Consider the following 62,189-nt stretch of genomic DNA (forward strand, 5'->3'; position numbering starts at 1 on the left):
AGTTATGTGTGAGTTTGAGTTGTTGATGAACATTCTCAAACCTTCCTCCTTACCACCAAAATTCCCTCACATTCTAAAATAGTCAGAGCCCACCACTCCTGGGTTCTCTATATGAGAATACCGAAGAAGTCTTTATGGTCATGTTCTTATCTTGATCGAGGCTCTCTTGAAGATCGTCTTTAAGGTGTTCAAGGCTTGTTCAAGGGATTCTTGAAGAAAGATCTTCAAAGGTAAGGTTTTTAAAACCTTTTTGATAGCATGCTGTAATTTATATATAAATGTATATCTTGTTTCTTGTTTTACTGTAAATCTCACATTCAACGAAAAAATGAAATTTAGGACGATCTTGCTTCCGCTTACGGTTCCCTTCAGAATGAGTTCCTTCATAATCCACTTTGACACCTAAGCCATCACCAGCAAATGTAAGAATTTCCAAAAGATTTCGGAAATGGCCCCATGATGTCTCTTCCCAAAAAAAAAAAAAAAAAAGGAAAATCCCACTTCAAGAACATAATTCATCGACATCTCACTTTGAGCTGACATATTCCCTATTCTCTGGCAATAGTAACACTGTTGAGCGAACTGATGATCCTTAAACAACATAGGCCAGGAATACCCACATTGCAGCAATTTGATAGCTATTTTTTTACCTGCAAAATGACCTTTGTAAGGAGCTTTTGACATGCCTCCAGAATAATGGATACCTCTTCTTCTACAATGCAACGTCTCCAGATTTGGTTGGTCCTAGTTTGAATAGATAAGGATCATCTCAATAGTACTGCTCGAGATCGTGAAAGAATTTTTTCAACATTTGGCTTGGCTTCTGGTGGGACAATTCTAGCTGCTAGATAGTTATCATAGTCCGCATACCACAGAACATTGTCAATCGCTAACAATTTCCCATCAATGAAAACATTTCGAACTCCATCTGATGCATCTACACATTTCTCTTCAGTCTTGACAAGTGATCAATGACTTGATTCTCTATCCCATTTTATCTACTATTTCCAAGTCAAACTCCTGTAGGAGCAGTGTCCATCTGATTAGTCTTGGTTTGGCGTCCTTCCTTGTGAGTAAATACTTTAATGTTGAATGGTCAGTATGACTGATGGCTTTGGTCCCTAGCAAATAGGACCTAATTTTTCAAAAACAAATACTATTGCTAACAACTCCTTCTCTGTGGTAGTGGGATTTTCCTAGGCTTCATTCATTTTTTACTTGCATAGTAAACTGGATGAATGATTTTGTCCCTTTTCTACGCCAACACTGTCCCAATCACATAGTCACTTGCATCACACATCTGCTTGAACGGTAACGATCAATGAAGTCTACCTTGATAGCCATTATTGTCAATGTTTCTTTCAACTGCTCAAATTCTTATTCACACTCCTTATCAAACACAAATGGCCTATCAAGTTTCAACAATCTACATAAGGTTCTTGAGATCTGTGAGAAGTTTTTATGAATCTTCTATAAAAGCCAGCATGTCCTAGGAAGCTTTCACATTTTTTACTAACATGGGAGTATCGAGCTTAGAGATAAGCTCAGCCTTAGTTTTATCCACTTTTAGTTCTTGTTTGGATATCTTGTGCCCCAAGAAAATTCCTTCTGTCACCATAAAGTGACATTTTTCCCAGTTAAGTACTAGATTCGTTTCCTCACAATGCTTCAACACTTGCTCCAAATTATCCCGACATATTTAAAATGATTCTCCATGCAAAGAAAAATCGTCCATGAATACTTCAACAGTTCACTCCCCAAGGTCTGAAAATATTGCCATCATACACCGTTGAAATGTGGTTGGAGCATCGCACAAGCGAAATGACATTCGCCTGAAGGCGAAGGTGCCATAGAGGCATGTGAACGTTGTTTTGCTTTAATCTTCTGATACTATTGTAATTTGGTTATAATTTGAGTATCCATCAAGGAAACAATAATACTTCTTTCCTACCAACCTATTCAGCATTTGACCAATGAATGGTAATGAGAAGTGATCCTTCTTTGTGGCTTTGTTTAATTTGCGATAACCCACGAAAACACGCCACCCAGTCACTATTCTCATTGGGATCGGTTCATTTTTCTCATTGGTTACCACAGTCATGCCCCTTTTCTTGGGCACATATTGAACAGGATTGACCCATGAATTGTCGACAATATGATGGATTACTCTGGTATCTAACCATTTTATGATCTCTTTGCACACAACATCTTTCATATTTAGGTTCAATCATTTTTTATTCTCAATAGAGTTCATTGTTCCTTCTTCTAGATTGATAAGGTGCATTCAGAATGCAAGGCTAATTCCCTTAATGTCAGTAATGGCCCAACTAATCGCTTTCTTGTGCCTTCCTAGGATCTTCAGCAACAATTATTCATTCTGTTTTGTCAATTTAACAATAATGATTACCGACAGTGTGTTATTTTGACCTAGATATGCATATTTTAAGTGTGTTGGTAATGGCTTCAATTCGAGCTCTAGAGGTTCATTATTGATGGCTTCAATGGCCTTGACACTTCGTGATCTACCTTATGCTTGTTGTTTCTACTACCGTAGCAGCTTGTTCTATTGTATCTTCATGTTCTTCTGGTCCTCCTTCCTAATTTTTATTAAGCAACAAATCCTGCAGATTTGAAAACAAAGCATCAATAGCTTTAACAAAGGAACACATATCCATATCACAAAAAAAAATAAAAATAAAAATATTGTGTTTAACACGTTAAATGTAATCTTCTGATCTTGACTTTCATGGTCAATTCTCCCTTTTGTACGTCAATTAGAGTTCTTTCTGACGCTAAAAATGGTCATCCCAGAATTATTGCTACCTTTTTATCTGCTTCACAATCTAAAATTATGAACTCTACAGGGAACACAAACTTATCAACCTTTACCAAAACATCTTCAATCTTCCCTACTGGCTTAGTAGTGGATTTGTCGGCTAACTAAAGAGTTACAGTTGTTAGTTTTACTTTCTCAATCCCTAACTGTGCAAACACTGAATACGACATTAGATTAATGCTTGATTCCATATTGTATAGTGCTCTACCTAGACTTTTTCCTCCAATATAACATGGGTGGTAAGGTCGAGTTTACCGTCGTCCGTAAACCCTTGCTATATAAATAAAATTTATAAATCACTGAACGAATTACTTATACTAACTGGTAGTACAAGTGGCAAGTCTGGGGTCGAACCTCAAGGAAGTGGGGAAGATTAGTTCATCGAAGCGCGTTTTCAGTTAAAGTGATAAATTGGAGGGGGGGTTAATTGAAGGTTCATGAAAATAAAATGCGAGAAAATAAAAGATAGAAATTCAATTAAAGGAAACGACCTAGCTTAGGGGAATTGGATTTGACCAATATAATTCTTGTTCATCGAGTTGTTTAAATATAATTTTAGTTTCTTGATTATGCCTAGCCCAATTGATTGGAATCCCAATCAATGGTCCTAATTACCTTAATCAACATGCATAGAGAATGAATCCGCTCCATACAAATTAACGAATCGCAATAAGTTCTTGGGATAACGCTAGGATGAATGTTCGACTTCCAACGTCTAATCAAACATTCAATACGATTTCTCTCTAGGTTGATAGGAGTAACACTGTTCTTTTTAGGCAACATATCTCAGGCCTAATGAATTGCAAGCCTAACTAACCTATTGCTTCCAATGGGATTAACCTATAATTTCATGTCACATATTACAAGCCAATCTCCAAGAATTAGAATCACACAACAAAATCATTAGTTGTCAATTAATAATAAAATCATGAAATTCATAAAACACAAAATTCAGATTGAAACCCATAAACAAGAACAAAAAGATTACATTCAAACAAAACTCCCAAAAACTACATTGTTCCAAAATCCCCTAAACTAGAAAATAGCTAGAACTTACCTTCCCATGGAGATGGAGAAGACAAATCTCGACATCATTCCATTAGTTACATGAGATGGGGAGAAGAAGTGAGAAAAATATAAGTGGAGAGGTGAGAAAAGAAGATAATCGACATAAGAACCGATTATGGGTTGATTCCCTGCCCTAAATCGAAAAAACGACATTATATAACAGTCGTCGCATTGTTGCAATGCTGCACAAATAAAAAAACTAAAGCGTTGCAACGCTACTCTACTCTCTAGCAACAAGTAGCTATTGCCTTGTAGCGTTGCGACACTCCGTCCAGGGGCATTTTCGTCCTTTCACGTCCTTTTGAAGTCCGGTTGCTCAAATTAGCTTCTAATTGATCCAAATTAATCCTGAATAGTTCGTAACGACTGATTCTGCCTCTAAAACACTCAATACCTACAAAACCATCAAATAAAATATTAAACATAGTAACGACCTAGAATTAAGAAGAAGAAAATAGCACATTTTTAGTGCTATCAATGGAATGGTGAAGCTTCTCGAGTCTTTTAGCTTTGGGAGAATCTTGCTATTAGCCAAGGCACTGCAACACTCAGTTAGCGCAATCGATTCATACTCAGACAGCTTGTGCTTCTTGAACAAGATGTCTTTTAAAAATTTCACGTAGTTGGGCATTTCCTCTAATGCATCAACTATTGGAATGGTGATACGAAGTTGTTTTAAAATGTCCAAGAATTTCTTGAATTGTGTATCATGGTTCGCCTTTTTCAGTCTCTAAGGAAAAGGTATAGATGGTTTGTATGGTTGAACTGCATTCTTCTCCTTTGCCACTATTGGCAACTCGTCTTCATCTTTCTTTTTGTCTTTTTCATCCATCTTTTTCTTCTCTTCAGCTACTAGGGGCATCTTCTCCTAAGATTTAACATTTTTTTTATTCTTTCTCACTGCTTTATTCTAACTCTCCAGGAATTTTCAGTCCTTCATATTCTAGCCCGCTTCTGAGGGTGACTGCCTTGCAGTGTTCTTTTCCATTTGACTTAGAAGCTTCTGTGCTACTAGGTAGTGTCTCTAGAGGTCTACTCTGGATTTCCTTGGCTAGCTGTCCCATTTGCATCTCTAAGTTACGAAGAGTGACATCTTTTTTTTCCATATATTCTTTTAGTAAATCTACAATTGCAGGGCTCTTCTCAAGGGGAGGTATTGGTGTCTGTGCTCGCGACTGTTGCCACGACACTTAAGGGAATCATGGTGGAGTTGTCCTTATCTGCTGTTGAGATATGGTTGCACTGTTGTTAGATTTTTCTCATGCAAAATTCGGGTGTGACCTCCATCCTAGTTGTAGGTGTTGGAATAATGATCCTAGTGCTCTTGAGCCTTTTGGTAACCTACATAGCACGTTAAATGAGGGTTATATATACATTCACTAGATAAATGGTTTGCATTAAAAATTCACAGGTTTGAGTTTAAGGTTTAGTTTGAAAAGTTGCCACTTTTTGTGGTCCCATCATAAAATTCTACATCATATTTTTTATGGTTGTCAGTTGTTGGCTCATGGATGCAAGCATATCCACTTCTCATATTTCAGCAACAATTTTTGTGGTTGAAGTGTGTTCTCCATCACCCCAATTTTTATTGTTATTCGCAATCATATCCATGATCTCTTGAGCTTCGTTTACGGACTTTTTAAGCAAATATTCTCCCACAGATGCACTTTCAACAGTCTTTGAAGCTTGGTTCAGCCCATTGTAGAATTGCTCCATCATGATGCATGTGAGAAGTCTATAATGTGGACATTTTATCACCAACTTCTAATCTAATCCACACTCCATCGATCAGATGGAAATTGTATGGATGCAATGATGTATTCTCTATTTTGCCGTTCTTGTTAAGCGAGAAATATTTTCCTAGAAACTTATCCACAAGGTTGTCCAATGTGGTAATGTAGTTGGGGGTAATGAATTGAGCCACGCTTCCGCATCTTCCTGCAAAGAATAAGGAAATAGCTTGTCTTAATGCATCATCAAAAACACGTCTCACTCTAAAAGAACGGCAGATTCTCATGAAGTGTTTTAAATATTTATAGGGATCTTCATTAGGTAGCCCGACAAATTTTCCAAATGAGTTTAGCATTTAGAACATCAAAGGCTTCATCTAAAATGTGGGCATATCAATTGGTGGATCTAGAATGCCAGTGTCTAAGGTTTGAAATGCAGGAGCTACATAGTCTCTAATGGATTTGTCTCTATCTTCCGTAATGAAGATAGGATTCTGGGCATCAGGTTGTTGTGCTGGGCATTGGTCACCATTCTATTATCCACCGTTCATGGGAGGAATAGGAGGGTCGTCTAGAAGGTGGGTCTATTTGAATTTTTCGCACGAACGCGGGTTCCGCAAAACTCTCTTAGGCGCTTAACTTCTTCTCCTCTTGACGTTTTTGCCTTTATTCTTGTCTCCAGCACGAAATGTCCTTTCTATTTCAGGATCTGGTTGAAAAAGACAAGACCTTATTCTCATGCACCGACTTCTCCTTGTAAAACAAATAACAATACAAATGAGTTAGATTTTTCCTAAAACCGAGTCAATACGGTCGCATTTATCAGTCATAATCAACAATAAATTAAAAATTTTGCTAATCTCCAGCAATGTTGTCGAAAACTTAATCGACCTAATGTATGAGAGGCAAAATATTTTAGATAAAAATGGTCTAAGTGTAAGCATACACTATCGAAGAAGTAATAATCCTAGAGTATTTTAAGTATCGAACCCATAGGACTAGCAGTAGTTTTAATTTGATTAAGACTGTAAATTTAATGCAAATAAAGGTAACCAGAGTGAATTGTGTTGCAATGAACAAGAAATCAAATAAAAACAATAACAATGGTAATCGAACAGGGCTAACAATGCTTCAACCTTTTGGACTCTATGTCAAAAGTGATGCGACTGCATCACACTAGGACAATGAAATATGCATGGACAGAAATCTAAACCTATTCGTTCTTGTGTCAAGTTCCTTTATGAGTTTTAAGCCTATTCTTAGGCTCTTGGTCCCATATCCCTTTGTGAGATCTGCTTACACTCTAGCCTTTGGGTTGTTAAAAAAGTAGCCAATTTAATTTACCAATACTAACTTTAAATTCAATAAAGAGAATGCATAAATCAAGTTGATGTGAAGTGCTACAATACTTAAGTCATCAAGACCGTAGGGCATCCATATTGTTGAAACCCTAAAGGAATTTAGCTCATGATAAATGACAAAATAAACATCTTTATTAAATCAAGAATCATCGATACAATATAGTTCAATTGGTGGAAGGATAGAAAAATAAAATAGTTAACAAGAATTAAATGGAAAATAAAGTTGGAAAAGTACAACTCAAAAGAACTTAGACAAATTCTTAAATTCCAAGACTTTCTCTAGGATGATTCCCCATTTTTCAAGGTGAAATTGTGCCTCAACACACACTTCCATAGGAAGAGATATCCTGGAGCCGTTACGCCTTACAGGAACTTTCATTCTTAAGGCTACCGCCTTGAAACGTTATGAAGAAATCCAATGGGCTGCTAAAAATGACAGATTTTGTGAAGGTGATGATTGGGGAAACGATGGAGAGTTGTATGTCGTGAAATGAAGAACCTCAATTCCTTTTATAGGCATAAAAATAGTTGGGGAAGATCAAATTTCAAGCTCTGAATGATTTTCAGATGAAATTGGAGCGCCTCAATTGATCAGAATGCGAAAATTGAAATTGCTATTACGGGTCGAAATCTGAAATTTTAGGGTCCACTGATGCAGGCGCATCACTTTTGCTGCGAGTGCATCAGATGTAAAATTTGTAGAAATAGCCCCAAAACCAGTAAAAAATCAACAGATCAGTTCCAAAACAGCAGATAATAATGTTTAACCTCAATTAGCTCTAGTGAACTCAATTTAACAATTTAGGACTAAAACTAAAGGCAAATTCATGCATGAACCCGTTTTTTCATAGTAAAAGTGTCCAAATAAAAGCCATTTCATGGCATGAATCACTAGCACTTAGTCCAAACTTTATATTTCCAATCAGGAAAAAAAGCCTTATATATTGCGTTAGCGTCAATCTTATCATCAAACCATTCATCCAATGTTATTTATGAAATTACCTAAATTGAAATCAATAATGTACTCAATATCGATTTGATGCCTCAAAATATAAAATATAGACACATAACTTTGGCTCGCATTTTAATTTCTAAATGCCCTTGCAAAATGGAAACTTTAGTGCTCAAGGATATGTTCTTACCTTCAAAATAGTCATAACATCTTTAAAACTTGATAGAATGTTCAAAAAATTATCTGAAACTACAAACAAAATAATCTTAAGGATTAGAAATGTAAGCTTTTACTTCCCAGGCTGCCAATAAAGATCAGCCAAAATTATGATCTACAATCAAGAGATTCAAAGTGTTATAACTCAATCTAAATCACTTTAATGTAGCCCCATTAGAAATTAGGGCATTCTTATCACATATTCTTACCCATAAGGATCCCATAAGGACTTAAAATCTTGCTGGAACTTATTTAATAAGCTTAATCCTACATATTTGAAACTAACAATAAGTGAATAAGTCAAAAGCAAGTGGCTCAAAATCAAACCTTGTCTAAAGAAGAGAAAACGTTGATGAAAATATTAAATAAATAAAAATGGACAGGGAGGTTGGGAAAAAATTTTCTATACTAGCTACAGGTGTTCAGGTAACCCGACCAACTCGTGGTTTGGGTTGGGTTAGATTTTATTTTGGGTTGGGTTGGATTGGGTTAAAAATGTTAAAAAATATTAAATTCGGGTTGGGTCTCGGGTTACCCCATTTTATGGTCGGGTCAACCCGACTCAACCCGAATATATATATATATATATATATATATATATAAGTTAAAAAAAACAGTCAAATTTATAAATTAAAAAAAAAAAAACGATGACTCAACCCAAAAATTGGGTTGGGTTAGGTTGACCGAACTAATAGGGTTCATATTAGCCAACCCGAATTTCTGGGTTGGTCCACAAAAATCTTCCAACTCGGCCCAACCCGGACTATGTACACCCTTAATACTAACCTCGTCACTCAGACGGCTAACAAACAATATTTTAACAAAACAATATTATTAGTTAAGTTTTCGAGAATAGCTAACAAACAATATTTTAACAAAACTAATTCCCGATCAATTACCTAAACAAAAATCACCTACCAACTATTATTAGTTAGGAGGTGTTTGATAAAATGGGTATGAGTTAATGGGTTGGGTGGGTATTTATTCGTTTTTACCCACTCAAAACTCTCCTTTTTTTATCCCCTCAAAACTCAAAATTAACCGTAAAAATCAATATATTTTCATTTCTTTCTCTCTTCCCTCATCTTTGACGTTTTGATCTAGATTTTTTTTTTTTATCGTCAAACCTATGGGTTATTAAAACCCATTTTTTACCCAATCAAAACTCCTTTTTTTATCCCTCAAAACTAACCCTAAAAATCAGTATATTTTTATTTCTTTTTCTCTTCTCTCATCTTTGTCGTTTGGATCCAGATCTGATTTTTTTTTTTTATCGGCAAACCTTTGGATTCTATTTTCATTTCTTTCTCTCTTCCCTCACCGTTTGGATCCCCAAATATACTATCCATATTATATATAAATATAGTTATGTGAAATAATAAAGTTAAGTTAGCAAGATTCAATATATATACATACAATATACAATATACCAATTAATTGAGCATCAATATGAAATATATTTTGTTGGTATATTTTATCGATTGAAGAGAATTAGAATTATTACAGTTTTTTAAAAGAATATATGAAAAACAATATATTATGTTCTACAAATTGAGAAAAAAAAATTGAGATTGTCCAGTTTATGTCATAAATGATTTGAGAAAATACGTGTATATTTAAAAATTAATCAACAATAGCAAAGCATAAAACTAAAAAATAAAAGAATGAAATAAAAAAAACAAACAAAAAAATAGAACTAATCTCATTCACAAAAAAATTGTATCAGATCCTCTAACTCAACTCAACTCTGCACAATAAATACAGACAATAATTACCAACTCAACTCAACTCTGTATACAAACACAAACAATTTAACTCTCCAGATAATTTAACTCTCCAAATAATAATTACCAATTCAACTCAACTCAACTCTCTACTTTTATCACATACCAAACACACCATTAAAGGTTTAATCGATACCACTCTAAAGTTTAGGAGGATAAATTGATATTTTTCCTAATAATAAGTAGAATTAAACCGAAGTACGACAAGTTGGCTTACTAATTTATTTTCTCTTTTTTTAATGATTTAAAAGGAAGGGCACAAAATTGGACTTTAGTGGGAAATTTCATGGCCCTAAATAGGAGTAAGGCCCACGATGACCCATATTTTTCACGTGTGTCCGTATCCATATGTACAAATTAAATAGCGGTTTCTAAGTAAATGAATCAGGACGCGATCTTATATGCATAAATTCTCACAATTTAGCGGTTGTATCCATCTAAACCTTAAATTAAGAATTATATCAATTTAAATACTAAATTTTAGGAATTGTATCAAATTTAATTTTGAACTTTGAGAGTTATATGAATTTAAACCTCAAACTAATAATTGTATCAATTTAGACCCTAAACTTGCATAATTGTATTAATTTAAACCTAAAAATTTCATAAATATATCAATTCAAAGCTTGAATTTTCATAACTGTATCCAAATAAAACATAAGGAAGAGTTTAAGTTGATATAATTATGAAAGTTCAGGTTTAAATTGATACAGTTATAAAAGTTCAATGTCTAAATTGATACAATTTTCAGGTTAGGGTTTAAATTGATACCAAACCCAAAGTTTACGGGTGTAAATGATATTTGCCCTAAATATTAAAGGTTGAAACTTTCCATGGTGTTTGGAGCTCTAAGTTAGTTATTATAGTTAGTTGTTATTATATTTGGTGGATTACAATAGTCATTATTTGAGGTGCAAACTATTTTAGCTTGAGTTATAATAATTTTTGTTTTGGGTAAAATCTATTTTTGTTCATGGTAGGAAATAGTGAACACTATAGTAAACAAGAAAATAAAGGATGAGTGACAGATGGTCAATATTATAGCAAAAATGATTTATAAATAATATTTATAATTTTAGGTTATAAATAATTATACACACCACTCTTATAGTTGGTGCTCCCACCAATTTCTAGTTCGTGTGTCAAACAGCCTCTCAATATTTTCAAATCTATTTAGTAAGTAATATATAAACATTCTTATATAATATGAAAATTACTATACTAAGTTTTCAGTTTTGACATATTTGAAATAAAATGAAGGGAAAAATACTTTTTTAGTCCTTAAGTTTTTGTCTAATTTCTATTTGGTCTCTATATTTCAAAATGTTATACACTCGCTCTTTAAATTTTGGATTTGGTTTCAATTTAGTCCATAAATTTCAAAATGTTACAATTTTGCTCTCGACAATTGAGTTTTATTTCAATTTGGTATCTAGATTTCAGAATTTACATTTTTTACCTCGATTTTTCACTAAATCCTCATTTTCCGTCTTTAATGTTATTGTATATTAATAAATTTAAAATAATTAATTAAATTATAATTAATCAAGTTTCACTATTTTTCATCACTTTTAAAATTAGATTTAAAATTTCACTTCATAATTATTTTAAATTAATTAATAGATATTGACGTCAATGATTGAAAATGAGTGTTAATGGAAAATCGAGTTTAAAAATGTAAAATTTTGAATCCTAAGAACTAAATTTAAATGAAAGTCAAATTTCAAAAGTAAAATTGTAACATTTTGAAATTTGTGGACTAAATTGAAGCGAAAATCAAAACTTAATAACTTAATGTATAAATTGAAACTTAGGACCAAGTATGAACTAGACAAGGGTAAGGATCAGAAAAGTTTTCCTTAAAATTAAAATGAATGATTGATGTAAAATTTAATTTTAAAAAATTGGCAACATTTAATATAAATTAGTTGAACAAAAATCATTTCATCCGTCAAGGCAATATTTAGGACCCGTTTAGTTCATGAGAATGAGAGGTAAGAATGAAAAATAATATTTTATCACCGTGTTTATTACAAGTTTTCAACCCGAATGAGAATATCTTATCTTATTCTAAGGCATTTCATATTCTTATCCAATGAGGTTTTTTATAACTACCCAAATACAATGGTTTTCTTCATTTACAATGGTTTTTCTCTCTCTTACTTTTCATCTTTCCATTTAATTTATTTTACTTTTTTCTTGAAATTGTTTAACATGTTTAACTCTTATAAATATGTTTAAATTAATTTATAATTGACATAGATAATTAATTTTATTAATAATAATGTTAATATATTAATTTATTCTATTATTATGAATTAATATGAATAACCATAATTATATTTGCTTAAATCTCTTTTTATTGGTACTATATATTGACATCATAAATTATCCATTAAAATTATAAACTCATCTGTAAAAAAGTATTAATTAATTATCTAATAACAAAACAATCTTATAGTTTTTAAACAATCTTGTACACTTGTACTTATAGTTTTAATCTATAATTATAGTTATTTTTTAAAATTAAAACATTATTTGATTATTTAAAATCAATTAGTTTATATTAACTTCTTTTGTATATATATATAAGGGTTATAATTGACATTAAATAATTAGCTAATTAACTCTTCAATTAACAAAACTGCAAAAAAAAAAAAAAAAAGAAGATATTTAATTAATTACCAATATTTTTTAATAAAAAATTTATAACATAAATGTGTAATATTAAAAAAATTAATGGATAATAAATATACTAAACTGGAGGGGTGGGTGGGTAAATTTAATCAAATTTTAATGGCACAATATTGATTTAATAATTTGATGTAATAAAAATAAATTAACAAACAAAAATTGATTATTTAAACTAATCTTTAAGTAATTTTATATTTTATAATTGCATAAGAAAGGTATACAACATTCTTAAACATTCTATTCACATCCTCGTACATAACCAAACACAATCGTATTTAATTCTCAGATATCTTATTTTCAGACATCTTATTCTCATGCATTCTTTATTCTTAAACTTAAACCAAACGATTCCTTAAGGAAATAACGTGTTTGATATTTTTCGCTGTTAATGTTTTTTTAAATACCTTAAACTTCCCAAATTTGCATACCATACTTAAATAGTAGTTAAATATTGTAAATCTCATTGGACAACATGAAACATCTAAATTTAAAAGAAAGCTACATATTAATTAGATATTAGAAAATTATACAACATATAAAAATAAATATATATTTTAGTGATTGGTTTTCTCAAAAATATATATATATTAGTGATAAGCAACACATAGTTTTCTTATGATAATTGAATTAATAAAGCAACCGTCCAAATAAATTGTTTGCTCTATCACGCCTCTCTAGCCATAGCTTATGATATACATCATGATACCTTATCACCAAACCAATAATGTTTATTTTTTTAATACAATAATGTTATTTATTATATTTTTTAGTCAACTGATATAATAATAATAATAATAATAATAATAATAATAATAATAATAATAATAGCAAGTCCCACAAACACAACATAATTGGACTTAATTTATCATTTTACCTTATTAAATAATGAGGTAGGTATATGTTTTGTCTCACTTGAAAGTCCACAAAAATCATTAAATAACTATAATTATTGTCCACTGAGCTTACGTATTTAACCCTATATACTAAATATATAAGCTTACGTATTATCTTTGACTTTGGGTTTACTATTCAAAGATACATTTTTGCTAATTCTAACATATTACGTAAACTTAGGCTTAAAAAAAAAAAAATCAAATGCGTGTATCTAAACTATGTTTTCAAACAATTTTAATTTTTTAATTTAAGCCTAATATAATTAAATTGATGAAGGTAAAAAAGTCAGAGATATCAAATGTCTCGAACATATTGTTGAGTTGAAAAAAGTTACATTTTATACAAAAATATCCTTATATTTTATGATAGATTTCAATTACATCATTAAATATTTATTTTTTCACTCTTGAACTTTATTACAAAAATACCTTTATTTTTTTTTAAAAAAAAAATCACTCGAATAGAGGATAAAAATTAATGTGACAATCTTTTTTTAAAAAAATTGATGTGACAACTGATCTACAAATTTAAAAGTATGCTTGATATTATTTACAACTTTTTAAGAAGATTAAGATTGTTGTTGTCATTTATTTCATCTTAAAAGATAACGTCAAGTTCAATTGTATAATCACTTTTCACACATCAACTATCATTCAATTAATATGAATGATGTTGTAATTGATGTAGCGTATGTTTTAAAATTTTCACATTAGTCATCATATCAAGTTCCATCTTATTTTAATGAAAAAAAAACTCTCCAAAAATATTATTGGAACAAAATCTAAAGTATAACTTCTTAAAAATCTATGAGTATATATAATTGAACCTTGTCATAAAATTGAAGGGCCATTTTTGTATAAAATACTTTGTATACTTGAAAAAATCAACCTTGATATATTAATACATATTATTATCAAATTTACTATTTTAAATTTTTAGATTTGAATTCAGTATATTTTTAGTCTTTGAAGTTTCAAGGGTGACATATATATTGATCCTTGATTTTTATATTTAACTTTTAATTAGTCATTAAAGTTTGATATTGCTCTATAAATAGTCACATAGGATCGAAGAATTAATAGTTAGTTGGCTTAACTAGATGATAGTGTGATAATTATCGCATCTTGACCAGACTTGTTAATATGTATATTTTAAATGAGATTGACTTTTCTTTTATACAAATAAACTAGTCAAAACACAAAGTTCAAATTTTACAAACCAAAATAATTAGAAATCAAATTCAAATTTTAAAACCAAAATATGTTACTTTGAACCTCAATAATAATGTAGAAATTATATTCAAACCCTAGAGATCAGAAGTATAAATCTTACACATTCACAACCTAAAATAAAAAACAAAACTCAAATCTTCATAACAAAAATATATATTAAAATAAATATAACTCAACTGACATACGGATGTATTAGTAACTAAGAGACATGCCGTGTAAATTCTCTAAACTCTATTATAATAAAATAGGTTGTTAAAAAAAATGATATATATATATAGATACACATTTTATTCATGTTATTTTAACAAATGCTAGAAGTGGGGAGATTCAATTTGAACTCAAAGAAAGTCTTTTTTTTTTATTTGAAAAATCAATGATTTTTTGCCAACTATTTAAACTATGAAAATGAAACCTATCTCATATTTGATTGTCATAAATTTATTTTTTTAAAATATTAAGTCAACATTTTGAAAATTAGAACTTCTTTTTTTAGGAAAAGGGAAAATTAGTCAAGACTCAAAGAGAGAGTGAAGGAGAAGTTTTTGGTGAATTGGCATCTTTTGTGTCAAATTCGAATATTCTTTCAAGTGAGAGACAATTTTGGGCATTTAGAAAATTTGGAACACACCTTTTTTTCTTTTTCTTTTTTTTTTTCTCTTTTTGGAATAAATTTAAGAAATATGGATTCCAAGTCAACATGTCGTACAAGCCACGTGTCTTGTTTTCACTCCAGCCGAAAGATTATTTTAGATGATTTGACTATTTTACCCCCACTTTTAAATTGCATAGGACAAAGGTAAGACGTTTTCTCTCCATTTTTTCTAGAAACTTTTCATCCAAAATTACGTTATTGTCCATGAAATTTTGATAAGTACAGTTTCCTGCATTTGCAATAAGCACATTCTCTTATTTACTTCTGAAATAAATCTTCATCTCTTTTCATATTATATATATATATATATATATTTTACAAATTCTAGTAATTTCAAGTAGTAAAATATTTTTATTTGATTAGGTCAAAAAAAACCAACAAGAAACAACATTGGCATTGTTTATCGGTAACTGACATATATTTATCCTTCTAAAGTTGAAGATTCAAATTCTCTAATCCCACTAGTTGCACTTAAAAAAAAATCCATGACCAATAAATCATTTCTTCTGCAGTATCGACAAAATGTTTGAAAAGAATATGTGAACAAAAACATAGGTAAATCGATTTAAGCGTATTACATCGATTGATAAATCAGATGGTAGAAGCCTTCCAACTTTTCTTTCCATGATGAACTTAAAGGTGTTTGGAAAAAAAAAATTATTAAAAAATAAATATGAGGTAGTAGAATTCAAATTGTACGGTCTTGATTTTTAAACATCGCTATCAACTCAACTCCTCAATTCTCACTATGAATATCTTAGTTTATATCACATCGTTATTAATTCTCACACCAAAAGCTTTTTGAGTTCAATTATTAAAAATTTTTGGATCACTCATGTTTAATAATAAAATGATAAAGTATCTCCCTTTGTATGGTTGTTATTGGTCACCAACTTTTGATGTAAGGATTTAATATTATTTAATGAAGTTTAAATAAAAGCATGTGGGAGCAAATATTAAAATGAAAGTGATGGATTCAATGAACATGGTCTACAAAATCAAATTCAACTAGCCCTTCCTCCATTTGTCTTGGGACAGTTACATTCCCCAATTGATTTTTTTTTTTTTTTTTGTTCAATATATATTTAAAAAATATGTGGTGGTGGAGGAAAAAGAAGAAGAAGAAGTTATGCCATACTTTTTAAGAATGACCAAAACCAAATTTGATATGAAATGCTTCTAAGCCAAATAAAGGTACAAGATATGGTAATTACATAAATAATTTTGTTTAAAAAAATAAATATTCAAAATAAATATAGTGAAAGTTTAGCACTAACAAAATTGTTCTATAGTATGTCAGATGCAAATAAAACTGCTAAAATCAGTATAATTCAATTGGCATAAATTTCGAATTTAGCAATTCGATTCCTCCATCCTACATACTGTGCAAAAGAAAAAAAAATGACGAAACTATTCTCGAAGATTACTGTTCTACAATTATAGGAGTAATATTATTTTTTAAATATAAATATTTTGAAAATTGAGGACGAAGAAAATTGTTTTATAGTCATTAACAAAAACTATGAATGAAAAATTTAAGCAGCAATATTAAGATGAAATGTCATGATTTTGATTAATTAAAATACTATTTTGATCTCTATACTTTAAATTTTTATTCTATTTTGATTATTATATTTTCAAATAAATCTTAAAATTGGCCCATGTAGATTGTTTATTGTTGATTTTTTTTCCCAAAAACTTTAGACTATTGTCAAGTAACATTTTATTTATAAATTGTGAAAATAAATTATTATTATTATATGATCAATTTAGACAAAAATTTGACTAAATTTAAAGTTGATTGAATGTAAAAGACTAATTTTTTTTTTTTAAAAAAAACAATTAAAATTTCATACACTAAATAGAATAATAGAAGTCAAAACTACATTAACGCAAGTAGTATTTTATTTTATTTTTAATTTTAAGGATCCAAGTTCCCAATTTTAGTCAAAATTCACGAAAGTGGAAAGTTTCCTTCTTTTTTTTTTTTTTTTTCTTTTTTCTTTTTTAAATATTTTACATTGAAAAGTAGGCGTAATTAGTGCCTCAATCATTGTTTTGTTTATTAAAGTTGACTAAAAACAATCATTGCGGGGTTAAGCATGCGTATTATATATTTATTTATATTTCATTGAACAAAAATCAAGGAAAAATAAATATATATCAATTAATTAATCGAGAGTTAAAATCTCCCTACTTTTTTTTTTGAACCTCCATACTATACATTTAATTATACAAACAATTATAATAATAAATTAATCATGCTACTAAAATTGATGCTGACACTCACATCGCATGAGACCTTAATTCAATCATTTATATTTTTATATATACGTTGAAATATATATATATATATATATATATATATATATATATATATATATTTGCCTATTATTACAAATTATAGAAATCATCCCTAAAATATGGTGGTAGTTGTAATTATAAAAATTGAGTTCTCAAATTCATACAAGTGTTAAAATTTGATCGAACTTACATTACCATAGAAATTATAACAATTGTACAAGTTTTAAGGTTCAGTTTTTATTATTTGGGAGTTTAATTTCTACGACTATTGTGAATTCGAAGGAATAATTTTAACAATTGTATAAGTTTGAGAGCCAAATTTTTATAATTGAAAATTTGAAAGTGTAATTGCAACTACCACCATAATTTAGAGGTGATTTTTGTAATTTTCCTTAAAAAATATAATATTTCATATACAATGTTTTAAAGAATATTTTCCCAGATAGAGAAAATGTCAAACTATTTATAAAAATAGCAATATATATATATATATATATATTTTGATAGATACTGATAGACTTCTATCAACGTCTATCACATAGTATCAATGATAGACTTATATCAGTTTCTATCACTAATAGACATTGATAGACTTCTATTAGTTTCTATCAAAGAAAATTAAAATTTATTATTTTATGTATCCTTATTTTTCTATTTTTGGAAATCCTCCATGTTTTAATAAATTATTCCAAGTAACATTTCCACTAACATAGACTAGACACATTGAAACTTTTTTTAAATCCTACTAAAAAGACCATAATTTTCTTAACATAATTTTATATCATTATTATCCAATATTCACATGGTGTCCTTTTCAAATTAGAAAATTAGAAAAAATTTGAAACTCTCTAAAAAGTCTTGAAAGGGGAAAAAGAAGATTCCAAATTTGTTTTGTTTTGTATATAAATTTTAGAATATTATGGGATTCTCTAATTCAAAAGATAACCTATCAACTTCCCTTTTGATGGTGTAATTTAGGAATAAATGCATATGCTGAAATTTTGGGAATTCCATCATCCTTGGACTACAAGCTGCTCTTGCAGCATCTTCTCAAAGCATATCCAATCCTAGAGAGAGGTTTTGAAAAATAATAATAATAATTTGTAAAGAATAATGAAGAAAAGTATATAAAATCAACTAATTTTATGAACAACAAAGCTTATATAGATTCTTTTTTTTTTTTAAAAAAAACCCTACTTCAATGACCAAAGAAATTTAACATATACTTTGTTTGATTTGTATCTTTAATTTGAATAACCATTTTAATCACTATTGCTATTTTGCCATTAATTTTTATCCACATAATACCCACCCTGTCTAATACATATGGTTTTTTTTTTTTTTTTTAAGAAAAATAAAGTTGGTAAATATGTTTGTGATACATTGATACATATATTTATATTTGAAGTGCAATTATCGGTATGTAAAATAATTGTCAATCTAACCATAACTCCATAGATAAAGACATCAATTACTGTTTTAAAGATCGATGGTTTGATCCCTTAATTTAAAAATTTATTTTAACAAAAAAAAAAAATAATAAATATTGATATCGAAATTCTTTTGTACATACATATTGATATATCAAATAAAACATCAATTTCTATAAATATTCATGTAAATTAAATCATTTATAAAATAATTAAATTAATAATTAAGCTCTTTTCACCCTAATTTAGTTTAGATCTTATTATTAATATTTATTTTTATATTGGTGATTAATTAATGATATATCAAAATATTGATGAATAACTTAATCATTACATGTATTTTCAAATGTCTAAAAATCTCTAGTATTAGATTTAGTTTATTATTGACTCCCCCCACCACAAGAAAAAAAAACTAGTATTCCCTTTACAAATTTTGAAAATATATTTTTTAAATTTAAACTATAGAAATCAAAAATATATTTTAATTGAAAACGGTCACAGGACGAGGAGCTCAAGAATGACTTTTTCGTTCATGTCCCAATTTCACATCATCCCGACAAAATTCTCAAATTAATTTTGTAGAAATTCACGAGAATCATATTCCTCCTTGGAAGTTGTCCCATTTAATTTTTTTTTAATATATAAAAGAACTCAATTAAATTACATAAGTTATATGGAAAAGTTTTAATTATACGTCAACTTTCACTAAAAAATTTCATCTAACTGGTTAATTAATTTGTTTGAAGAAAAAAATACTTAAATCACATAATAGAACAAAACAATTACCATTACACATTAAATTATCCATATATAATTCATACAATGGACCATTAAATAATAAATCTTGAAATTTAAATACAATATATCTAATTACACTAAAAAAAAAAATAATAATAAATTAAAAAAGAGTCAAATGGAACGGAAGGAGGTAAATACATTCTTCATGTCCGTCCTCGTTTAGGTTAAAGGAAAATTTTCTCTTACCCCAACTTCCTCTTCGTAGAGGTAAAAGGAACAGCCCTAATTTATTTATTTATTTTTGAAATATCCCTAATTAAATAATACCTTTTCTCCCAAATAGAAAATAGAAAAGCTGACAACTAATTAAAAAAAAGCAGATTAAAAAGGGAAAAAGAAAAAGAAAAAGAGAAGTGCTTTTGGAGAAAGAGAGGTAAAGACGAGACGAGAGAGAGAGAGAGAGCGGTAAAGTCGTTGATAGGGACTTTGGCGATGCTTCTTTCTTCATTATTTTTCCGATTCCTATTTGGATTTTATCATCGTTGAACATCCAATGTGAGGAGCCTCATTGCTCTACTCTATATAAACCTCTCCAACCACTGCCTTTCCATCTCAGAATCTCTCCCAATTCCCCTTTTCTTCTCTTTTCATTTCCTCCTCTTATTTGCCTCTGTTCTTCAGGTACGCCTTTCTCCACCTATACCTTTTCCCCATTACCCATTTGGGTATTTGTTGATTTTCTGTTTTCCACTCCCAATTTTGGGCCTTTTTCCAGGTAGAAACCTGTGGGTTCTTTCCATTTACTCGTTTCTCGTACTGGGTTTTGGATTTGGTTTCAGAATTCTTGTTGTTTTAGGCTCCATTTTTGTCGATCGTCTTTGAAATTCCCTTCCCTTCCCCTGTTTTCTGGATTTACTTTGGGGGGTTTTGATTTGATAGTTTTGTGGGTGCCTAATGGTTTTTCTGTTTCTTTTCTTTTGTTTTAGGTGGTGATTTCAGACGGAAATTTAGTGTGAAATATGGCTAACCGGAATCTGGAAAAGATGGCATCAATTGATGCGCAGCTTCGGCTTTTAGTACCAGCCAGATTGAGTGAGGATGATAAATTGGTGGAGTACGATGCGTTGTTACTGGATCGGTTCCTTGACATTCTCCAGGATTTACATGGAGAGGATCTGAAGGAAACTGTAAGTTAGAACCACTGGGAATTTGAATTTGATTTCGAAGGAAGGATGAACAATATTTTTGTTTCGTTTCACTCTCTTTGTGGAATATAATAACCTTTTTGTGTGATTAGAAAAGTAATGGATCTTTTTATTAATAGAATAAGTTATGGCCATGACTTAAAACTTGATGTCATTTGATAGTTGTAAGATTGATAGAACATCCTTGAAGTTTAATGAGTCCCATTGTCATAATTTTGGTTTGTTTTCTTTACTGGGTGTGTAAATAGCATATAGTATGGATGTATTTACCAATTAAAACTTCTTTTCTTTCTGTTTGACATTGCTGAAGTGTGAATCTAGTACATCATCAGAAAGGAAAGAAGAAACATGCTTCCAACTGCTTGCTACTTACATTCATATTATTTGAAATCGGTCACGATCGTTACTTCCATGGGACCAATAGCTAGTGACTGTTTGACTTTTTTTGTTTTTGATGATAGGTGCAAGAGTGCTATGAACTTTCTGCCGAATATGAAGGGAAGCACAATCCAAAGAAACTCGAAGAGCTTGGAAATGTGCTGACTAGTTTAGATCCAGGGGACTCTATTGTCATTGCCAAATCTTTCTCCCATATGCTTAACTTGGCTAACTTGGCCGAGGAGGTTCAGATTGCTTACCGTCGAAGGATCAAGCTGAAGAAGGGAGATTTTGCTGATGAGAACTCTGCAACCACTGAATCTGACATTGAGGAAACTCTGAAGAAGCTTGTGGGGGAACTGAAAAAGTCCCCTCAAGAAGTTTTTGATGCCTTGAAGAACCAGACTGTTGATTTGGTCTTAACTGCTCATCCTACTCAATCAGTTCGTAGATCTTTGCTTCAAAAGCATGCAAGGTTGACTTTTGAGCTACTGTTGATTGTTTTTATGCTTATTTTTATATTTACTTTTCAAATGTCCTAACTAATTAGTACTCTAACCATGCAGGATAAGGGATTGTTTAGTCCAGTTGTACGCCAAAGACATTACTCCTGATGACAAGCAAGAGCTCGATGAGGCACTTCAGAGAGAGGTGAAATTTGCACCCCTAGTATCTGTCATCTGATGTTCCTCTGACTCAAAATATATATATATAAAAAAAAAAATCAAATGTCTGAGTTTGCAGACTGTTGATTTTCGCTTTCTTGTTTTTTTTTTTATGAAAAATTATAGCAGTTGTTGAAAGTGAAACAAAGTTGAGATAGATGGGCATGCTCCATTTATTGTCTATTATTGTCATGTGTTCATTGTGAATATCAAAATGCATGTTTCTAGAAATAATAACTGAAAGATGTATGCTGTTGAACATTTTAGTGCAATGTGACATGATACACTCAATGGAACTGGATACATTGGCTTATATTGTAGACATTTTATTGCAGTCATTTGATTTTGACAACAATGGACGTTTCCTTTTCTTTTTTTAGATTCAAGCTGCATTTCGTACCGATGAAATCCGTAGAACTCCTCCTACCCCACAAGATGAAATGAGGGCAGGAATGAGCTACTTCCATGAGACAATTTGGAAGGGTGTTCCTAAATTTCTGCGCCGTGTCGATACTGCTTTGAAAAACATAGGGATTGATGAGCGTGTTCCTTACAATGCACCACTAATTCAGTTTTCATCTTGGATGGGTGGTGACCGTGATGGTACAAAATCTTTTTCTTTTGCCGTAATGTAAATGCAAAGCATTGAATTTCGTTAGACTATGAAAGTGGAATAATATATCCTCTCTCTCCACACTGATGGTACTTCAGGAAATTGTAACTGTCTTCTTAATTTTTAACTTTGCCTTAATTGGTCTACAGGTAATCCTAGGGTGACGCCTGAGGTTACAAGGGATGTCTGTCTTCTTGCTAGAATGATGGCTGCTAACCTGTACTACTCACAGATCGAGGATCTCATGTTTGAGGTATTTACACCTGCAGCAATATGCAAATTTGGGGAACCTTTCCCATTTGATTAATAGACAATGTTTAATTTACTACTTGAGCAATTAGCATCAACTAATTAATGGACCATACTCATAATATTTGTCTGCCTGCAGTTGTCTATGTGGCGTTGCAGCAATGAGCTTCGTGAGCGTGCAGACATGCTTCATAATTCATCGAGGCGGGTTGCAAAACACTATATAGGTAATCAATCAATCATGACTTATGTTTAAATTAGAAGAAAAAACGTTTGTGGATGCACTTAGTTTTGTTGCTTAATTTATTTCATAGAGGAAATCTTAAGTTTGGTGATAATGAATAAAAATTTTCTTTTTCTTTGGATAGAATTTTGGAAGCAAATTCCTGCCAGTGAACCCTATCGAGTGATTCTGGGTGATGTAAGGGACAAGCTTTATCAGACGCGTGAACGATCTCGCCATTTGTTAGCTAATGGATATTCTGACATCCCAGAGGATGGGACTTTTACAAATGTTGAGCAGGTTACCTCTTCTTCCTGGATCATTAAAAGTCTTTTTCTTTTCTTTTCTTTTTCTTTTTGAAAAAGAATTATTTGGGGTACAACGATCATTTCATTGGAAGTATTGGACATTCTTACCGCTGAACTGCTAAGGCAGAATACCGAGTTCTACAATTGGCTTGAATAAAAATGGAGAATAATTATAAAACATTTTAGATAATAATTTTTTGGGACTAGTCAAACTATAAAGTAATGAACATCTGACCCACAAACTCTTGTAGCAATATTTTTTTGGATGATGTATTTCAGTTTCACCAATATGATAGGACTCTGAATAAAGGTTGCAACTTTATTACTTTAGAAATAGCTTCCTTTTGTTGTTGTTTTTAAAGAGCTTTTGAGCGAGGAAAGTAAAGTGGGGAACAATAAAGAAAAGAGATATTTTGTTGTAAAAGTCTGTCTTGCTTTGCTAATGGAATTAATTTTAAAGAAAACTAGAAAGTTCATGTTATGATTTAGTTATTTCGCTAAATTATACTCCTTTCTTAGCTTTCTGTGAGATAAACTGTTTTGTTTATGATTAATTTCCCAACTTTTTGCAGTTCTTGGAGCCTCTTGAACTATGCTACAGATCCCTCTGTTCTTGTGGTGACCGTGCAATTGCTGATGGCACCCTTCTTGATTTTTTGAGGCAAGTGTCCACTTTTGGCTTGTCACTTGTAAGACTTGACATCAGGCAAGAGTCCGATCGTCACACCGATGTCTTGGATGCCATTACTCAGCATTTGAATATTGGTTCCTACAAAGAATGGTCTGAGGAACAGCGACAAGAATGGCTTTTATCTGAACTCAGTGGCAAACGTCCTCTTTTTGGTCCTGATCTTCCTAAAACAGAAGAAATATCTGATGTTTTGAACACGTTCCATGTCATAGCTGAACTTCCTTCTGATAACTTTGGTGCATATATCATTTCCATGGCCACTGCTCCATCTGATGTTTTGGCAGTTGAGCTCTTGCAACGTGAGTGCCATGTTAGCCAACCACTGAGAGTTGTTCCCCTGTTTGAGAAGCTTGCAGATTTGGAGGCTGCACCAGCAGCCCTTGCTCGCCTCTTCTCAATAGATTGGTACAGAAATCAGATTAATGGAAAGCAAGAAGTCATGATTGGCTACTCGGATTCTGGCAAAGATGCTGGACGGTTCTCTGCAGCCTGGCAGTTGTACAAGGCTCAAGAGGAGCTTATAAATGTCGCAAAGCAGTATGGTGTGAAGCTAACTATGTTTCATGGTCGTGGTGGCACTGTTGGAAGAGGAGGTGGACCCACTCATCTTGCTATTTTGTCCCAACCACCTGAGACAGTTCACGGTTCACTCCGTGTAACGGTACAGGGGGAAGTTATCGAGCAGTCGTTTGGAGAGGAGCACTTGTGTTTTAGAACGCTCCAACGTTTCACTGCTGCAACTCTTGAGCATGGAATGCACCCTCCAGTTTCACCAAAACCTGAATGGCGTGAACTGATGGATGAAATGGCTGTTGTTGCTACAGAAGAATACCGTTCCATTGTCTTCAAAGAACCACGATTTGTCGAATATTTCCGCCTTGTAGGATTTCTTTTGCTGACTCCCGTAATTTCATTCTTGAAATCTGCACTGACTATGAGCTATTCTTAACTTGATATTTTGTACTTGTGATTTTAGGCAACACCAGAGCTGGAGTATGGCAGGATGAATATTGGAAGCCGTCCATCAAAACGGAAGCCAAGTGGTGGTATTGAGTCACTCCGTGCAATCCCATGGATCTTTGCATGGACACAGACGAGATTCCATCTACCAGTTTGGTTAGGTTTCGGAGCAGCATTCAAGCATATTATTCAAAAGAATGTTAAAAACCTTCAAATGCTGCAGGAGATGTATAATGAATGGCCCTTCTTTAGGGTCACCATCGATTTGGTTGAAATGGTGTTCGCTAAAGGAGACCCTGGGATTGCAGCTTTGTACGACAAGCTCTTAGTCTCGGAGGACCTCTGGTCGTTCGGAGAGCGCTTGAGAGCCAACTTTGAAGAAACAAAGAGCCTTTTGCTGCAGGTAAAATTTGAACATTGTCCATTCAATCAAATACCACATAAGGTCTTTCATTCAATCATAGTTTGATACAATTTTTTTGTCCTTGTACTTTGTAGATTGCTGGACACAGTGATCTTCTTGAAGGGGATCCTTACTTGAAGCAAAGACTTCGTCTTCGTGATTCATACATCACAACTCTGAATGTGTGCCAAGCCTATACAATGAAACGAATCCGCGATCCAAACTACCACGTGAAAGTCCGTCCACACATTTCAAGGGAAATAATGGAAGCCAGCAAACCAGCAGACGAACTCGTTAATCTAAACCCGCAAAGCGAGTACGCACCTGGGCTAGAGGACACCCTGATCTTGACCATGAAGGGTATTGCTGCTGGAATGCAGAACACTGGTTAAACAGAGAGCATTATATAATATATAAGCCCTTTGTTTTTGCTTTTTGCTGGTGGTTTCTCCCAACATATAAATTGCCAAGAAAGAAAAAGCTACTCATAATTTATGCATCAGAAGTGGATGTTGTTTAAGTGATTCCAGCTTTTGGTGTGAAGAGATGTTGAGTGACTGTGACTGACTGCTGCGTTGCTGCATGATTAAAAAAACTACTGTGCCCCAAATACTAGAGTGGCCAGTGAATTATGTTGTTACTTTACAAGGCGTTTGAACTTTAAATAATTGCATTAATGCAGTGAAGAGTCCTGTTATATTATCTTTTTTTTTTTTTTTTTTTTTTTTTTATCACTTCTCTAAAGTCCACATCGTTTTGCCATTTTATGTCAGTGTAAGGCTTAAACATCTAACTGTGCTATAAAATAAGAGGTTTAGTTGCATTTTCTATTCTCTATTTTTCTTTATGAAGGAAAACCAACCTAAGAAGTGTGTTGCATTTAATCTTTCAATGATTGCCAATCTTCTCATTAGCATGGGGAATATTTAGTCATTTGTTAGGTTCTATGTACTAACAATAAACTTATGAGATGTGGATACTTCCATTTTATATATATATATATGTTTAATATACAATGATGTAAACTTGTTTCTTTCTTAATTTTGACAATCTCTCAAAAAACTTTTATTTAAAGAGTAGATATGACTCTTTAACGCCTTAAAGGCTTAAATGGATGAAAGAAAATTATAGGTAAATTACAAAAATCACTCTTGAAATATGGTAGTAATTGCTAATTACACCATCAAACTTTCAATTACAAAAATTAAGCTCTTAAACTTTTATAAATATTAAAATTGAACCCCCAAGCTTACAAAAGGTGTAGAACTTGGATCTCTAAATGATAAAAATTGAACTCAAACTTATAGAATTGTTACCATTTTTACAATTATGTAAGTTTGATGGTCATTTTTAACACTTACATAAGTTTGAGGATTCAATGTTTTGTTTACAATTGAAAGTTTAAGAATATAATAACAACTAACATCATACTTTAAGATGGTTTTTGCAATTTGTCCAAAGTATTAAAATTATGGTTGAGAAATGATTGACTCGATTAGGCTAATAAGTTTTTGAACAAATGGGATGTCCAAAAGATTTATCAAAATCTAGTTGATAATAAATAGCTCACATGAATGTAGTTCAATTGAATAAGATCAATCAAGAGCTTCAACCTTAATAATAATAATATATAAATAAAATAAAAAATATTAAGTTATAAATTTAGTCTATATTAATTCGAAAAAAATTTAGAATTTAGTCCTTCTAATTTATTTCATAAATAGTCTCGATAGTTTGACGAAATTCTATCAAACTACATGGATCAAAATTCTAATTATAATTTAGAGGAACTCAAATCTTATTTTTCTAAATCATGGGACCAATTTTACAATTTAGCATAAAATAAAATTGTCGAGAGGGAAAGAAAGGAACGTTCTAAGTCGAGACTTCGATGGGAAGCAAAGCACTCGACTTTTGAACAGCACAAAGACCAGTCTCTCCGATTTGCCTACACACACCCATCCGAGAAAAAGAGAATGGCTCTAGAGATGCGGCAGAGGCGCCCCTACACCTCCGACCCTCCGCCGTCCATGGCGGCTTCTTCTTCCTATTCTAAATCCGATAAGCCAGGCCGATCGACCACCACTGAAAGCGAAGACAAAGGACTTGGGTGGTTCTTCCCACTCTTTGCTCTGGGGCTACTCCGCTACATGAGTGCCACATCCAACATCATCCACGACTGCGATGAGGTTTTCAATTATTGGGAACCTCTCCATTTCCTTCTCTACAAATCTGGCTTCCAAACTTGGGAATACAGGTTCTTACTCGAAATTCTCCCACATTCATGCTTGGATAACATAGGAAATGTTAATTTCTCTTTGTATTGCGGTTCGTTGATTGGATTTCCTTGAGCTTGAAATCCCGGTTATTGTAGTTTGTGTACTACATCCCCCTTTTCTGGTGTTTACAGCTATCTTACACTGTTGTTGCATTGGGTTTCTTTGTTACCCCCGTCGTTCTCTTAGTTTTCAGACTCTTAGTTCGATTCTGTGTTGTTGGGTCCCAGTGGCTTGAGTTGGATAACACACCATATAGCAATATTTTTTTTTCCTCTTTTGGTAGATCAAAGTAATGAATTACTTTAAGCAACGATATGTTAATCAAGGAATTAAGAGAAGACAATTGTGACATGATTTGATGGAGTAAGTTTGGTGCTAATGGTCTTGGAGTTTAAAATCCTAACTGAATGTGTGAATTAGGTTACTGGCCTTTTATGGATATTCTATTTGCAAGACATGAACACATGCACGTGCGCACACACACAAGTTGTATGACTTCCTATATGATCAAGTAGATCATTCATCAAATGATGAATACTTTGTTATCGTTCTTGGCTTTCATTTGAAGATGGGTCCAACTTTGTCTGAGCTGCTATTTGGAGTTAGACATCAGATTTTAATGTACATAGAGAAAGAGTAGTAAGAATTAGCATTTACATGAGGTTGATTACTTTCAAGTTTCAACAAGATCTTGTTTAATTTGTATATTCGCTGAAACTGCGCTCTCTTGCAGTTCCCAGTTTGCGCTTCGGTCATATTTATACATTGTTCTCCATGAATTAGTGGGCAGACCAGCTGCGTGGCTGTTTTCTGAGGATAAAGTAAAGGGCCATCCTTTCTCAGTTTTTATTGTTATTTTCTCAATAGCTTAAACGTAGATCCAGATATGTCCATGGTTTTAATCTCTCTTTAAATTGCAGGTGAGAGTATTCTTTGCTGTGAGACTTTTCCTTGGTTTTCTATCTGTTGTTACAGAAACAGTTCTTGTTGTAGCACTCTCTAGGAAGTTTGGGAAGCGCCTTGCCACTTATACTCTTGCGATGTTGTGCTTGACCAGTGGTTGTTTCTTTGCTAGCACCAGTGAGTGGCCTTTTTTCCCCTGTATCTCCTACGTAAATTATTTATTGTGCAACTTCTACATGGAAGACCATTTTAATCTCTTTTTTTAGTTATTAAGTAATTTTTATTTAATCTGGAATTGCCTCATCATTCGTCATTGTTGCCTCATTTTCCAGGCTTCTTGCCTAGTTCATTCTCCATGTATGCAGTATCTTTGTCATCTGGGTTATTTCTACTTGAGAAACCTGCTCTAGCGGTTGCTGTTGCTGCTGCTGGTGTAATTCTTGGCTGGCCATTTTCAATCTTGGTTTTCCTTCCAGTCACAGTTTACTCTTTACGCAGAAAATTCAAAGAGGCGTTTCTTGCAGGGGCACTAACATCGATAGCTCTTCTTGTATGTCTTCTCAAGTAATTTTACTGTGTTGTTTATGATCTTTTTGTTTAATGGAAGCTTTTATCAAGAGAAAGAGGATAAGGTATTCTATTTACAAAAGATTACAAAATAGAATTTTAAATCCAATAAGGAACAAATCAAACTTCTTGATTTGATACTAGCTTCTTCCTATCTCCTCCATTTTCTTAAACTGATTCCAGCTAAAGATGCCAAAATTCCTTGAAAAATGTGGGGAATCCCCATTAAAGATAGAGATGAGGATGGGGACTGCCAACTGGGGTATTTTCATTCATTTCTAGGGATGTAGAAAAGAAATGCATTCCTCCTGGTCCCAACCCTACTTCTGTCTCAATTAGCAACATGGAGGATGGTGAGATGCCGGCTGATGTGGTAGACAAAACTTTGACCATAGTCAGTTTAGAAAACCTTTTCCAGTGTATTGAGGAAGGATTAAAACCCTTTTGATAACACCCTTGCTTAGCTTAGCCAGATCTGGCCGCCTTAAATGCTTGGGCCAAATCAGTCCAATCTAGCCTTCTAAAAGTCAACCTCGACCATTGTTGGACCCTAGATGAAATGTTTTCCCTCCATTCCTGAGTATGAATTTTTAGCTTGATGGTGTTCCCAAAGAAACACCCTTGCAAGAAGAAAAGTATAGAGAATTACTATACCGCAAGTGGATCCCATTGATTTCTGGAGGATTTCTTTCTTACTGCTCAATCTTGATACAATTTTCTTCCTATTAAAGAAAATAATAAACTTTGGCTTAAAAACTACTTCCCAATTATAGTTGTCAATCCTTTACTCCTAACTTTTCCATTAAAAATTCACTTTTACTATTGAAAATAAGTTTTCTACTGTGAAAATGGAAAGTAAATAACAAATGTAGATTCTGTGACAGATTGAACCAGCTTTTGAAAACCTCTTTTTTCTGTTGCTCTTTAGTTCATATAAAATGTGTCATGAACTTGCTAAAAGCTCCTATGGTTTGGCTTGTAGGTCTTCTCGCTGCTTGTTGACTATTATTATTATAAAAGGTGGACATCATCTGTGCTAAATTTGCTGATATATAACGTCTTGGGAGGTGGTGAAAGCCACTTGTATGGAACCGAAGGACCATTGTTTTATCTCAGAAATGGATTTAACAACTTCAATGTTTGTTTCGTTCTTGCCTTACTTTTTCTGGGAATTTTAAAAATTTCAAGGAAAAAGTATGTGCCAGACTTGCTCGTGGTGATCTCACCTATTTATATTTGGCTGGCATTCATGTCATTGCAGCCACACAAGGAGGAAAGGTTTGATACTTTTACAACAATATTGTATATCTTCCCTGAAATTATATTTTTAAAAGAAAAATATTTTAGTTTGTTCTCTTATAAGTTACTATATATGGTGTCTAGAAACCCAAAAGATGATTATTTTGAATACAACTTTTTGTGCTTGGAACTTCTGGGTTGAAGTTCTGTAAAGATTTGCCCTTTTGATTTTATATTGGGGATGTAAGATAGATGGTGCTGGCTATTGTGCTCTTTTTTATTTGATTGCTCTAAATCTATAGAATTTGAAGGCTTCATCTAGCCTTCCTAATCATCATTCTCTGTTGAAACACCCTCTGATATTTGAAATTACTGGTGGCATTTTTCACCTGATATTTACATTGCTGCTGCAGATTCCTTTATCCAATATATCCTCTTATTTGTGTTGCTGCTTCAGCCGTCATCGAGTGCTTTCCAGATTTTTTCAGAGATAGATACAATTCATATGATAATTCTGTACTTGTTGTGGTGAGTATCTACCGTCCCTGCTGTTTTCTGAATTTATTATGATAATAATTTCCTCTATTTAGCTAGTTAATTTGCTTTGCAGATGGCAAAAGTTCTTAGACCCCTTGTTCTTGGCCTTATTCTTTGCGCATCCCATGCTCGTACATTTTCATTGATTAATGGTTACTCTGCTCCTCTGGAGGTTTACAAGGTCTTGGCTCACCGTGACGATATAGCAACAGGTTAGATATTGGGAAACTGGAAATAGGTGTGCATGAGGTTTGTGTCCATAGATAAAGATTTTGATAGAACCCAAATATATTGAAATCTAATAGGTAACCAAACTACGAGATAAACCAAGTAATTCAAGGTAAGGGAGATCACCCTCAAGCCCTAATTCACTTACAAAATATTGCCCAACTTTCTCATTCCCCTCCCCCTGTATTTATAACCAAGGGATATAACAAATTCCCTAGCTAATTACTAATATACCCTTAATACTCTAATAAAATCCTAATACCATCCCTATCATCTCTTCCTTTCTACATCATTAAATTCACCCTGCATATCACTTCTTTCAGGTTCCACAATTTGTGTTGGAAGCGAGTGGCATCGCTTTCCATCATCATTTTTCATTCCCGATTATGTGCAAGAAGTAAGATGGATCAACGATGGGTTCCGAGGTCTTCTTCCTTTCCCGTTTAATTCTACCCTGGGAGGGACTGCAGCCGCTCCACCATACTTCAACAACAAGAATATAGCATCAGATGAGCAATATGTACCATCTCCAGTTCTATAATTTTTCACTCTTACTATGCATGTTCTTTTACTGATTCCTTTTTCTTTCCGTGATGATATATCATGTAATGAACTTTATAGCTCCAAGATCTCGATGCGTGCACTTTCCTTGTTGAGCTTCAACTCGAAAGACCGTATGCTTCTCGTGGAAGTGACACATCGAAGTGGGAGGTAAAAGTCTGTTCTCTCTTTCCATTCTACTTCCAATGTAGGATTTTACTGAGACATTTTTACTTGCAGGCTGTTGCAGCATGGCCTTACCTAGACAGGGAGTTCTCACCGCCGTTTTATCGATCATTTTTCATTCCATACTTCTGGCAGAATAAGAATGCTTTTGGAATGTACAAGCTGCTTGGGAGAATAACAAAGTAATTCACAATATCTTAGGAGCTTGGCCTTGGTCATTCTGTAACTTTGGACACAAAATTAGCTTATAAGTGAGTTTGCTGAGAATTTTCCATCGTGATCTTCATCCCTCACGCCCCCAAAATTCAGAAAAACAGTGTCACCCAACAATTAATTCTTTGGGATTGTAGAGGTGATTTATTGAGCAGTAGAATTTTGATTTTTTTTTTAGTCCGGCAATGTAAGTAGATTTCGAATATCTAACTCTCAAGATAGATGTGTAATATCTCTAAATAGTTGAGGTATACTTAGATTAGCGTAATCTTACATTGTTTTGTTTCTATATTACTTTTCTCTGACATCTAATAACCCCACATTACCTCTAATAACAATTATTTAAAATGATTTATTTTGGCATTTTAAGTGGTCTAAAATTGACTTTTTTGTTTTAAAAGGTTGATATTTTACCATTAGACCTTGACAAAATAAATTGATTTTCACTGAGGCCTGAATTTCATTCATAAATAAGCGTGGGCCGCTTTTAGGGATTGTTAATCTCAATTGTGTTAAATAAAGTATGAACAAGTGTTTGGAATGAAAAACAATGAGATCAAAAAATGACCATTCTACGAAATCAAACACAAATAGACTCTTATTAATGTCTACTAGTGAGAGAACTTCTATTAATTTTTAACATTAATAGACTTCTATAAAAAAAATTAAAATTTTGTTATTTTATGTAAGTAGTTTTCAACTCTTTCTAGTATCAACACATTTTTAGAATAAAAATCAACTAACTTAACCAAATACAAATTGTGGGTAAAAATTAAATTCTTTTTCTTAAAAAAGTCATTATTTTTTTTAAAAAAATAAAACATCTAATATGTCATATATTTTATTTATTTATTTATTGGGTAATTATATGTAGACATGAACAAGAGTTTTGTTGTTTGACGAAGCAAACTATGATTTTGAATTTTCAAGTGGATCAAAAGTTATATTAACAAATAACTATAAGGAATAAATGGTTTATTTTAATCTAAAGTTTGGAGATCGAACAAAAAAAAGTTAAAAATTTGGGGGGTTTCAACCTTTGAAATTTCACAAAGTAAAATCAACATATAAAAAGTTGGATACCCAAATAGATATAAAATTGAATAGAATTTTATGACTGGGGAACCGTTACTTAGAATTATTATAAAATAAAAAAAAAATCAAATCAAATCAAATAGAGCAAAGATCTATTTGTAACCACATTCAAAATCCATAGATCTATTGATACAAAATTTAAACTTTGCAAACTCATTAGACACCATTAAAAGGAAACAAGAAAACTTAAAAAGAGACAAAATCGGAAAAGTTTAGGAACCAACTATACACATTAAAATTTAACTAAGTAGACACAAACAACAAAGTTTAGAGTTCAGATCCTAATCTTATAATTTAAGTTTCAAAAAATTTGAAGACTTACAAGAACCCATGTTGCTTTATCTTAGCAGACAAATATCCACAAAGGAAATAGTAAAAAGCAATTTCTGTTCAAGTTGGGAGAGAAAGAGAGAAGGGAGAGAGAGAGAACTTTTTATTTGATCTACGAATCTTACAGCTTGGAGAACCTGGAGAGCAGTTTAATTTGGATTACCTGCATGCAGGAATCTCTGAAGAAATGACAGCTTAAACATTCGGTATATAGCAGGAAGATTATTCTTCTAAACGTGACTATTATTAACATGCAAATTTGAATCTAGAAAAGCCCTTCTAGCAGGAATTGACCCTCCTCTAAACCCTAGCTTTCTGAGGATTCTAGTTTTTCTGCCACAGAAATCCTTTACATTATCATACAGAATGGTGTAGTTAGAGCTGCTTATGTTCCTTGAATAGCATTGTATATCATCATGATATCTGTAATCTTGCTGTGTACTTCCCAACCCACTTGTCACCAAATGGCCTTTCACAACCATTAACCCCTGCCCATTTTGAAGATTCTTAAGAGAGCTCGTAAATGATCCAAATCCATCTGTTTTCTTCTCATTGAATCCCAATGTCAAGTTGGCTATAGATTGGTAAGTTCCATTTCCTTCATCTATGGTGTTTGAGTACATGTAAAGAGGAAAAGTTTTGAGAGATTTGAATGAATAAACATGAGAAGATTCCTGCTTGGCATAAACACTACCGTTGAATTGAATCTCCTGGGTCACAGTTTGGCTGCTCCCATTATTTCCCATCACCATCGAATTACTATAACTAAGATCTTGATTTGATTGAGTATTGATGATTCCAAAAGAGGATTTCACCCATCCAGTTGATGATACTGATCTAGTTACCTTTGTCAAGAATGTTCCATCTGGACCTGTAAAGTTCAAATCCACGGAAATGAAAGGGGGCGAGACGATATGATCCAAAAGCTTTCCTTCAGTTTTTGCAGAGTTATCATCCAACCAAAGATGAAGGTTTGCATTGATGTACCATACATTCAAGGCATGGGTGACACTGAACCCACAGTTGTGAACCTTTCCATCTAACAAATGGCCTAAAAATGGTGTGAGTTCTATGTCATAAGAGGGTAAATTGAAGGATCCGATTCCAGAAATTGGTCTCCAAAGAAGGGGATTCACACCTCCCGTATAGATAACAGTAAAAGGCCAAACAGCACCAACAATCTCACCATCAAGACTGACTAAAACCTCCCTAAAAGGTCCATTTCCAGGTGTATCAGTAAGATTGTTTGCAATAATGTAATCATTTGGAAGATTTGAATACCAAAACTCATCATTCTCATGAAAAGACACATAAACCTCCAACACAGCCCTGTAAACATTTTGGGGAATTTCAAATTCCTTCGACTGAACATCAGTTGAATTCTGAACTTCAAACCATAATCCATCATTCAGTGGCAAATTCCGGGAAATGGGTAAAATTAAATCAGCTCTAGAATCAGAATCATAAGCAGACCCTAATTTCTCAGAAGACACTCCAGTATCAGCTTCAGGATAAAAGTGGACATGAATCTTCACATGGTATATCCCAGTATAAGTCTTATCAACAAGATTACCCAAATAAACAGCCAGAGTTTGATTCTTCGAAAGTAACGAATCATACCTCGTAATGTCCTTCTGAACCGTCCAAACGATCCCCGTAGCCCTAGGCTCCGCCGTGCAACTCCGGAGAATCTCAACCCCACCAAGCCAAACGCCGAAGATTCGATCAAATTGCCTCCCTTGACAAGTGGCCGTCCATTCAAGCACAATCTTCGAGAATTTAGTAAACGAGCAATGAGAAGGAGGGGTGTAATCTGCCAGAACGGGAGATTTTCCATAAGTGAAGGCGAAATCGTGCTGAAGAACGAGGAGAGAGCATGGTTTGGCCTTAGGCGTTTCGATGGGTTTGGTCACTTCGAAGAAAACTGTCGGTGGAGTAGTGTAGTCGGCGGTTGTTGTGAGGCCGGAGTCGGAGAGGAGATCGGAGTGGCGGAGCCTGATTTTGTGAAGATTGGCATTGGAATGAAAGGGAAGGAGGAGGAAGATGAGAGAAATGAGAAGGACAAGGAGAGATGAAAGAGAAGAAGAAGAAGAAGAAGAAGAAGCCATTAATGGCGGCGCAGTGAAGATTGTTACTCTTGCAATAGATTTTCAATTGAATGAAATCCAACCGAAGGATGCTGAATTTAGAAGACTGTTTTGCTATCCCCATTGCAACAAATTTCGAGTGCAGGTGGGATTTCCAACAATTCACTAAATTAAATTCAAAATAAACTATTTTAAAATTATTCAAAACTACTTTTAAAAATGTAACCAAAACCCATGCAAATTTTGAAAAGGGTTTTTAGTTAGTTCTTTATGTAATTTTATTAATAGCTAACCATTTTTCTAAAAAAATGAAATATGTAGTCTTAGCTTCATTGATCACCATAAAAACTACATTAATTTTTTTTCTTAGAAGAAAAAAACTATATTGATTTCCTGATCATTTGAATTCAAAATAACATTGTGGGTAAAAAGAATAATTAACCATTGATTAAACTCTTAATCGTGATTACCATAAAATTAGGAACCTAAGCCTTTTAAAACCATTCTCAAAATGCACGGGCAAATGAATCAACTCTAGGATTGTAGTTGATTTACATTCTCATAGTTGGAGGGATAAGACCTGTGGATTCAATGAAAACATAGTTATTTCTTATTTTTAGATATGTATTTGGTAGCAAATTCATAACCGAATTCTAGTTTAAATAATTTTTTATACGTTTAGTAGATGATTGAGAATATAATTCTTAATTTAAATAATTTTCTCAATGTATTATTAATTTATCTATGAACATATTTTATTTTTATTTTGTATAATTATTATTTTTTCATATTATATAATTTATAATACATTACATAATATATTTTTTTATTTTTTTAAAAAAAGTGAATTGAGTTTATAATATGATCTAGTGTAGTTCTAAGTATTTTTTTTATTTAATATAATTTAAAAGGTCAGGACTTACACTTTAGATCATATGATCCGAATCAAAATTGTCTACCAAACACATATGTGCAGAATTTAAAACATAAAATCGAATCTGGATTTTGTACCAAGGAGGCCTTAATTTTCCTATTTGATTGTGTTGGTTGGTTGGGGTAGATTTCACTCAGTAATTATATAATTTTTTATTAGTTGGTTTTTCTTAAAAAAGAAAAAAAGAAAAGATATACTTTCCCTTCACTTCCAATTTTGCCCCATTTATATTTTACCAACCCCACACGTGGCTTATTTCTCTTTCTTATAAATAGTTAGAAACAAGTTTATATTTATAATTAAATTGTAAAGGCAAAAACAAAAATAAAAACTATATTTTCAGAAAGAATTGCAAAACATGGTTAATTACTACTACAACATTTAATAATTGAAATTTTAAACTATATTTGAAAATTTGCAAAAGAAAAAAAAATACTTTTCTAATTAAGAAATCACATAATATGAATTATGACCAAGTTATATGCACAAATATATTTATTTAAAAATTATTTAAACTCACTTTCATGTCAATTATCATTGTGTTCACACGAGGTTTTCGGAGAAACGTGTTTCGTGGAGTTGAACTTGAGTTGGTGTTGATGTTGAAGTTGATTTGATGCAGTTCGATCTCTAGTAGTTGATCCTCTGATTCTCTCTCGTAGGTTTTCTAGGAGTGTAGCGAATTCTCCGGACTCTCTGAAGGTAGAAAATACTGACCGTGGAGCTTCTCTGCTCCTTGATGGGCTTCATGGGCTTCTAGCCTTGATTGGCCCATGGCCGGGCCTTTGGACCTAATTTAATTGGACTGAACCTAATCACTTGAGTTTAGAATTGGGCCAACGCCAAATTATAGTGTTAAATTGGTTGAAATTAATTTTCCTCAATAACCGTCTGCGACGCAAACACATAATTTGTCCTCGATTTCAATTTGAGACACATGTCAACTCTTAATTGGTCACAAATTTGACGATTTCAGAATTCCGTCGTTAATTTAGCGAATGACGTGGCGATCCGTGGTTGGTCTGAAATTTCTCCTCCAACAAATGCCCATTTTCGAGATTTGTGCACAGATGTGGGTGGATGGATCTTGACTTCGATACCCCCAACCTTTTATCTCTTGATTTGATTTAGAGAGATAATACTAGGAATGAAAAAAATGAAATTCAAATTTCATCCCTAATTTAATTTAATTTGGAGATAAAAACTTTAAAATTTGGTTTTAAGAAAGAAATTTGGAATATGGCCAAGGACAACTTTGAGTTTTGTCCCAATTTAATTTGATTTTGGAATAAACTCAGGAATCTCAAATTAAAAAGTAGAGGAATAAGTTTCATCCCCAATTTAATTTAATTCGGGGCTAAAATTTGATTAACAAAAGGTTTGGTGCATTGGCAAAAAAAATTTAGAAAATGAAGGAGAAAAAAAAATCAAAGTTAAGATTTGGATGGTAATTTTTTTTTAACTAATAAAATCTAGATTTTATAAAAATCTAAGATTTCCTGATTGGATTCTAGATTCAGTGGAGTCCGCTCAAAGCCTTCTAGGCAGTGAGAAAAAAAAAAAACTTCCCTCCTTTCTCCTTTTTTTCCTTTTTTTTTTTTTTTTACTCTGAGCCGTCGAGCCGCCGTCCAGGAGCTGATCGATCTGTTGCCGAGCCAAGCCACGCGCAACAGCCCCCAATCCTTCACGCAGCCGTCGTGCCGAGTTGAGCCGCTTCGGTCCTTCTTTTTCACGTCTTCGCCCGATCGATGCAGCCACCACGCACGCCGAGCACCCTCGAGAAGCTCCCGTGCCGCCGAGCCGTCATTCGCCGTGTCTGCCTTCCCTCCAATGCCAGTTTCGTTCGAGGCCCGTTCACCGTCTGCCGTTGTCGCCTGCCATTCTGTCGTCCGTCCAATCATCGGCTGCGACTGCCACTGCTGGCCTTCGCCTGCCGCTGCTCGCGGGGCTTCACACGAGTCGTCGGCTGGAGGATGGCGGGGGGTTGGGGCTTTGTTTTCCTTTTTTTTCCTCTTTTCTTTTTGTTTTCTTTCTTTTCCCTTTTTATCTTTTTTTTCCCTCTCTTTTTTTCTTCAAGAAAATTTCGTGTTTTTTTTTCTTTCCCCTATTTTTTTTCTTTTTCCTTTTCTTCTTCTTCTTCTCTTTTTTTTTTTTTAAGAAAATTTTGTTTTTTTTTCCTTTCCTGTTTTTTTCTTTCCCTTCTTTTTTCTCTTTTTTTCCTTCATCTTTTATTTTATTATATATATATATATATATATTGATTTTTAATTATTATTATTATTATTATTATATTTTTTTTACTAACTTGCCCACTTGCTTTTTTTTTTACGGGAATTAGAACTATCAAGGATCTGTATTTTGTTGTTTCCTCTACTTCTTCATATCTTTTCACAAAAAGTGGGTTCTCTTTTTTCTTCTATATATATATAGATATATGTACATGTACATATATTAGCAGGGCATTCGACATGCGACTGTCAGCTCCGCCAGCACTCCGCCAGCACGATCTGACTCCTGCTAGACACGACCTCTATGTGGGTTGTAACATCCCGACTTTTAGGAAAATTTAAGTTAATTATCTAAAATTATTGAGTTTAAATTTCCCTTTCATTTGGAAAATTGAGATTGAATTGAAATAATTGAAAAATTTTTATTGATTAAATTGAATTTAATTGATTAGATATTCGAATTGATTATCTTGAAAATATTGAATTTTGCTTCCCTTTGATTTTGGATTTTAGGGCCAACTTAAAAAAAAAATTAAAAGAAATAATTAATTTCATGTGATTTTGAATTGATTTAAATATTTGAAAGAATTTAATTTGTATTGATAGATCTGTCCTTTAATTTTGGTTTTTGAAGCCTAAATTAATATAATTTGAAAAGTTAATTGATTTATAAATTTAATAGAATCTTTGGAGATTTTGGAGATATTGTGATAAAATATTTTATTTATCTTTTCAAAATTTGAAAGAAAAATAAAAGGATTGAGATTTTTTCGAAATTAAATGAGAGTGAAAAGATGCCAAAAATTGGGGAGAGAGCAATTCGATTTTTCAGCGGCATCTTTCACACAATTGTCGATTACCAGAGTTTGATCCGTTGGATCGTGCTCAAATTTGGTTCGTCTGTTTGAGACATATAGAGTTTTATTTTGAACGGTTGGATCATTGTTTGAAGCTTTGGTTTGTTCGTAATCACTGCTGAATAAAATCTGTAAAACTAGAAATTCCCCTTCTCTCTCACTCTCGCAAACCCTCCTCATGCAAGACCCTCACTACTAGTTGTGAGCCTAAACAATTTATGCCGTCCGACAGCAACACCTGCTGCCTATCTATGGTAGCCACGAGCCGATGTGCCATCAACCGTCATTGCCCGATCTTTGTCGAAATCTTGAGAAAAATCTTGGATTCCAGATTTGGAAGTTTTGAGGCATTGACCATCAAGCTAGAGACCATTTTTCGTTTTGCAAAAAATTGGTAAAGATCGGTAAGTTTTGTAAGTTGTTGGATGGTTATTCTTTTGGATTGAGAGTAATAGTGGAAAATTAAGTTATTGATTTTGGATTTAATTCTTGATCAGATTGGCTAATTGAATCAAGTTTTGGAATTTGTCTTGGACCAAGCCATAACTTTAGGTTGATTCAAGTGTGCTAAAGAAGTTCTAAGGAGATTTTGTTTTGCGTTTTTTTACCAAGTTGAGGTAAGTGATACTATTACCGGTGTCTTCGTGCCAGGCGACCTAAATTAGACTTATAAAGTTACTTAATGGACTCTGGAGCATGATTTTGTTTGTCATTATGTTTTGTTTGTTGCATGGCAGTTACAAGTATTATGAGCATGTTCAAATTTCTAATCAGTACTGATATTATGTATGTGATACATGAATAGACCAGTAGAGCGGTTTACTGTCTCGCCTTGACGCATGTTTTATTTTAGAAGACCTACGGGTCTAGTTTCATGTTTGACGGTGTGCCTACGGGCCGCTAGACATGTGTGAACCGACAGGTTTACGTTCATGTTATTATCATATTTGACGATGTGCCTACGGGCCGCTAGACATGTGTGAACCGACAGGTTTACGTTCATGTTATTATCATATTTGACGGTGTGCCTACGGGCCACTAGACATGCGTGAGTCGACAAGTTTACGTTCATGTTACTTTTATTTTCATGTTTCATGTTTTGACGGCGAGCTTACGGGCCGCTAGACATGCGTGAACCGACAGGTTTACGTTCATGTTATTATCATGTTTGACGGTGTGCCTACGGGCCGCTAGACATGCGTGAGTTGATGGGTTCACGTTCATGTAATTATCATGTTTGACGATGTGCCTACGAGCCGCTAGACATGTGTTTCAAGGCAAGATAGTACGTCTTTTGGTTTTTCTTTCATGAGCAGTTGTATGAGCCACAAGCTATCTTTCTTTGCTCGTGGATGCATAGTCTTATCCCGATAATGGGATCACTTACTGAGTATTTTATGCTCAACCTTTCTTAATTTATGTTTTTCAGGTAATGATAGGAACGGATTGACGGGTGACGAGAGGGACCTGTGATCGTGTCATATGGGACATGTAAATCGTTTCCGCTCAGTTTATGTTTCAAGCTATTTAAGAGTTTTTATTTGAAACTCGATGTTGGTCAAAATTTTATTTTTTTAAGTTATTTTTTTTCTCATTATTTTAGGGGCCCCGAACAAAGATTTTTCTTATTTGTTATTTATTTTAGAAATTTGTCTTTATGATTTTAATGAAAATTTATTTTCCTCAATGGACAAAATGTTTTGAATGTAAATGTGTAATTATGAGTAACGATCCTTATCAGAGTACTCAAAAGGTCGGGTCGTTACATGGGTGATTGTGTAGCCTGCACGAAATTCGCCAACAACGATCTGACTCGTGCTAGACACAACCCATATGTGGGTGACTGTGTAGCCTGTAGGAGTGATTCGCTAACAACGATTTAACTTCTGCTAGACACAACCCCTATGTAGGCTACTATGTAGCCTGCAGGGATGGTCGTCAGCTCCACCAACAGTGATATGACTCCTGTTAGACACAGTCCCTATGTGGGTGACTGTGTAGCCTACAAGGGTGGTTGTCAGCTCCGCCAACAACGATCTGACCCTTGCTAGACACAGCTCCCTGTTTTTTTTTCTTTGCATGTGGTATTTTATCTATTTATTTATGTGTGTGTGTGTGTATATATATATATATTGCAGAACAATTCTTAAGCTATGGTGTATTTCATGGAGCATCCCGAAGATAGGAATCAACCTCTTGAGAGTGGAATTATCCTTCCCGTGGGACAGGCGGTGTACGAAAATTTTATGAAATCTCAACCTCTCATAGACAGTTCTATTTTCCCAACTCGATGGTCTAAAGAGCGACCCGTAGGGCCCAATTCATCGTTGAATGTCTGGTTTCTAGAGTCTTCAATACATAACAAAGCTCCAAATGAAAATCTAGAGTCAACCTTGGGTCGCCGCATTATTAACAATAAGAAAGTTCGATGGGGTGCCTCGTTGAAGATTCATGGAGAATTCTTTTACATCTTCCATTATTGTGAATGGTTAGAGGTTGTAGTTTCTTATAACACAGTAATACTCAAGAGGGCTCGTTTGTTCGATGCCATTTTGGCTTCCTTATACACCTATGATCGCAATAGCGACATTGTTCGGGCTTTTTGTGAAGCATGGTGTCCTTCAACAAATACCCTCCATACTTCATCCAGAGAGATGTCTATTTCTTTATGGGACTTATGGAGATTAAAGGGTCTTCCCATCAGAGGTAGATTTTACGACGAAAGCATTCTTAGCTGTAAGGATCTCCTACGGCCGTCCGATGAAGAAGATTGTCCGAGGAGCTGCGAATACCTATTTTCTGCATACTACCACATTGCATCTCAACGAATATATCACTTTCGAATTCCTGTGAGTGCATGGATCTCTTTATGGCTTACGCGTCCCGAGGTGAAGTATCCAAAGCCACTGACATGCAAGTCAAAGAAAACTTTTCGTCCTCGCTCGACTCATAACTAGGATGGAGCCCCCATCTGACGTCCCGATTGGTCAAAGGAGGAATTTAATCTATTTCGCGGACTAGCCATTGCAGACGAATTCAAGGACAAGACTTATTTGGCTGCCCTTCTTTCCTAATGGTTGTGCATGTTCGTGTTCCCTGATAAGCAGTCCTGTCTTCGTCCGGAGGTTTTCAAGGTTGGCAGTCTTATGGCGGAAGGCTACATTTTTAGCCTTGCTGATCCTGTCTTGGCCAATATTTATAGTGGACTACACCAAATTCACACCACTTCTCCTTCTGTTGGTTATTCAAATGCATGTTTTCCTTTACATTATGTTCATGGATGGCTTGCAATTTACTTCAACACACACTACAAAGTTCCAACACTCGTTAGGGGTCATCTGATGGTTGAATTTTCTGGCGAAGGTGGAGCTAAATACTACACTAATTTTGAATCTCGTATACATCTTCATAAGGGAAAATACGTGTCCTGGCATGCGAGTCTTCATAAACATAATAAAGATAAGCTTCTGAGAGATGATGGAAAACTGACTTTTTGGCTTTCGTCATTTTTTGTGAGTATTCGCTCCTACTTTTTATATTCACAGTGCGGGTCTTCCATGGTCATTGAGGCTTATAATCCTTGTCGATTTAGTTGACAACTCGGATTCTATCAAGATGTTCCGTATGACCTGGATAGGGAAGCCCCGAAGCTAACTTCCCTAATGTACTGCGACATTGGATGATATGTGTCCATGACAATACTTCATCCCAAGTGCATCTTCCACTTCCTCGAAGGAGGGATATAACACTTAGTAGATAGTACCTCTTATCCCCTCACTAAATCTAAGGTTTCCAAAAGGGCTGACAATGATATAGGAGGTAAGCAGCTCCGCATACTTGGAACTATCCACTTCTGGGCATACTGAAGAAAGTCACAATAGTAATGAAGACCGTCGTTGGAAAAGATCTAAAAAGTCTGACAAATAGCCGATATGCAAAGAAGGATTCTTTGATGAAGTCCTAGGTGTTTCACAATTTTTTGACGTCACCGCTCTCGAGGTAACCGTTCAGGGTCTCTTTTTTTTTTTGTTATCATCTCTTTGCTATTATTTGTTTACTTAACTGCCATTGCTTCGCAGTCACCTTTAGACGATCAGATTCTAGACGTTGGAGAAACCTCAAAATCTTTCATGAGTTCTGATGGTTATGATTTTACGCTTGCCCATGTCGACAAATTTAAAGCACCATTGGACACCAGCGTGACTCCAACCCATCCTCTTGTGATTAATAAGTCGCCTGGGCAAGTAAGAAAAGCAATGTCCTTGGCTGCTCCTGAGGTCTCCAACTTTTGTGTTATCGATGTGATTTCTGATGTTCAGCGTCATGCTGTTTCGGCCATGTAGGAGACCATACATAAGAAAATCATGCGCACTTCTTTTGATAAAGTCCTTTACCTTGAGGATGAAACTCGCCAGAAATTCGATGCAATTTCTGACATTTGCAAGGCTAATCTTCCTCCTCTTAAAAAGCTTGCCAATGAGTATTTTCAGAAGGTAGAGAAGTTTAACCAATTCCAATCATCGTTTTCTTCCCAACTAAGTCAGGCAGATAAAAGTCGTCGATTGGAAGAGGACAAATTCAATTTAGAGAAGATGTTGTATGATGAAAGTAGCATACTTGCCCAGAAGAAGGGCCTTTTGGAGCGCAATTCTCATGCATTACAGGAAGAAATAGAGTTGTTAACCAAACTAGAGGCCATTAAAACTGAACATGCTGAGGTGTCTAAGCTGCTTCTTGAAAGCGATGAACTTTTAAAATAACACAAGCTCGAAGCCTCTAAAATGAGAGAGAATATAAATAATCTTGAAAGTACTCCTGCTCTTACTGAGAAAGATACCATAGCTTTGGAGATCCTCCATGGAATGCTGGAGGCCACGCAACAGGAACGGGAGAACTATAAATGGGTGCCCTGACTTGACATTGCTTGTCCCTTTTTTCTTTGCATACCTCAGTAGTTAGAGGCCTAAGAATTTTTTGTAATTCTTCTTTTGTTGCTAGATTTGCTTATCGTAGTGTCAAAATTTCTTATATGGAAGCAACCTTTTCCTTTTTTTCTTAATGACGCTCTCCGGTGCTTTGAAGCCTCCTTCACATTTTTGTTTTATTTATTTATCTATTTATTTATTTATTTATTATTATTATTATTATTTTACACTGGATTCATGTATACACACACATATATTTTTTATCACGTGATTGAACTTAAATTCCTTTAAGCTGCCTACGTACCTTTTATAATAACAGGGATCAAGTCATAACATAGTTCAAACGAATATATATATTTTGTGTATGATTGAACTTAAACTTCTTTAAGTTGCCTACGTACCCTTTATAATGACAAGGATCAAGTCATAACGTAGTTCGTACAAAAGTTTTTTTTTTTCCTTACATTTGTTAAGTGTAAAATTTCTTGAGAAACTTGTCGTTGATTGGGCTGACTTTTAGCACGTCTTGATCAACTATCTTGTATCCTTCGTTTATGTATACTTCTTTGACAATGTAGGGCCCATCCCGTTTAGGTGTAAACTTATTCCCCGTATGTCTTGTCATGATAATTGGTCTCCTTACGACGAACACTAGATCACCGACTTGAAAGGACCGAGGCTTTACATGCTTATCGAAGGCTTTAGACATTCACATCTAGTAACATTCCAATGCTTGTTGAGCTTCTAATCATTTTTCATCCAGTGCTTCCAATTCTTGGAGCCGTAGTTTGGCATTGTCCTATGTAGTTAGCCCTTCTTTCACCGTCATTCTTAGTGATGGAATTTCTCTTTCCAAAAGAAGGAAAACTTCTACCCTATAAACGAAAGAGTACGGGGTGACTCCTGTAGGGGTACAGTGAGTGGTGCGATAAGCCCACAACGCTTCACCGATCTTCTCCTGCCAATCTCTCTTCGACTTGGAAACAATTTTCTTCAGCAGTTTACACAATATCTTGTTAAATGTCTCTGCCAACCCGTTTGTGGCGGCATTATACATGGATGACTTGTACTGCTTGAATTTGAATTTTTCACACAACCTGTCCATCAAACTATTTGAGAATTATCTCCCATTATCTGTCACGATCCGATGGGGAATGCTGTACTGATAAATGATATGAATGCGGATAAAATCCACCACATTTTCTTTCTTAGCTTCTTTTAGAGCGACAACCTCAACCCATTTTGAAAAGTAATCAGTGGCTGCGAGGATGTAGGAGTGCCCTGCTGACAACTTAGGTGTTATAGGGCCAACCAGATCAAGTCCCCATGCTTCGAAAGGCCACAAGGCTATGGTCGGATGCAGAGGCTCGGGCGGTTGATGAATGAAATTTACGTGATATTGACAGGCTTCAAACTTCTTTGCATAATCCATCGAGTCCTAGATCATCCCCGACCAATAGTAACTCATTCTTTTCAACTGGAATTGTAGCTTTGGTCCAACTTGATGCACGCTGCATACGCCTAAGTGTGCTTTCTCAAAAGCCTTTGCTGACTTCTCTTTACTGAGGCATCGAAGGAAAAGTTCTTCAAGGGATCGATGGTATATGACTCCTTTGTAGTAAATGAAATGTGCGGCCCTCCTTCGAACCTCGGTTTTATGGTGGGGGTCGTCCGGGAGCCTTCCATGCTCAAGGTAATCTATGATGGGTTTCCGCCACTCTTCCTCGTCGGTTAGGTAGATTGATATCACATTTGTTTTCCCACATGCAGTCCCGACCAGAGATACAACCCATCTTCAACAAAGCGATATATTAAGGGGCACATTATCCAGGACCGTTAAGGCAGTGGCTCGGTTTACCAAGGCATCCGCTTTCTTATTCTTCGTCCTCGGGACATGCTCCAATGTCACGCTTTCGAACTTTTCCATTAACTAGTGAGCATAAGTGAAGTAGGGTTTCAAGTCATCATGCTTCACCTCGTACTGGCATAAGAGTTGATTGATTATCAACTTTGAGTCACCGAAGATCTCTATACAAGCTACCCTAATCTCCAAGGCCATTTGGAGACCAATTATCAAGACTTGGAATTCAGCAACATTGTTCGAGCATAACTTGGCAAGTGCGAAGCTATAAGGTAGCATGTGCTTTTCTGGCAAAATGAGGACGATACCTGCCCCCACACCACTTCTCCATGCCGCACCATCAAAGAACATGACCCACAGCTCTGAGGTTTCTGTGAAGAGAATTTCATCATCGGGCAAGTCTTCACTTAACTCCCAATCTAATGGAACTGGGTGATTTGCCAAGAAGTAGGCCAATGTCTGCCCTTTAACTACCCTTTGTGGTACATAAACGATATCCTACTGTTGAAGCATGATTGCCCATTTGGCTAAACGTCCAGAGATAATTTTCCTGGACAGGACGTACTTGATGAGATCGGCTTTCGCAATTAAGTGGACTGTGAAGGCTTGCATGTAGTGCATCAACTTATCTATGGCGAAGAAGAGTGCCAGGCACATCTTCTCAATAGAGGAATAATTTATCTCGGGTCCGTTTAGGGTTCTACTTAAGTAATAGAGAGCGTGTTCTTTTCCCTTATCTCCTTTTTGTGCCAACAGTGCCCCCAGTGATCTCTTTTGCGCTGCAATGTACAGTATCAACGGCTTGCCCGCTACTACGGCTCCTAAGACATGAGGGTTGATCAGGTACTTCTTTATGCTATAGAAAGCATTCTGGCAGGCCTCATCCCATTCAAATTTCTCTCCCTTTCTCATCAGTCTTTGAAAGGGTTGACACCGCTCTGCCAGGTTAAAAATAAACCTCCGGATGTAGGCCAAACATCCCTACAAACTTCTCAACTCATGTAGATTCTTTGGTCTTGGCATCTTCTCGATGGCATCGATGTCTCACAATGAAGATCAGAAACCTTCTTGAAGTTATGTCGAACGTGCATTTAAGGGGGTTCATCTTACTGATACTTTCGCAAATGATTGAACACGGATCTTAGATCTTCCAAGTGGTCCTGTCATCGCTTGGTCTTGACCATAAGGTCATCCACATAGCACTCCACGTGTTTGTGCAACATATCGTCAAACGCCTTCTGCATGACACGTTGATAGGTAGCGTCGGCGTTCTTCAACCCGAAGGGCATTACCTTGTAGCAATATATCCCTTTTGAGGTTCGAAATGCCATCATTTCCTCGTCTGTGAGTGCCATTCGTATCTGGTTATACCCGGAAGATCCGTCCATGAAGGATAAGGCCTCATGTCTCGTTTTCACATCGACCATGATCTCTATGATGGGCAATGGAAAATCGTCTTTTGGCCATGCGCTATTTAGGTTGCGGAAGTCTACGCAAACACGAAGCTGTTCATTCTTTTTTCTAAACGGGACAATGTTGGCTATCCATGTTGGGTATTTAACTTCGCGAATGAACTCAGCTTCAATCAGCTTATTGACCTCAACCTCTATCTGGGGGATAAGTTATGGCTAAAAGCGTCACTGAGCCTGTTTAATGGGTCGACACCCCTGTTTGATCGCGAGATGGTGGACTGCTACCTTTGGATCTAGTCCTTGCATCTCTTTGTATGACCAAGTGAAAACATCCTTGTATTCCGTGAGCAAACTCACGTATTCGTCCTCTTCCCCTCCCGATAGGGATACACTGATGAAAGTCAGACGCGGCTCTTCTACTGTGCCCAGATTTACTTTTTTTAGCTCATCCATTATGGATTACCGTCCTCTAGACCTTGCAAAGCATCCTTCACTTCCTCTTCGGTCATACCTTCTTCGGATTCTTCGGTGATGGTGATGTGATGGCACGAAGTTTCGCCTTCCTCCTGCTCTAAATTTCCATTCTGAGGATTGGTGAAAACGACGTCGCACCTCTTTACTTTGGGCGAACCCTTACTTGTGTTTAGAGTAACGAAGGTCTTTCTCTTCATACGTGAGGGGACGGTATGACAAATGAGGCTTCATCACTTCTTGCCTCTCCTGATGGCTTCTGGTCTGATGACCCTTCAACATTTTTAAGGTCGATTCGTCGTCAGATGGACGCTCGAGGTATTGACCCTCTCTTTCTTATAGCCATTTTGGGGGTGTCAGTGCAGACTTTTCCCTTTCCCTTTGTCTCACTAGGGACATATTGGTCGAGGGGATCTTCAACCCTCTCGTGCTTTAGGCAATCAAAAATGGAAGCGCGGGGTTTTCTTTCGCTTTCCTTTGGAACTGCATCTAGTCTCTCGAAGGCTGATAGTCGCATCACCACCGGCGGTTGACAAATGATTTCCTTCTTTCCTTCATTCGGCAGAGCCAACCTTCGAAAGACTGAGCGTCAAGTAGCTCTGAGAATAGTATGTGGGCTTCCCCTTTCTGCTTTTGTCATGCTTAACCTCTCGAAGACCAAGGCGCGTGCGGTAGACGGTCTAATACGGTCGAAGGTTAAGGCTCTTTTATCTTTGCCCTCCTTTTCTCCTGTATCATCAACTTCTTCTGCAGTGATATGGTTGTTGTTGGCCACTTTCCCCTTCGCCTTTCTAATTATGCAGACTGGCTCTGATGGCTCATATTCGAGTCTCGCCCTTGACGTGGGTATAGCGTGTCCCTCTTGCAAAGCTTCTTTTGGGTCGACAAGAGTCAGGGTTGCTCATAAATCTTCAAACTCTTGAACTCAGTGTAAGTTGTGAAGTCATAGCCCGCCTTGGCCAACAACTTGTAAGCCTTGGGATCGAATCCTTCAGTTCGCCTCTCGGGCAGCTTTAACCCTGTCACTTTCGCCTCTGGCTAATGGACTTCCTGCTTCGTTATCGGCGTGAGGTGTGTGACGAAAATCTCCTTTAGAATTTCTATGTCGCCGACCTGCAAACGTTTTGAGCATTCCGTAAAAGGTGACTCACCCTTTTTTCGTCTCGACAAAGAGACATAGCGCAGAATCGAAGGTTTTGAGGCTTTTTTGCCCCTCACCAAGGGAGTTTCTCCAATGTCGAGAGATGTCCTACTCTCTTTTGAACTGGAGGCTTGTACCTTACTACCTGCCCCTTTCTCTATGTCTATTGGCGACCTCGATCGGGATCCACCTGCTTTCTTTGCTAGCAAGGTCTCTGTCGGCATAGTCTCACTGGAATTCTCGCTCTTTAGGTAAAAGTTTGCATCTACGAAGTGAGACTCGGCCTCGAAAAACGTATTAGAATCTGCTTCAACCTTCTTAATTCCATCTTGGTAAAACTTGAAACATTGATGCAATGTCGATGTAATCACACCATTCCCATGAATCCAAGGGCGTCCCAATAGTAGCTTGTAGGTGGCTTTGAGTCTATCACATGAAACGGCGCATCAGCCTTCAGATTGCCAATGAGGAGCTCTAAGCGTATCATGCCTATCGCCCTTTGGCTGCCTCGATTGAAATCCTGAATTACTAGTTTGTTGTTTGATAGCTCTTCCATGATTATGCCCAACTATTTTATAGTCGTCTTAGGCATTATATTGACAGCAGATCCGTTGTCGATGAGGATTCGACCCACTCTCTGTTCTCAAATGTATTCAGAGACGTACAAAGACCTATTATACAATTTGGATCCCAGTAGCAGATCTTCGTCTGAGAAGCCTATAGATGTGCAACACGAGGCATATGCACGTGCTGCGAAGGTCGATGCACCAGATGCGTTGGATTCTAACAGTGCCTCAATGAGGGTCGTCTTAGCTTCTTGCAGGAGCAAAAGCAGGTCGTCTATGTTGAATGGTGACGAACCATTTGGCTCTTCTGTCGATTTTAATGGGCCTGGAATGGTATCTTCTTCTTCCATGGTACTGACAACATGACATGCAGCAACCTCTGGCATCTCCTCTGAACCCCAATTGCATAAGTTCTTCGGGAGGAAATTTGCTAATGTCACATGTCGTCTGGGATGAGGAACATCCTCATCTCTCTCATCAACAGCCTTGGGCCTCCGAGCCTTCTTTCTACCCTTCTTTTTTTGTGTCTTGCTCCCTCTCTTATAGCTTCTATGAAGGCGCAACTCGTTTTGGGTAGAATTCAGTCTTTCCTTCTTACGACGTGCCACAAGGATCCAACCTTCGTTATCGTCATCGTCAACGCGTTCTGCTTTGTTTTGAGGATCTGTGGCTTAGACGTCTTGCTGAAACTGCACTACCACAGGTTCGAAGGTCCCAAACTGGACCGAGCTCTTCCTTTCTTCATAATATATGATTGGTGCCGACACGCTTGGAGTTATCGTCAACGCAGCATGATTCGTTTGGACCACCTCGTCTAGATCCAACTCTATTTTCCTCTTACGATCCAATCTGAGGATCAATTCCTTCAGTACAAAATATTTTTCGACTGGATGGCTAATGACCTTGTGATACTTGCAGTAGTTGGGATCATCCACTTTGCCAGATTATTCCGGTCATTTACATTCTGGTAGCTGGATAAGGTGGTTTTCTAGTAGTTTCTCAAGCATATTCGCAATGTCGGAGTTGGGGAGCGGGTAGACTTTTTTATGTCGCTCCTTTAGGGTTAGGTGATGTCTTTGCCTCCTTCGTCTTTCTTTTCTATCTTCTTCTCTTTCCCTTTCGAGGAGAACTTCAACAGGGTCGTATTAACGACCATTGATTCTTTTGTGGCATCTTTCACAATTTTCTCGGGGCCCTTCACTTTCTTCTTGTCTTTCTTCGATTCGTGGCTCAGGAAGTCCCTCGTTCCTCTGTTAGCGATACTTAGCTCCATATCATGGGTGCGGGTCATCAATTCTTCAAAGCTACGAGGCTTTATTCCTTGCAAGATATAGAGGAGTTCCTAGTGCATACCCTGCGTGCACATTTCTACAGCGAATAATTCGGTGAGTCGATCTTTGTAGTCCAGACTCAGAGCTCTACATCGGTTGTCAGCTCCACCATGCTGACGGTGCGTCTAGTGTTGTAGAAGCGATTCAAGAATTCTCTTTCAAGTTGCTCCTAGCTGTCAATCATCTCAGGCTCTAAGTCCGTGTACCAGTCAAAAGCGTTTCTTTGAGGGTTCTGACGAACTTCTTGACTAGTAGATCTCCCCTTGTTCCCGCATTTTCGCATGTTTCTACAAAGTGGGCGATGTGTTGCTTTGGGTTGACCTTTCCATCAAATTGCTGGAACTTTGGGGGTTGATACCCTGCAGGCATTCTCAAATTTTCGATCCTCTGGGTGTATGGCTTGGAATACATGAAGGAAGTTTAAGCCGACCCTTCATATTGAGCTCTTACGGAGGTCATGATCATGTCTTGCAGTTGTTGGACCGACAGAGAGGCCATCAAGACTGACTGTTGCAATTGGTTTTCTTGCAGTACGATCTTCCCCTTGTCAGTTGCTTTGATCGTGGGTGCTTGGCTTGATTCAGCAACCTCTCAAGACTGCATTTGTTCTCTCAGGGCAGTGATCTCATGGTCTCGCTCCTCGACGGCTTTCATCAGAAAGTTAATCTTCCTTTCCATTTCTGTCATGGTCGCTTCCGCCGTCACGTCTGCCATCATGTCAGAAATCACATTTGGTTGTGAATCTCTTTTTGGCTTGCTAGAGGCGAAAGTAGAGTTGTCAAACAGGGGATTTTCTTGATGACAACCCCGCCTTGTGAGGATTCCATCATTTGCCTCAAGATGTTGTGGGCGATGAGGGAGCTCTGCTTTTGTTTCTGCGTGACTTCTCTTGAGCGACTGCGGGTCGGTACCATGTAAGAGCCGTTTGTGGAGGAAGCTCTGGATGCCATCTTCTTAGGTGCCATTTGCCTTGTTTGGATGCTGGGAGAGAGATGAGAGGTAGAGAGGTCCCACTGGGCGTGCCAATTTGTTCACACGAGGTTTCTGAAGAAACGTGTTTTGTGGAGTTGAACTTGAGTTGGTGTTGATGTTGAAGTTGATTTGATGCGATGTGGTTCGATCTCTAGTACTTGATCCTCTAATTCTCTCTCGATTGGGTGAATGTGCTTGACTTAAAGAAGAAAAGCATCGAACGTTCTTGAAGTAGAAGTCTTGGAAGAGTCTTTGGGTCTTCAAGGGTCTTCTGTCTTCTAGGAGTTTCAGGAGTTTTGGGAGTCTTTTGCTTGTTGATGAATTCTCTCTGAGTTTTCTAAATGTAGAAAATGTTGACCCTTGCAAATAAAGGGAGGTTCTCTATTTATAGAGCTCCCTGATGGACTTCATGAGCTTGGGACTAGCCTTGATTGGCCCATGGGCCTAATTTAATTGGACTTGGGCCTAGCTCTTTAGGCCTAATCAATTGGACTTGAGCCGGGTCTTTAAACCCAATTAACTGGGCTTGGGCCTATTTTGGCGTGTTAGGCCCACCTTAAGCCCATATTTGGGCGTAACTAGGCCAACGTCCAAATTATAGCGTCAAATTGGTCGAAATTGATTTTACTCAATCGACGTTTGCAACGTAAACATAGAATTTGTCCTCAGATTTCAATTTGAGACACATGTCAACTTTTAATTGGTCACAAATTTGACGATTTCGGAATTCCATCGTTAATTTAACGAATGACGTGGTCTGTGGTTGGTCCGAAATCTATCTTCCAACACATTGAACTAAGCTCATTTTTACTACATTTAATTTCTTAGATTACGAAACAAATATATATATAACATTAATACATGGTTTACAGTCTGGGATAAATATCATAATTATTTTGGTCTGCTACCATTTTTTTTTTCCATTCTTTGAAAAGTTGGTCAGATACCATTTGTAAAAACTATCATCAAGCACATTAAATTTGTGACCAAAAGCTTTTATTTTATTTTTTTAAAAAAAAATCAAACAATGTTTCTAAATAGATTCTATGGTATATTTGTAAATTGTAATTACTTAATTGTTTGGTTTCAATTTTTCTTTTAATTCAACCAAAAGCTTTAACCATCAAAGGTGATAATTAATGTTGAGTTAAATTTTTTTCGAAGTAAATGTCAATTATACTCGAATTGACATGATAATTATATGAACTTTTAAATCAATAATATAAATTTCTTTCAAGTTTGTTAAGTCATTGTTATAACTTGATAATTAATACTATTCTTTTTCTTTTCCCCGAAAGAATAATTAATACAATTCTTAATCCTTTTATCATTATTGCAAAATAGATATCATAGTTTCATTTCTAAGAATTATTTTGCTGATTTGCATAATACAATAATTTTAGATTTCAAAATATCACATATATGATAATCTCATAAAACTGACCACACATTAGTTAATCTAAATTCATAGATTTATTCATTACCATAATTGCAGTAAAAAGTTCTCTCATTTGATCAATTAAATTACTCTTTTTAATTTACTTTTTTAAACATTTGAAAGTCATTCTGAACAGACATTTAGATGGGAATCAAAGGAATCAACCGCCATTTTTGCTTTCAATATAGAGGTAAGCTATCTCATCAAAAGATTGGATAAACGAATCATAACTAGGCTTGAGAAGCAGCTCTTCAACAAACCAAATGGTAATGGGAAAGAGATTATTTTTCACTAGAGAAAACCATTCTGTTTCAAAGTTCATCATAGGGTTCGGTTTATAACAGAAATCTGACCAGAATCTCCGTTTAATAAGAAAACTTCCAATGGAACATAAGGGGAAGCCATGGACGATCCAAACCTCGAGGAAGGTTGCAGTAGTTTGCTACCCTTTGTACATCGAATGGTTCGGAGGCGACGCCCCGTTCTCATCTGCCATATCTGCCACATATCACATAAATCTTTTTGAGTCACTTGGAAGAAGCCAGTGCTTTAAATAGAACCAAAATGTGCCAGAAACATTTAACAAGATTCCACAGAAAAATGTCATTTATAGGCCAAATTAAAGTATATGAAGCAACGGGATAAGTGCATAAGGTAACTAATGTATGTATCCATGATTATAGGAACTTTTGCTCTTTTGCTTGCAGAATTATAAACAAAAGGATTATCATTTTTATGCTCAAGAGGTTTTCCTAGGATTTATTCTAGCGTGGTGGATAGGCTCTCCTTACACTCGTTGTTTTCATCTACTATTAGCTAAGAGTAACCAAGTTAATAATGTCCATTAACAACTAAGAAGATGATAGAAATGCCATTAGGATAAAAATAGGGATATTAATAAAGTAGGTATAAGGGGTATGTTAGTAATTAGTTAACAAGTTTGTTAGGAAAGTTCTGTTGTAAATACGAGGAGGTAAGCATTATCTTAGTGAATGATTTAGGACTTGAGAGAGATCTCAAGAGAGGGAGGGTCCACGTACCTTGAACACTTGGTTTCCCTTGTAGTTTGGTTATTTTTTAACTTTCAATATATTTGAGTTCGGTTATATGGTTGTGTTTTATCTTCTAATTTTGCAAATCATATTAACTTTCTCGTCAAAGTCTGGTTTTTGACATGGGGAAGATCAAGCAAAACTTAACAGTCAGGAATCTTCAAAAGATAGATAATAAAACTTTTCTTGAACAAACGTAAAGAGTAAACTCAATTTATGAATGGAAAAGAGTACCTCAACTATCCCCTTTCTTGGTGCATGAATAGCCAAACACAAGCAGTAATCATTTTTTGATGGTTCATAATCTATGGAATTAGAACTTGACGATGCAGTATCTCTATTGACTAGCATCTCCATGAACAGACAGTTAGCATCACGATATCCCTGTATTTTATTTTAAAGGGTTTGTTAGAAGAAAGAGGGACCAAATGATGGAAAAGAATTTACTTTAAATCATTGAAGTTTAAAAGATGACCTTCCATAGCCGCACCACCACAAGTGCCTGCGTGTCTAGGAGCAGTATTCGACCCAGTGAATCTGTAATCGCTGCCAATGTACCGCTTGGAGACAAAGTCAATTTCTCACCCTTTCTTGGATGGTCCTTCAGGCACGTCAAAGGAGAGGCTGCAGCAATCATGATGCCAAGAAGTTCCTAAAAATTTTGTAAAAATAGTACAATAGCTGATGCGTAGTTGTTAGAACACTCGAGCAACATGTAATGTAACTAACAGTGACATGAACTCAAGATCTAGATATATCAATATCATATGAAACTTGCATCTTTATCATATAACTAAACAGAAATTGAAAAGTGTACAACAAATTTCTCTATTTAAGCCCCCATGATACTAATCTCAGGACTTATAAAGATAAAGAAGGAAAAAGACAAACTAAAGACAACAGAAAGCATAATAATAAAACTTTAAAACTAGCTTTGACACGGTATTCCCAACAATTGGATTTTCGTCGAGACATAATCAAAGGCTCTATAAGTGCTCAACAACGTAAAACAGTTACTTGGAAACTGTTTCAAGCAAATGTGTACATTCTTATCTTTTTTTTTTTTTTGACAGACTAGACAAATCTTATTTTTTTTCCTTTTGATATTCCTAGTCTAACGAAAAGACTTTTTAGACCTTGGATATGGACAAACACATAATTGACTATTTTGGATAATAGAGAAGAAAAGACAAGCGAAAATCAGAAAAAAGAGGCGGACATAAGAGAAAAGCAGAAAAGAGAGGAAAAGGCACGTATAGAAATAGAAGAAGACTGGGATAACATTCTATTTGCTCAAGTAATAAGAGTTTTTTTTGTTAGTAACTCAATCAATTCTTACAAAATATATTGTCTTACAATCATTGATAATAGCTAAATATCTAATCTGTATGCTATTATTTCAATTTCCTGAATGGTCCGAGGATTTTAAAAATTGGAATAAAGAAATGCATGTAATGTGCACCTATAATGGTGTTCAACTATCAGAACAAGAATTTCCAAAAAATTGGTTAACGGACAGTATTCAAATAAAGATCTTATTTCCTTTTTGTCTGAAAGCGTGGCACACATCTAGGTTACAATCTCCTAATAAAGATTCAATAAAAAAGAAAGGACAAAAAAACGATTTTTGTTTTTTAACAGTTTGGGGAATGGAAGTTGAACTGCCTTTTGATGTATGATGAGCTCAATGTTTAACTTCTTAGATGCTTAAAGCTACCTATCTGTTCACAATGACCAATACAGAACTCGATATCTTTGCACGTCGAGCTTGCCTGACAAAATAATTAGATAGGAGATCCAGCGAAACAAACATAGAATCTTAGGAAAATAATAATTGATTAAATATTGCAACAAACTATTCGCACCTCGAGCAAAAGCTTGACCCTTCACATCTGGCTTTTTAGATGTTTTTGGTTCACTTCGCCAAATCAATTTTGAAAAGGAAGCTATTGTTGAAAATGTTGCAGGGACAACTTTTGATAAAATGGCTCCAACTAAAGACCTGCTTTTGTCTTCAGAAAGTCTTTTACATGATGCCACCAAACAAAGTAAAGCAAATGTCACAATAATTGACCAGATTCAACTATAATAGTTTTATCGCATTGATGAAGATTAATTCCATTATGCACAATAACTTGATAAGCATAAATAGCAAAAGACCAGACAACCTGACCTGAATGCTGAAATTACAGCATCCTCTCCAACAGTGACTGCACAAAAATAACGTTCACTTGACTGCCCAACAATAAAAGCAGCTGAATTCAAATACCAGAATAATTTCAGAGAGCTTCCACGATATAAGCACTGCTCCTAGAACAATCTCCAAGTTGTTCCAATGAAATAAAAAACCTATCTCTTTACCTGGAGCTCCATCAATGGAGGAGGCATAACGCCAGTGATTGCTGCATCTGCACAAGCACCGTATTTGCTGACATTCCATACTTGATAAGCTAACTTTTCAAAAGAATTTTCAGAATCCTCCATATCCCACCGGTCTGATTTTGGATCCCAAAACCGTGCATTTGATTCTTGAAACCACTTTTGCAGTGTATTCTGTCACCAAAGCATGTAGAAACTAACATCAGAGTTCTCAAAAGGAAAGAAAATTTATGAATTATGGACGACTATAGCTCCACAGCACAATCTATAAATCCCAAGAAAAAGCAGCACAATAATCTAAACCTCCTCTATTTGCCAAGATCAAATTCATATTTTCAAGATTAGTAATTAAAAAGTGGTAGCAAGAACCTGCATATCAGATCCTTCAATTCGAGCAATAACACCTGGCATAGCAATCGAAACCTCCTCGAAAGAAGATCCATGGGATAAATCTCTCTTCGAACCATGAACCCTAATCTTTATAATTCTTCCAGGATGGATCATCTAAAAGCCCACAAATTGGCAATAAATTCCATCAGCATTAAAAACCAAAAATGGGAGCCATATTCGGTGTCATAAAAAATTAAGTTTCCAGCAAAGAAAATACTAAGTTTTGCAAGCATGTAATGCTTGAATCTAAACTAACATAGCTGCATTACTTATACTAACAATGAGCACTTTAATCAAAATGAATAAAATTCCAAGTCAAGAAACCAAATATTATTCATCTGATATTTTCCCTGCAGGAGGATTGACGATTAAATACATTTTACTCCCATGCATTTCCAGTAGAAAATCATCTTGTGTATCACCTTTGACTAAACTAAGGTTTTAACTTGAAGCATACTTAGGTGAGATTCTGTCTCATCCTTTTACTCTTTTTTCCCTATAGATGCATGAATTCAAATACACTCCTCAAATAATATTAGGCAATTGCAAATTTTGTGAAGTCTTGAAGATATAAAGCCCGGTAGACTACCAATAAATCCAAATGAACGCCAATAATCATAGTAGCATCGGGATTTTAAACTACCAATACAGTGTTCAAATAATTAGTGCATCTACCATTCCACCAGCATCTTCCCAGGTGAAAGATCATACAAAACCTACAAGTACTTCCATAATTATCATCTTTCTTTTAATGAGAAAACTGTACACCCATTGAGAGAGAAATAAAAGAATCCACGGGTAAAAACCCCCCAAAAAGGAGCCAACCAACAAGAAAGGTTCCATAATTACACATCTTAAGCGAATACGCTTCTAAAACAGTTGTGAGCTTGTGAGCTAAATTATAATGCATTCTTAATCAAACATTTCCTTCATTTCGTAGAAATCAGATTTTTTATTTTTGTCATAGATTTAAGAACAATGATCCCATGAAAGTTTCTTAAATTTCAGTTCCCCCAATCAGCTTTTCTGGTGATGAAATCAACATGTCAACACGATCAAAAGCGAGAAGAGTGGCTGGATTACCTGTTTGAGAATCAAATCCCCACTCAAGGAGTAAATCAGCAAATACCCACAAGAAGTCCCGACCAAAAGCACCTTAATTTCATCGAACACCAACCATTCTAAAGCGGAGATGTACTCCGCTTCGATTGGAGACAAATCAGAAGGCCTGATCTTCGCCTGATATCCATCGGAACCGGCCCAACCAAGAACAAGAATGATGGATCGATTGGCCAGCGCCAAAGAGTGGGAATCGAGGGCGCATAGAAGATTGGGGTTGTCGACGAGCCAGCCTTCCTTTCCAGCGCCAAAATCAGCAAGCTCCTCGCAAGCTATGCAGCCTAACTCCGTCGTGAAAGTTCGTCTCGCCATTGCCGGAAAAAGGACCTTGAATCCTATGCTTTAATGGAGATGAAATTGAAGCAAACCCATGATGAAGATTTGAGTTGGAAGAGATCGAAATTATTGACAACTTTTGCAGGAAGAAGCGTGCCTGAGGAACACGCGTCTTATTCGTATTTCCAAATCTAAACTGCGAAGCACAAGAGAACGAGTAATGGTATTAATTTAATATGTAATTTTTACACAAATCTTTTTCTAATTTTGTCCATTTTATTTTTCTTTTAAATTTATCGATAAGTTTTCTAGGTTTTCTTATTTTCTAATCTGAAAATTCTATGAAAAAATATTTTCAAGAAGGCGTTTGGAGCAATAAGTTAGTTATTATAATCCTAAATTATTATAGTTAGTTTGTGTTTGGAGCTTAAATTATAATAGTATGTGTTTGAGGTATAAACTATTTTAGTTTGATAATGGAATAGTAAATACTGTAATAAATAATAAAAAAATGATAAATGTAAAATAGTAAAAAATGTAGTAAATAGTAAATACTCTAACACATAAAAGTTTTGAAATAGTGCTGACTTAGCTGGTTAAGGGTTTTGAAATAGTTTTTATAATAGGTGGTTATTATATTTTGATGATAATCCTTACCCCAAACGCCTTCTAAATTTTTATGGTTAAACTTGAATTTTAGCACAAACAAAACTATAATGTCATAGTGAATTTATTTTTAAGTGATAAATGTCATGTACTCAATTTGACATTTATCTCTATAATTATTATGATAAAAAAGACGAAACTAAAAAAAAAATCAAATAAATAAATATAATGTAAACAAGTGAGGGAGTAGTCATAAGTATACGCATTTATATATAATTGTACTGTTTTCAAATATAATAAAATGAGTCAATTTATTTATAAATATAGTAAAATGTCATTATCCTAAACAATGATAATGATAGACGATAACATTTTGTTATATTTGAAGATAAGATTTAATAGTTTTAATAATTATGCTATATAATTTCTATTTGCATTTCAACTACTTTCTTGGAGTGCCAATAGTGTTTTTAGTTAGTATGTTTAGATAATATAAAAATGTGTGTAGTTGCTTTATTTTATCAATTAATGCATAGAAAATTAGTAATTTGATTACATCCTTGTGATTATGGTCGAAAGACTTGGAAGGATTCATTCCTCCTTTTACTAAAAAGCCATAAATTATATTTTTGTGGGTATGGAATAATAATAATTATTATATATCTATATATTTGACTATGTGTAGAGTGGAAACTTCATACGTCTAATATCGAAATCGATAGTATAAGATTTATATTGTTTGAGTTAAGCTTATTTTAATTTAAAATATTTTATAGACTTTAGTAGTCATTATTATTTTCATCAATATTCTTTATTAGAGAAAGTCACTCGAATAAATAAAAACTATCCAGACTACATTCATAAAATCCACTTTCTCATGTCCCATTCAGTAATATCTTTAAAAAAAAATAGTTTATAAACACTAATTTCACCTTTAAATTTTTTTATTTATTCTCTACTTTTTCCAATATTTTTTGTCGTTTGATAACTATTTAATTTTTTTTTTTTAGCTTTTGAAAATTAAGCTTATAAACACCTCTTCTTGCTTTAATATCTACTTTTTATCTATAATTTAAAACACAAAGTCAAAATTTGAAAACTTAAAAAAGTAATTTATAAGTTTTAAGATTGATACAAAACATGGTAAAAAATTTATAAGAAATAGGTTAAATTTTCAAAAACAAAAAACGAAATAGTTACCGAACTAGAAACATATAAATCGTAAGAGAAAATGAGTTTAATTTTAAAAATTATAAACCAAATACGAAATGATTACAAAATATCACAACTGCTGTAATAAAAATGAAAGAAAATTTTCTCTTCCAAATAAACAATGTGTCTACACTACTGGCTTACATACGAATAAAAGTGTCAAATGTGCATGCTCGAATATGAAAAACTTTTTATTTTACAATGAATATGAATACGATAGTCTCGAACTTATATGCCACTTATTTATATAAATAGGAAAGAAAGATATTTTTCAGATCCGACCCTATGGGATATAATCTATTAAACGACTACACCAATCCTAAGGATCCATAGGCTTAATTGCGGATCCAGCACAACAATAAAAATGTTTAAGTTGTTTCGTCTTAGATTTTTATTTCAATTTTGTATATCTAGCAAAAAGATACACAATAATATCTTTGTATTGTATTCGGCTCAATCCTTTTAGTAAAAGATTGGGCCGAGTTTAGTTTAATTGTGAAAATCAATTACAATTAAAAGAACGAAGAGTAATTACTGGATTACAAAGTATCCATTACCTCAAATTCAAATTTGATCTCCTTCCATACTTCACAAGCACAGCTAGTTCAGGACTCCATTTACTAGCTTCACGGATAATTTCATTACCCTCACGAGCAAGATCACGTCCCTCATTACGAGCTTGTACACATGCTTCTAGAGCTACTCGGTTAGCTACGGCACCAGGTGACATGATATAGAAATTTCAAACTAAAAAAATATAGGGCAAAAAATTGTGTCCAATAGGATTTGAACCTATACCAAAGGTTTAGGAGACCTCTGTCCTATCCATTAGACAATGGACGCTTTTCATTCCAATTTTATTTTTTCGTATTTTCCCCTCTCTTGTTCGTAAAAAAAATGTGTGAGAATTCCGGAAATTGCGTATTCAATTCAATGATGCATTACATTAACTAATACATTACTTAAAATTAAGTAAATTGCAAATTTTGATTTGAGTAATTTAATTACATTATGAATTTATAAATATAAATGAAATTAATTAATACATTAATTTCATTAATACATTAATATAATATTAATAAATAATTTATTATATTTAAAATATATATTATAAAATATCAATCATAAGAATAAGATAAGCGGATAGCGGGAATCGAACCCGCATCGTTAGCTTGGAAGGCTAGGGGTTATAGTCGACGTTGATTCATCATTTTGAACGTCTCTAATTC

General features: G+C 34.6%; 5 protein-coding genes across 6 annotated transcripts; 2 read left to right on the forward strand and 3 right to left on the reverse strand.

Annotated features, from left to right (window-relative positions):
- The first annotated feature begins 20,293 nt into the window (after window positions 1–20,293).
- PPC3 (phosphoenolpyruvate carboxylase 3) lies at window positions 20,294–26,409 on the forward strand. Of its 2 annotated transcripts, none has more exons than XM_039041925.2 (11): window positions 20,294–20,572; window positions 20,878–21,078; window positions 21,558–21,949; window positions 22,041–22,125; window positions 22,520–22,742; window positions 22,902–23,005; window positions 23,141–23,228; window positions 23,370–23,524; window positions 24,105–25,103; window positions 25,200–25,586; window positions 25,682–26,409. In XM_039041925.2, the coding sequence occupies exons 2-11, from the start codon at window positions 20,911–20,913 to the stop codon at window positions 25,976–25,978; spliced, it is 2,898 nt and encodes a 965-aa protein (XP_038897853.1). In that variant the 5' UTR covers window positions 20,294–20,572; window positions 20,878–20,910; the 3' UTR covers window positions 25,979–26,409. The 2 variants fall into 2 exon arrangements, with proteins under 2 accessions (XP_038897853.1, XP_038897854.1); XM_039041926.2 differs by having other exon boundaries at window positions 20,427–20,666.
- Window positions 26,410–27,401: 992 nt separating this feature from the next.
- Window positions 27,402–32,546, forward strand: EBS3 (Alg9-like mannosyltransferase family). Its single transcript, XM_039040256.2, has 10 exons — window positions 27,402–27,843; window positions 28,599–28,686; window positions 28,786–28,945; window positions 29,101–29,318; window positions 30,318–30,613; window positions 30,988–31,102; window positions 31,185–31,323; window positions 31,663–31,859; window positions 31,961–32,050; window positions 32,120–32,546. The coding sequence occupies exons 1-10, from the start codon at window positions 27,563–27,565 to the stop codon at window positions 32,249–32,251; spliced, it is 1,716 nt and encodes a 571-aa protein (XP_038896184.1). The 5' UTR covers window positions 27,402–27,562; the 3' UTR covers window positions 32,252–32,546.
- Window positions 32,547–33,784: 1,238 nt separating this feature from the next.
- Window positions 33,785–35,944, reverse strand: LOC120087029 (Peptide-N4-(N-acetyl-beta-glucosaminyl)asparagine amidase A protein). Its single transcript, XM_039043876.2, has one exon. It carries the CDS (start codon window positions 35,809–35,811, stop codon window positions 33,934–33,936), a length of 1,878 nt encoding a protein of 625 aa, XP_038899804.1. The 5' UTR covers window positions 35,812–35,944; the 3' UTR covers window positions 33,785–33,933.
- A 9,910-nt stretch (window positions 35,945–45,854) lies between these two features.
- Window positions 45,855–47,507, reverse strand: LOC120084978 (uncharacterized). Its single transcript, XM_039040789.2, has 4 exons — window positions 47,161–47,507; window positions 46,717–47,070; window positions 46,254–46,527; window positions 45,855–46,172 (listed from the first exon to the last, which is right to left on the reverse strand). The coding sequence occupies exons 1-4, from the start codon at window positions 47,505–47,507 to the stop codon at window positions 45,855–45,857; spliced, it is 1,293 nt and encodes a 430-aa protein (XP_038896717.2).
- Window positions 47,508–54,193: 6,686 nt separating this feature from the next.
- On the reverse strand, window positions 54,194–59,350 carry LOC120086227 (Rab3 GTPase-activating protein non-catalytic subunit). The gene is made up of 8 exons (XM_039042773.2): window positions 58,831–59,350; window positions 57,727–57,861; window positions 57,340–57,531; window positions 57,152–57,213; window positions 56,844–57,001; window positions 55,454–55,602; window positions 55,213–55,362; window positions 54,194–54,424 (listed from the first exon to the last, which is right to left on the reverse strand). Exons 1-8 carry the CDS (start codon window positions 59,176–59,178, stop codon window positions 54,248–54,250), a joined length of 1,371 nt encoding a protein of 456 aa, XP_038898701.1. The 5' UTR covers window positions 59,179–59,350; the 3' UTR covers window positions 54,194–54,247.
- Window positions 59,351–62,189: the final 2,839 nt, after the last annotated feature.

The sequence above is a fragment of the Benincasa hispida genome, chromosome 9 (assembly GCF_027475165.1).
Source record: "Benincasa hispida cultivar pf3 chromosome 9, pf3_genome.v1.1, whole genome shotgun sequence".
Lineage (NCBI taxonomy): Eukaryota > Viridiplantae > Streptophyta > Magnoliopsida > Cucurbitales > Cucurbitaceae > Benincasa > Benincasa hispida.

What these genes read in the sequence shown, in the direction of transcription:
- EBS3 (XM_039040256.2), top strand. Translation starts at nt 27,563, where the DNA reads ATGGCTCTAGAGATGCGGCAGAGGCGCCCCTACACCTCCGACCCTCCG. An exon ending in TTCCAAACTTGGGAATACAG is followed by an intron (nt 27,844 to 28,598) that starts GTTCTTACTCGA and finishes GCTCTCTTGCAG; the next exon opens with TTCCCAGTTTGCGCTTCGGT. An exon ending in ATAATTCTGTACTTGTTGTG is followed by an intron (nt 31,103 to 31,184) that starts GTGAGTATCTAC and finishes TTTGCTTTGCAG; the next exon opens with ATGGCAAAAGTTCTTAGACC.
- LOC120087029 (XM_039043876.2), bottom strand. Translation starts at nt 35,811, where the DNA reads ATGGCTTCTTCTTCTTCTTCTTCTTCTTCTCTTTCATCTCTCCTTGTC.
- LOC120084978 (XM_039040789.2), bottom strand. Translation starts at nt 47,507, where the DNA reads ATGAGAAAGGGAGAGAAATTTGAATGGGATGAGGCCTGCCAGAATGCT. An exon ending in ATCAATCAACTCTTATGCCA is followed by an intron (nt 46,528 to 46,716) that starts GTACGAGGTGAA and finishes GCTTTGTTGAAG; the next exon opens with ATGGGTTGTATCTCTGGTCG. An exon ending in TTGAGAAAGCACACTTAGGC is followed by an intron (nt 46,173 to 46,253) that starts GTATGCAGCGTG and finishes GGGATGATCTAG; the next exon opens with GACTCGATGGATTATGCAAA.
- PPC3 (XM_039041925.2), top strand. Translation starts at nt 20,911, where the DNA reads ATGGCTAACCGGAATCTGGAAAAGATGGCATCAATTGATGCGCAGCTT. An exon ending in GAGAGGATCTGAAGGAAACT is followed by an intron (nt 21,079 to 21,557) that starts GTAAGTTAGAAC and finishes TTTTGATGATAG; the next exon opens with GTGCAAGAGTGCTATGAACT. An exon ending in TCGAGGATCTCATGTTTGAG is followed by an intron (nt 23,006 to 23,140) that starts GTATTTACACCT and finishes GTCTGCCTGCAG; the next exon opens with TTGTCTATGTGGCGTTGCAG.
- LOC120086227 (XM_039042773.2), bottom strand. Translation starts at nt 59,178, where the DNA reads ATGGCGAGACGAACTTTCACGACGGAGTTAGGCTGCATAGCTTGCGAG. An exon ending in GCTGTAATTTCAGCATTCAG is followed by an intron (nt 57,002 to 57,151) that starts GTCAGGTTGTCT and finishes ATCATGTAAAAG; the next exon opens with ACTTTCTGAAGACAAAAGCA. An exon ending in CAAGAAAGGGGATAGTTGAG is followed by an intron (nt 54,425 to 55,212) that starts GTACTCTTTTCC and finishes GATATGTGGCAG; the next exon opens with ATATGGCAGATGAGAACGGG.